The sequence below is a fragment of the Pinus tabuliformis genome, chromosome 5_2 (assembly GCF_031772625.1).
Source record: "Pinus tabuliformis cultivar Carrire ecotype Pingquan chromosome 5_2, CPIR1, whole genome shotgun sequence".
NCBI classification, from domain to species: Eukaryota; Viridiplantae; Streptophyta; class Pinopsida; order Pinales; family Pinaceae; genus Pinus; species Pinus tabuliformis.
Window position 1 is genome coordinate 334,869,673 of NC_142306.1, and position 72,089 is coordinate 334,941,761.

The following is a 72,089-nucleotide window of genomic DNA, read 5'->3' on the forward strand; positions in this document are numbered from 1 at the left end:
TAGAGTCAGAAATCAGCTTGTTGATTCCCTTGTTGTGTCTGCTAGCATGTTTATTCCTCCTATGCCTCCCAGACTAGTTTATGAAGTTCAGATGAAATGCAGACCATCCTTGCCTAATAATGTCTAGCACTGGAAATTTTTCGAGGATGATGATGAGGTAAATAGATTTTTGCAAGTTATTGATGAATTTTCTGAAATGAAAATTGATCAAGAAAATGAAGTCTTGGAAAAAATCCCCAATCCCAGCTTAGAAACAGAATTGGTAAAGATAGCAATGTCCAACTGCCCAACAATCATATACCTAAGGGTCTGGTTCCATTAGAAAAGTTGTTTGACCAAAATGATGTGCCTTATAAGGCTGTCCAAAAAGAAGACCAATCTGCAATCTGTAAGCATAATCTAGGGAGTCTAGAACAACCAAGATATATAATTTTGTCCACTCATTTGTCTGCTGCCCAGAGTTATGAATACTGCCATCTAATGAAGCAATTTTCTGATGTCTTTTCCTGGTAATATGGTGACCTGAAAACATATGACAAAAAGATCATCCAACACAAAACCCCTTTGGAGAAAGACACCATTTCTTTCAAACAGAAACTGAGACCAATAAATCCTTTTCTCCTCCCGTTGATTGAGAAAGAAATCAAGAAATTATTGGCTGCCAAAATCATAGTCCCTCTCAGATATTCAAAATGGGTAGCCAATTTGGTAGTGGTGAAGAAGAAGAGTGGAGAAAGCAGGCTCTGTGTTGATTTCAAAAACTTAAAAAAAATCTCCAAGAAAGACAATTACCCTCTACCGAAGATGGAGCATTTGCTGTAGAAGGTTTCAGGGCCCAAAGAAATGTCTTTCCTAGATGGATTTTCAGGGTATAACCAGGTTGATGCACATCCAGATGATCAAGAGAAGACTGCATTCACCACTCCTTGGGCACTTTTATGTATTCCAAGATGCCTTTTGGGTTGATGAATGCTGGAGCCACCTTTTAGAGAGCCATGGATATAGCATTTGTGGGAGAGAAGGATAAGTTTGTCCTTATCTACCTAGACAATACAACAGTGTACTCCAGCAACCATCATGACCATTTGCAGCATTTGAAAAGGGTGTTCCTGAATTGCAGAAGGTTTTGGATTTCAGTCAATCCTAAAAAGTCGTAGTTTTCTTTAGAAGAAGGCAAGTTGTTATGACATGTTGTTTCTACTGCAGGTGTCTGAATTGACCCAGAAAGAGTAAGAGCAATACAGAACTTGTATATCCCAAGATCAATGAAAGATATCCAGTCCTTTCTAGGCAAGATAAATTTTGTAAGGAGGTTTATCCCAAATTTTGTAGAACTTGTAAAGCATATTACCTCCATGTTGAGAAAGGGGTCGAAGGTCAAATGGACTGATGCAGCAAGAAGATCCTTTGAGTCCATTAAGAAAGCTATTATGGAAGATCTCACTTTAAGAAGTCCAGATTACAGCAAGGAGTTCCATATATTTTCATTTTCCTCTGATGACACACTTGCAACAGTTTTGATGCAAGCAGATGAAGAAGGCTCAGAGAATCTAGTGGAATTTTTCAGCAAAACATTAAGGGATGCTGAGCTGAAGTATGATATCATTGAAAAACAGGCATATGCTCTTATCAAAGCTTTGAAAGCTTTCAGAATCTACATTATGCATTCCAAGATAATTGCATATGTACCCTCTGCTTCAATAAGAGACGTCCTAACATAGCCTGATGCTGATGGGAGAAGGGCTAAATGGAATTGAATTTAATATAGAATTGAAGCCCACCAAGCTGGTCAGAGGTCAGGGCCTTGCCAAACTGATGGCAGAAGAAAATTGTAGAACACTGGACATAAATCACATGAGCACGATTCCAGAGAATGGTCAGACAGGAGAAGAAACAGTTGAACCAGGGAAAAATCAATCATTGGCAGAAAATTTAGCTTCTTGTGATTGGTACTCTGCAATAGCTCAATTTTTGTTGAAGCTAGAAATTCCTCCAGGCCTTAGTTCAAGCCAAGCCAGAACTGTTAAGCTCAGGGCAGCCAAATATTGCATTCATTAAAATCTGCTCTACTGGAGGGACCCCTCTGGAATTCTTTTAAGGTGTCTAGACAAAGAACAATCAGTTGAAGTGATGCAGTAGTTTCATTCCATCATGTGTGGAGGACATCATTATTGCAAAACTACAACCCACAAGATTCTCAAAGCTAGATAGCTATTGGCCCACCTTGTTTGCTGATGTCTTTTCCTTTGTTAAATCATGTGACAGGTGCCAAAGATTTGAAGGGAAGCAGAAATTGAAGTCCCTGCCCTTAAAACCCATACATGCTAGGGGTCCTTTCCAGCAGTGGGGCATGGATTTCATTGGAGAAATCAATCCACATTCCAGTGGCCAGCACAGATGGATCTTGGTAGCCACTAATTACTTTACTAAGTGGATTGAAGAAATCCTTACCATAAAGGCTGATCACCATGTGGTCATGAAGTTCTTGAATGAAAATATTTTCACTAGATTTGGTTGTCCACATAAACTAGTCATAGACAATGCAGTAGCCTTCACGGCAAAGGAATTGGTGGACATGTGTGACTCAATGGGCATTATGCTAGTTCATTCCACCTCATATTACCCTCAAGGCAATGGTCTAGTAGAATCTTCCAACAAGAGCCTGATAAGGATAATGAAAAAGTTGTTGGAAGACAACATGAAGAATTGGGATTCTAGGCTCAAGTATGCACTGTGGGCTGACAGAGTGACCACCAAGAAATCCATAGGGAATTCTCCATTCAAGATGGTATATGGCACTGAGGTTTTACTCCCAATTTAGTTAACCCTCCCCGTGGCAAAATTCTTGCAAGAAGAATAGAGTGAAGAAGAAGACATGGCAAAAAGAGTCACTGATTTAGCAGAGGTACATCAAATCAGAGAACAGTTGGTCGAAAGGTCTGCAACACATCAAAAGAAGATCAAGGAAGCTTTTGACAGGAGGAAAAAAACAGAATTTTTTAGGCTGGAGACTTGTTTCATAAGTGGAATGCACTGAAAAAGAAGAAAGGCAACCATGGGAAGTTCGGTGCTCTATGGACAGGGCCTTTTATCATTTCTTAGATCCAAGGGAACAATACCTTCATACTGTGAAGTATGGAAGGGGAGGCAGTTTTTGATGGCCCAATTAATGGGAGCTTTTTGAAAGCTTATGTTATTTAAGGTCTTTGAGCCTTGAAGTTCTAAATATGTTGTTTTATTAGTTTAGGCATAAGCTTAATTAGACTCCATGCCCAATGGAACACTAGGAAATTTTGCTAATCTGGTTTTCACAGGGAAGGCAATGGTCTGCAATTCTTGAGACCTCACAGGGAGGATCTCATCCCCAAAAGGAGCTAGTATTAGCTTTGCTGTATGATGGTGATTTTTTAAAGTCAAAGATGATCTTGGTCCGCTCGGTTCCACTGAAAAGAAGCTCACAATGGTCATCTTCTCCTTCCCTTGCATCACTCATTATCCCTTCATCAGTCCCAAAAATGATTAATTCCTTTATCAGGTTTGGTTTAATTGCTATCGCAAATCGCATCTGTGTATGTATCAAGGTCGCACCCCTTGGCTTCCATTGATGTGATATTGTGACGCGATCTGATCGCAAATTACATCTGTATGTGTATAAAATCCGCACCCCTCTTCTTCAGCTAATGCGATATTGCGATGCGATCTGATTGCAATCGCACATCGCCATACGTAAAGGCCCAAGCTCGAAAAACCCGATTCGATGACTCCCATCGCGCTCGATAAAGTGACTCACCCGATCACCCCGTGCCGTCCGATCAGCTCTGCCAAGATCTAATGGCCCACACTCATTCTACTCCCGCTTCTTCCGATATCCCTCTCCAAGCCATCTCCACCGTCTATCCTCCTGATCCAATGATCGACCCTTCTCCTTCCTCCTACTTATCCACCTGCTATGCAGTCCGCATCTCTTAACTGTTCTGTGCTCCCAAAGGATGAAGGTGACTAGTCTACTAGTACCAGGTGAATTTCCTCCTCAACAACCGCATTCAACAAAAAGTAATAACCAAGAAGGAAAAGGACAGAGCTTCAGTAGATAGCCACATTTAACAGTTATGGGACTTCATCCGATACAATACTCTAGCCACCGGAGAGGATAGTAGAGTGCCCGAGAAGATCAAATTTATCCACTGCAGCAAGCAATCACACTCAGACTCTATTGGGCAGTTAAAGCGGCTGGTGGTCAATTATGACCCCTCCATGCTTAGAATGGCCAAGTGCCTTTGTAATGAAACTCTATATATACCTAGAAACAAGATGTAATCAGGGTTCATGGTTGTTGTTTTGATGTAAGGTTCAATGTTTGGAGACTGTAACTACTTTGATACTTGTAACATCTCATCTTCATTTTCAGGTAATACAATATTCTTTTGTTGTTAATTTCTCACTTTCCATTTCTATTCTATTTTAGCATTAAAGGAGCTATCATCCTACCTCTGTGTTTAAATCTTGCATGTATGAGTGAATGTGTTATTCAAGTTTCTGTTCACCTAGTGACAGAGAGTTGTCATCCTGTCTGTACATTAGGGAATTAGATTTGCAGACCTCTTTACTGGTGGTAGCCGGCCATCACAAGGTCTTGTGCATCTGCGGGTGTGGTCAGTATTCTCCATGTTCATCCAATCTCTGAACTATGAGTAATTGGTGGTCTAAAGCCTTTTAGTCTGGGGTTGTTCATGCATATCTAGAGTCAAGCAAAGTAAAAGTGGTTATCTAGCTTGAACAAGCATCATTCCTTCCATTCATCCATTTCCAACATTAAGTTGAGTTTGTAATGTTCCCGAGCATCTTCGAGCTACAATCTAGGAGAGTTTCTTGGGGTGATAACAGTAGGGATTAGTGAGGCGATAGATGTCCTCAATGGCTTCCTTAATGGGAATATTAGTGTAAAGAGAGACTACATCGAAAATGACAATATTGTCTCGAGGGTCAAATCTCAAGTCCCTTGACTCATTGACAAACAACGAGAAATCTTTGAAAGAGGACTTCATAAGGTGAAAAAGGGGCTTAATCTTCATAGCCAAATATTTAGCTAGAGAATAGGTTGGGCCACCTATTGTTTTCTTATTTATTAGTTTTTTTTCATTTCTTTAATAATAAATCTCACTTTATTTTATTAATAATCCCTAGCCTCTTTTCATGGATTTTTTTGTGATTTTCCCTCCCTTATATATATGTATATGTATATGTATATGTATATGTATATATATATATATATATATATATATATATATATATATCTATATATATCTATATATATATAATTTATTTATTTAATTTATTAATTACCAATGGTTACTAAGTTTCTCCCTATCCTTAGTTAAGGCATATGTTAATTTGTAGTCCACGATCTTAATTTATATTTTAATATAATTAATTATTTAAATCATTAGTTATTTTGTAATCTAGGATCTAAATTTATATTTTTATACATATTTAATTATTTATATTATTATTAAAAGATTAAACTTCTCAGTTTAGTGAAAAATACTTTATTTTTTATGTGAAAATAATATTAAATTTTATTGATATTCCTTTGAATTAATTCTTTAAATAATGATTCGATTTTTTTTTCCTTATTTTTTGACCTAATCCATAGTAGTCATTTCTTTATAGCCGTTGGAAGCATCTATCCATTTATTTAACCTACTGCCTTGATCTGTTTCTTCTTCTTGTCCTGATGATGAACCACACTGGTTAGTTTGAAACACGTTGAGTTTTTTTTTACTTCATGTGGTTTTTACCAAAATAAAATTGTTATAATCCAATATGGATCATAGAAGCCTAAACTCAATAATTATATCCCTGCATAGAAGGGACATTTCTATGAAATTTCATCATTTTGAAGAGGCACTCTTGCAGGTTTCCAAGTTGAAATAAAATTTGGCATTCCTTAAACAATGTAGAGTTTCTTCCAGCATTCAAGTGTCCGCCTAGATCAAACATCCCCCTAATATTCCCCAAATCATCTTGTGTTTCTCAAGGCGAGTATTTCCCTGTTATGGTCAAAGATTTGTAGAAGAAGAGGTGGTCTTCGTAGCCTATCTCGGCATCTTCTCTCTCAACATTTGGAGCTCTCGGGTATTATTTCATCCACCTTGTGGGCAAGAATCGTTGCATGGTTAGCCCTTAAATCTCTGCAGATGGAGGAGATCTAGAAGGAGAAGCAAGCTAGGAAAATTCTAAAGTTATCAGGCTTTGCGACTCATAGTGGCCTCTTTGACCACTCAAAGCATTATTCCACTAACATGATACATTTGGATCAAATTGGTGCACTGTCTTTGTGGGTTATTTTTCCTTCTGAGCTGATTTCTAGTGTGATCTCCTCCCCCGCTTGTGTTAATGATTCTCTAACATCTTATTTTTAGCAGATTTATTGTAATGATGTCAGCTCGCAAGGTAAGAGATTGGCTCTTAGCCATCCAATTCAAGTTCAAGAGGGTGATGCTATTATCCTCCCTCATCTTGGCGCTTTGGGTGTTTTTGTGCCTTATGAAGAAAACCCTGGTGGATGATATTATGTGTGACCTCGAGTATGGGATCAGGGGCTTACTAGATAATACTAATGATATTATTCAACAAGATTGCGTTGTTATCCTTAGAAAATCCGAGCCCCCTAAAAATAACATTAGCAAGGATGAGTTTAATGCCCTGAATACTTTGAATAGGAACCAGGACATCGTTGCCTTGAGAGCCAACAAAGGTGGGGTTTTTGTTATTCTTGGTAAGGATTATTATCAAAAGAATATGTTAGATCACCTGATAATAGGGAAACTATAGAAAACTTGTCAATAATCCCTTAAAGAGGATCTCCAAAGCTATTTCTCTGGCCATTAATTCGAGTAGCGTCATTGGTTCCTTCAGCCACAAGCCTATCGAGAGTAGCCCTATCACTCCTATGATCTACGGGCTTCCAAAAATCCAAAAGGATGGCTCCTCGATTAGACATATTGTCAACACCATAGGTGGCCCAACCTATGTTCTAGCTAAATATTTGGCTATGAAGCTTAAGCCCCTTATGGGCCTTATGTAGTCCTTTATCAAAGACTCCTCGTTATTTTTCAATGAGTTAAGGGACTTGAGATTTGAACCTGGAGAGGATCTTGTCAATTTCAATGTAGTATCCCTTTACACTAATATTCCCACTAAGGAAGCCATTGAGGTCATCTATCACCTCACTAATCCTGACACTGCTAAACTAGTCGAGATTTTCCTTACTTCTATGTTTTTCTATTTTGAAGGTGAGCTCTATGAACAAACCTATGGTGTCACCATGGGCTCCCCTTGTCCCTGATTGTTTCTAATTTGTTTATGGAAGACTCTAAACCTAAATCTTTGGTCTTAGCTCGATTTAAGGCCAGCCTTCAAAAAATATTTGCGGATGACACCTCTGCCATATGGCTACATGGTCCTTAAAAGTTAGATCTATTTTTCCAACATCTTAATAATCGATCTAACTCCATTAAGTTTACCATGGAGTAAGAAATTAATGCTTTCCTACCTTTCCTTGATGTCCTCATTTCGAGGAAGGATGATCACTCTTTCTCCCACATGGTGTTTCAAAAGAAAACTCATACTAGGTAGTATCTTCACGGAATGTCCCATCATGTCCCTTCTCAGAAGCTAGGTGTTCTCAACACATTAGCTACCTGTGCACTGAGGATTTTTCACAAATAACACCTTTTCAAAGAGAAAACTCATCTCCTTAATGTTTTTGTTAATAATGTATAGAGTTGGAAACAAGGTCTTAAGGCTTTCCTAAAATCTAGTAAATTTCCTAAGGTTAAGAGAGACCCCAATGATCATAATTCAGTGGTACATCTCCCTTTCATCCAATGGGCCACTGACAAGTTTGCAAGAATCCTGAGAAAGCATAATGTTCCCTCAACCTTTAGGCTCTTCAACACCATTATAAGTTCATTAAAATCTAATAAAGACCCGATAACCAATTGCATAAGAAAGGTGTTTTTGTTATCCAATGTTCTTGTGGTACCTCATACATTGGTGAAACCAGTCGGTTTATAAATCAGAGGATTAAGGAACACGCAACCGACATCAAGTATTGGAGGACACTCTCTTCATCTCTAGTTGAACATGCTTGTATAACTAAGCATCATATATGCATTGAGGAGGCTAAGGTTATTGTGAATATTTCTCATTTGATCTCTGTAAGTTTAGGGAAACCATTGAAATTGGGAAGAGATTGAGTAATCCATACAAGGATGACAGATGGAATATTAGTAGTTGTTATATCCCTACCCTTTATTCTTCATTTTCTCTTTCTTGATTTTGGGATTTTATTGATTCCCTTGATTTCTCCTTGATTTTGGTTTCCTTTGTTTTCACCGCCTTGGGTTTTCTCATTCCTCTTTGTTTCCCCTTTTCCTTTTATTGTTTATTTTTTATTTTTGTGGAATTTAATTTAATTTATATTCTTCCTTTTTCTTAAGTATTTATTCTTGAGTTTGTTTTCTTATTTATTATTATATTTTTTTATATAATAAATCTCCCTTTATTTTATTAATAATCCCTAGCCTCTTTTCATGGAATTTGTTATGATTTTTCCTCCCATATATATATATATATATATATATATATATATATATATATATATATATATATATATATATATATATATATATAGATATATATATATATATATATATATATATATATATATATATATATATATATATATATATATATATATTAATATTATTAATTAATTGTTAATTACCAATGGTTACAAAGTTTCTTCGTATCCTTAGTCAAGTCATAAGTTGATTTGTAGACCATGATCTTAATTTATATTTTTATACATATTCAATTATTTATATTATAATTAAGAGTTTAAACTTCTCCATTTAGTAAAAAATAATTTATTTTTTATGTCAAAATAATATTAATTTTTATTGCTATTCCTTTGAATTATTTAAATAATGATTTGAATTTTTTTTCTTATTTTTTGGCCTAATCCATAGTAGTCATTTCTTTATAGCCGATGGAAGGATTTATCCATCTATTTAACATGCTACCTTGATCTGGTTCTTCATCTTGTCCTGACGATGAACCACACTAGTTGGCTCAAAACACGTCAACAAAATTTCAGTTAAAGTGATTTTTATCGAAAATATTTCTTATAGATTACTAAATTTTAGCAATAATTACATGTGCAACTGTACTCCAAGCCTACAAAATCAAATTCACCGATCTAAATATGTGACAAGGCCATGTCACTTAAGCTAAATGTGAGCCAAGTATTCCGGCTGATGTGGAAAATCAAATTAGTAAATTTGACTAAGATACAAGTAAAATTTAGCCTTTCTTACTACAATTTCTAACACTCCCTATTAGAAAGAAAGTTATTTTGCACCACCCCTATCCTTCACTGTTGGAATTCGAATTTACTTCATGGAAATGCCTTTGTGAAGGTATCTGTGTCCTTCTCCTCATTTAGAATGTATTGTAGCATCATGATTCTCCTCTACACATAATCCCACAAGTGATGGTACTCAATATCAATGTGCTTGGATCAGTTATGAAATACCAAATTCTTATAAAGTTTAATACATCTCCCATTATCACAATAAATCACTGTCAGATCCATCTCCTAACTAAAAATACCAGCAAGTATTTTCCTCATCCATATGGCCTCACATGATGCTTGACTTGTAGCCATGTATTCAGCCTCTGATGAGCTAAGTGTCAGTGAGATGAGTTTTCTGCTATACCAGGAAATAGTTGCAGACCCAACACTAAAGATAACACCTTAAGTACTTTTCATGTATAATGGAATCCCCACCCAATCTGCACTGGTGAAGCCTTGGAGCTTCACTCCCTCTATCCTCTTGTACCATAATCCATAGTTTATTCTACTTTTGAGGTATCTTAACACATTCTTTGTTTCATTCCAATACAACTTTGATAGGCTTAACCTTGGCTTGACTCGGCTGATTAGCTGCATAGCATATGTTGAGCCTTATGTTCACTAGATACATCAAGGATCCCACAAGCCTCCTATAGATGGTACCATATACTACCCCTATTAAAGAACCATGTTGCTTCCTCTAGTTTGTAGAAAGAGGTGTGTCCATAGGCTTGCAGTTATCCATGTCAAAACTCTGATGTATTTCAGAGGAATACTTCCTCTAACTCACATACAACTCACCATCACCCTGCTATACTTCTAGCTCAATGAAGAAATGGATCAAGCCCACGTCCTTCATCTCGAATTATCTTGGAAGGTCATCCTTGCAAGAGCTTATCAAATTCTCATCCCATTTAAGTATCAAGACACCAACATACAATACCAAGATAAGAAACTTTCTGTCTACTACAACATGATATACATTTTCATCTTCTTCACTTTTGGCGAAGCCCAATCCTTTGAGATATGTGTTAATCAAAGTGAACCATACTCAAGGCACCTATTTGAGACCATATAGGGCTCTCTTGAGTCTACACAAATGTGTCTCCCTATCATATATCTCAAATCCTTCTAGCTTCTTTATGTAACTTTATTCCTCAACAACACCATTGAGAAAGGTGGTCTTCACATCCATCTAGCAGATCTTCCACCCCATATATGTTGCTAACGCTAAAATGGTTCTGATTGAGTAATATCTTGCCACTAGGACAAATGTTTCCTCATAGTCCACTCCCTTTACTTCAGAGACGCCTTTGGTCACAAATCTAACCTTGTACTTCTTAATGCTCACATTATCTACATGTTTCACTTCATATATCCATCTGGAACCAAGAAATAACTTGTTATCTGGTCTCGGCACCACCTCCCATACATTTTTCTTCATCGTGTAGTCATATTACTCCACCATGGCATCTATCCTTACTCGTTACGAAGCTGCTTCCTAAGATGAAGAAGGCTCAAATCAATGATTTTTGTCATGAGAGCCATGTAACTCATATAAATGTATGATGACCTCCTCTTCCTACTCAAGGATGTAGGGGCTTCCACATTATCCCTAGCATATTTTACTAGCTTGAAAGCTTCTTCCGCTCTCTTTCTCCCCTCTCCTAAAGATTATGGCTGAGTGGGTGCCTCCATTCTGCCTTTTGTCTTCTCGTCCACATGTGGCTGCTCCACAACATCCTAAAGCTCTGCATGAGGCTCCTCCTTTGAAACTAGAAGCCCTCCTCTAGTGGGATACTTAGATCTTGCTCTAGAGAGCATCTCATAGCCTTGTAATAATCAAATTTGACATCTCTCCTCACTATTGTCATCTCGACTGAGGGAAAATACGCTCGGTAATTATGTGGTGTCTCTGTGTATCATACAAAGACTCCCATCTTAGTTATAGGCTCCAATTTACTTCTACTAGCTTTAGATACATGAAAATACACAATATCTCCAAAAATTCAAAATATAGATACATCTTGGATTTTAGACATATGTGGTTCATTTCCTTTGAGTTAAATTTTTGAGTATCCACAGTAATAACCATATTTTGCCAACATTTCAAATCCCAACAAGGATCCATCATCAGGATAATTTTGAATGATGATAGCAGAAGAGCTTAATCAGAGGATAAATAGTTATAAGATAATTTGCTTTAAGGATGAGATGAAGGTCGGCCACTAATATATTAAAATCGAAATTTTTTATTATAATAATAATTATTATCAATAGTGTTCTTTATAGAATTTATAACAATATTTAAAGTTTTTATTATACTCCTCTAATAATTTGAAAAGCTCTAATGTTATTATAAACAATTAAATTTTAATTATTATTAATAACAAATTGTTTATATTAATAATAATTTTTATAATAATATAAATACTATTATAAATAATGAGATGTTAGTAATAATATTATTATAACTAATTAATTGAATAATAACATTAGTATTATATTAATAGTATTTAATAATATTAAAATAATTTATACTCTTATTTCATTAATTAATTAACTAATTAAGAAGATATTCTAATAATTAAAAACTAATTATTATTACATCTTATTTCTAAAATAGATAATTAATTAATAAATAAATAACTTAATTCAATACTAATAATTATTATTATAAATAATTAATAATAATAATAATAATTATTATTATTATAAGTAATTATTAAAATTAAATATTAATTATTATTATAAATACTTAACAACAATAATGATAATAATTATTACTAAGAATAATAATAATTGTTATTTTTTAATTTTATTTATAATATAAGATTACGAGTTATTTTACAAGGATAAGAGGGAAAAAACATTTACCTGAGCTGCTATACATAAGATGTATTGGCGGTCTTAATCTCCCTGAGTAAAGGTAGCCAACTTCCTCTCATCTCGAAATATAAGATTAGAGGTTATTTTACAAGGATAGGAGAGAAAAAACATTCTCCTCGGATGCTATACCTGAGATGTATTAGTGGTCTTAATCTCCCTGATTAAAGGTGGCTAACATCCAATGATCTCGAAATATAAGATTAGAGGTTATTTTACAAGGATAGGAGAGAATTTTTTTTATCTAAGATGTTATATCTGAGATGTATTGGTGGTCTTAATCTCCCTGATTAAAGGTAGCCAACTTCCACTAATCTCGAAATATAAGATTAGAGGCTATTTTACAAGGATAGGAGAGACAAAATATTTACTTGAGATGTTATACCTGAGACGTATTGGCAGTCTTAATCTCTAGCACTAAAGGTAGCCAACTTCCATTGATCTTGAAATATAATATTAGAGGTTATTTTGCAAGGATAGGAGAGAAAAAAAAATTACCTTTGATGCTATACCTAAGATGTATTGGCGGTATAGCATCTCATGTAAATGTTTTTTCTCTCCTATCCTTGAAAAATAACCTCTAATCTTATATTTCGAGATTAGTGGAAGCTGGCTACCTTTAATCAGGGAGATTAAGATGGCCAATACATCTCAGGTATACCATCTCAAGTAAATGTTTTTTCTCTCCTATCCTTGTAAAATAACCTCTAATCTTATATTTCGATATCAGTGGAAGTTGCCTACCTTTAGTCAGGGAGATTAAGACCGCCAATACGTCTCAGGTATAGCATCTCAGGTAAATGTTTTTCCTCTCCTATCCTTGTAAAATAACCTCTAATATTATGTTTCAAGATCAATGGAAGCTAGCTACCTTTAATCAGGGAGATTAATACCATCAATACGTCTCAGGTATAGAATCTCATGTAAATGTTTTTTCTCTCATATCCTTGTAAAATAACCTCTAATCCTATATTTCGAGATCAGTGGAAGTTGTCTACCTTTAATTAGGGAGATTAAGACCACCAATACATCTCAGGTATAGCATCTCAGGTAAATGGTTTTTCTTTCCTATCCTTGTAAAATAACCTCTAATCTTATATTTCGACATCAATGGAAGTTGGCTACCTTTAATCAGGGAGATTAAGACCGCCAATACGTCTTAGGTATAGCATATGAGGTAAATGTTTTTTGTCTCCTACCCTTGTAAAATATTATAAATAAAACATTATTATTATTCTTCTTAATAATAATTATCATTATTATCGTTAAGTATTTATAAGAATAATTAATATTTAATTATAATAATTACTTATAATAATATTAATAATTATTATTATTAATTATTTATAACAATAATTATTAGTATTGAATTAAGTAATTAATTTATAAATCAATTATTTCTTTTAGAAATAAGATATAATAATAATTAGTTTTTAATTATTAGAATATCTTCTTAATCAATTAAATAATTAATTATTGAAATAAAAATATTAATTACTTTAATAATATTAGATAGTATTAATCTAATATTAATGTTATTATTAAACTAATTAGTTAAAATAATATTATTACTAATATCTCATTATTTATAATAATATTTATATTATTATAAAAATCTATTATTAATAGAAACAAATCGTTATTAATAATACTTAAAATTGAATTGTTTATAATAACGTTAGAGCTTCTAAAATTATTAGCGGACTATAATAAAAACATTAAATATTGTTATAAATTCTAGAAAGAACGTTATTGATAATAATTATTATTAGAATAAAAAATTAGGTTTTAATTTATTAGTGGCCAACTTTCATCTCATCCTTAAAGCAAATTATCTTATAATTATATATCCTCTTATTAACCTCTTCTGCTGTCATCATTCAAAGTTGTCCTAATGATGGATCCCTGTTGGGATTTGAAACATTGACAAAATATGGTTATTACTATGGATACTCTAAAACTTAAGTCAATAGATACATCTTGCTTCCTCCTACAGAAAGCTTCTTCGGGTGTGATCATGCCAAGTATTTTGTCAGCACTCTTATTCTACAAATAAACTGTGATGTTTAAATTCTTTTTCACATAGATGTAATGGAAACCCTTGATCATGCAACATGGCGCTTAATGCTCCCACTATTCTTTTGTTTTTCCTTTCATCCACCCAATTTTGTTGTGGCTTATGAGGTGCTATCAGTTCTCTTCTAGTACCCTCTTTGGCACAAAATTCATTGAATGTGTAACAAACAAAATTCCCTCCATTATCACTCCTTCAGGTTTTTAGTTTCTTAATAGTCTCCTTTACAACCAATTCTTTGAATTCAAAAAAATTGGAAAACACTTCATCCTTTTTCCTCATGAAGAAAATCCAATATTTTCTAGAAAATTCATCAACAAAAATTACATAATACCTATGTTTTGTTGTAGAAAATGGTCCACATACATTAGAGTGGACTTGCTCTAAGATTAATCCCACTCTACTATCTCCACCCTTGAAGGTGCACTTGACATAATTCCCCAAAGTGCAACCCTTGTAGACATCATGCTGGTAAAGGGTGCATTTCGAAGGATTGGTGGTAATCTCAGTTGGTGCACTAAGATGTCTTATTAAAAGCAATATTAATACCTACATTAATCATAAACCCGGGGTAAGTCTGTTTCTTTCAAGAGTGTCAGAATTGTATATGCAGTGAGTTCAGAGGTCAATCCATAACGAAATGATTGGAATCTTTGGAATCACTAATGTCTATTTATCTAAGTTCAATTCAAATAATTATGAAAGAAAGCTTTAGAACATTCTCAAATCTAACTACAAGAAACTGAATCGGAATGCAAGTATAAAGAATCATGCTTAGAAATCTAATTGGTATTGACACTACTTCATTTGATATGAAGGAAAACTACAACAATTGAATTAGCAAGTAATTAGGTAAAAATATCATGGAAAGCAAATCACTACAACCTTGAGACCTATGATAATGAACAACAATCAAATGTCTAAATCAGCATAATCATTTTGATAAATATTATCATGCAAATGCAACACATAGCTAAATCTAGAGTCTCATTTGAATCACATCACAAACCATAATCATCAATCCTCACATCAATTGGAAAAGTGCCAACTTTACAGATTAACAGTAATGAACAATTATAAAAATAAACATAAATGATTATAACACAATTGAAGCAATAGATCTCCTATTGACTGGGCCCAAGTCTCCAGAAGTCCCCACTGAGAGATATTCAAAATACGATTATGTTTGAAATGAAGTCTTCTTCATTAAAATTAATAATAGAGTTACTGCATTACAATAATGAAAATATTTGTGTTCAAAAAGAATAGTTACAATCTCAAAATTCCTAACTAGTTGTTCAATTCGCCTCATGTCTTTAGATAACTTTTGGAAAAATATATGGATAGAAGTGAATTCTTAGGATCAGGGGATCCTGAGGATTTCGCAACTCGCAATCCCATTTCATCATAGAATAGCATTGGTCCTCCTGGTCTTCCGCTGTCCCTCAAACTCAAGACACTTTCCTTTTCATTTCCTGGCTACTGCTGCTCTGTCGTTTGAACAACAGTCATCCAATTTGTGTCCCTGCATAAAAAGATAGTGAAAGTTAGTTTTTCATGCCAGATTTATCCAATTTGTTAATAATCGATTTTACCCAGCTTCTGCTATTGTTTCTTCTAGATTTATTCCTAAAACGAAGATAAATACATGATGACAAATGATTAATTAAGCTATTATGAGGAGAAAACATACCTTTTCCTCGGCCCAACATACTCCCCTGCTTACATTTTTGCATGTCCTCATGAAATAAAATGGTTGAGGTGTAGTTGAGTCAAGGAGTAAGCAGTATATACTTCCTCTTTATACAACCTAAAACCATTTTTCTGTTTGAGCACTAAAAATGCCTGGTTCACACGATGATTTGGCAAATTATAATCACTATGATACCCATTAGGAGGATACCAAATAATTGGGCTTCTGTATTGGTACCCTATCCAATCAGGGCTCATGCTTAGGACCATATTGTTGTATTTGTGTAGGCGAGTGGAGGCAGCTTTGAAATTTCCAAACCTAAATGGCTCTTTGTTCTTGACATTGTTACTAGAGGCTTCCCATCTTTGTCTCACTGCAGACAAAGCTTCTTCTTTGATTTATTGAAAGTATTATTTCCCTTCATGTATGATGTCGATATGAATGGATCCTAATTGACCCACAACACTTGTTTCTTTCATGAACTGCTTGTGTAGAAAGGTGTAGAGGTTCTGTGGGTTCTCCCCTAACCCATAAGTCTATGCCATATTCTCTCTTTTGAAAAGTATTATGGGCTTTATCCCACTTAATCTAATTCATCGAAAAGGAAAAAAAATATTGAAATTAGATATCCCCTATGAAGGGGCCAGGATTACTATCTAAGTCATCCTCTAAGAAAAAATTATGCATGTACAATTCGTAAAAAAGATGTTGTACATGTTCATTTTGGTCTTTGAAACACTTGACAAAGCCTAGAGTGGTCTTTATTTCTATTGGCTTACCAGCCTTAATGAATTTAACCTTTAATAAGAGGTATATTGGATTTAAGACCTATGTGGTTTATATCTTTTGACTTAGTTTCCAGAGAATCCATAGTAAGAACCATTTCCTATCAACGTTTCAAATCCCAACTGGGATCCATCATCAGGACTTCTTGAATGCTTGATAGAAGAAGAGCTAAATTGAGAGATTAAATAGTAATGAGGAGAGTAAATTGAGATCCTATGATTAATTTGTGAGAATCTCAATTTACTCTCCTCATTACTATTTAATCTCTCAATTTAGCTCTTCTATCAAGCATTCAGGTAGTCCTGATGATGGATCCCGGTTTGGATTTGAAACGTTGACAGAAAATGGTTCTTACTATGGATTCTCCAGAAACTAAGTCAAAAGAGGTATCTTTCTAGCAGAAATAATGCATAGTTGGTGGCAGGTGCTCGGCATGAAAAAGCATCTTAGTAGAGAGAGAAAACAATCTCCATTTGCTCCTTAGCCTTCTATAATTTGGCTTGTGCTTCTTTGACATTCTTCTATTCATCCTTGTAATTAGCGAAAGTCTCATCTTATGTGACAGTAAGTGCCTCAAATTTATTTCTCAATTCCTGGTGGACTTGTAGTGGCACTATTTTTTCTTTATGCCGAGCCATCTCCTGATGAGCCTTGGCTAGTTCGTTTTCAATTTTATGATGACCGCTTCCCTTACTAGAGGAATTTAATAAGGCATTTCCTCTATCTGAACTTAATCATCCTATGTTAGCATTAAGTCAGTTTGGACAGTAGCCTTTGTCGCTTCTCAGATCCTACAACAGTCAACTTGGGTGTTTTCTTCAGTATCAGTTTGAACATCAACTTCAGCTCTTCCTTGGGGCATATGGAAGTCTTCCTGAATATTGTCTACAGAATTGTTTTGGACAACAACATCAATAGTGGGGAAACCCGTTTGGGTTTCCATTGGGCCAATGCAAGGATCTTTTGTTTGCATTTCACTACTCTTTAAAATACATAGCTCTGTTTGGGTTTCTTTTGAACAAACAAAAGGGGTCTTGGTATGGGTTTAAATATCTTCCCATGAGCAATGTCCTGTTTGGGTCCCTATAGTCTCCAATTTTGTTTTCGTTTTCTGGACCCTAACTACTTCCTCCAACCACTCTCTAAGCTGCTTAACTATTTTCTTCACCTTCTTGTACTTTTTGAGCATCTTCCTCAATCTATCCTTATATGTTTTCTTTGTCGTGATATCTTTTATTGGTGGTTGAACATCTGTATTTACTTCAAGTTAGGTGGAATTGTGCTAATATCTAGATGGGGATCTAATGGGATGGTGTCTCCAGATGGATTCTCACCTTCCACATCTCTTTCGTCATGAGCTTCCCTCTCAGGACACTCCAATGGAATGGTGTCCCCAGAGAAATTATCATTTTCAGGGTCTTCTCCTATATGGGCCTTGTCCTCTGGGGACATCATAAAAATAGTGCCCCATGGTTGATTTTCACCTTCTAGGGTTTCTTCTGTAGGGTTTTCTTTTGTTGGGGGTTCTAGTGGAGTAGTAGCTTCTATTTGATTTTCCTCCCCGATGGTTTCCCCTGCATGAACCTATGCTTCAAGGGGCTTCTCCATATAAGTAACTGGTTCCCTCTATCCCTCCAAATTATCATTACATGGTAAGTTTTCATCATGACTAGAACTGCTAGTAGGGGTAGACTTGTTAGGGCATAATTATTCCCTTCAGAATTTCTAGATATCTCTCTTCCTTCGTAGAATGTCACCATGTTCTCCAGTACTCGAGCAACCTCTTCCTCATAACCCTGCAAAGGGTGATCTTGTGGACTTGGAGGGGCATGTGAGATGGCTCTGTTCCTTCTATTTGAATTTGGGTGTGCCACTACGATTTTACCCCCGTAGAGCATCTTCTCTTTACTAGGCTTGAGGCCAAAGAGGGATTCTTTATTTTCTGTGTCGTTTTGGAACTTGTCACTCTTGCCCCCTGTTGTTCACTCTCTGGGTTTTCTACAGGTGGGGTCAAAGTATGATTTACAAGGTTGTCCCAAGTTAGCTGCATCTGGGCCAGTTCATGAATGATGATTAATTTGATTAGCCCATGACGGTTGATGACTAGATGTGGGTCCTTTGCCTTTCTGACCCAATGAGCAACGTCATGCAATATAGAATTTCAATAAAATGGAAAATTAACTGTGATTTTCTATTTCAAAATATCTAATAGTTTTAGTTGACGATGTTTGACCATATCCTGACATCCATCCCACGTGATATACCTATGCACAATGGCTACCAATTCCTGCCATGGATGTCTTAAAGCTGTAGGGTGAATCCATTTTCCTTTTCACACCAATTTCTCATCTGGGTCCTAGAATACTATGACTGCTTCCTACAGAAGAACATGTTTGTCTGTCCATCTCATTCATACTACGGGAATTTTAGAGACTTCCACTATGACTGCTTCAGAGATCGTTATGTCCCTACCTGTGCGCCCATTCTGTAAATTCTCCACAAATTCAAGTGTCATTTCCTTGTGAAAAGCCTGCAATCTGGTCAAGTATTGTAGCTAGCCAGCGCGCTCAAGAATCACACAAGCCTGAACTGATACCCTTAGCTCTGTGGGTTCACCTTGAATGGCTTTTCCTCCCATGGCTGTTGTTTTTTAGTCGCTGGTTCACTTGCAATTTTTCATGCACTTCTTTCACACTTTTGCAGTTTAGAACAAAACCCTAAAACGCTAAAGCTATTGATAGAGTAGTGACATTGTTTTGAGAGTTAATGTCAAAGGAAATTATGCTATTTGCCTCATGAGCAATATTTGGCACAAGATCGTAATTAATTCGCATTCTGCACATAATGGTTTCTTCCCCCTCGAATCATAAAATGGTTTGATAATTATTACAAACGTGCATTCATAATGCAGTCTTTTAACTAGAAATTAGTCTTATAATTATCACACAAGATATCTATAAATCATCGCACATGTTGTTGATAACGCGGACCTTCCCTCTCCCAATTAGAAAAGGGCGTCCATGCCTACCAAGCATGGAAAAAGGGAGAGAGCATCGATATATCATAAATGAAGGTGAACAGTCAAATAAAAGTGGCATAAAATATGACAAAGGAAATTAAAGCAGTACACATCAAAAGATTTGAAATGCCCATAAAAAGAATAAAACGGAGATTTAGACCATTATGTAAATAGGTATTTACTTTAGGTGGAAAGGTGACAAGTGCATGACCAACGTTAAGTATTAATGTCAGTCGGTAAAGTCATTAGACAATAATGATATAATGCATATAAGATATAGGTTACCATGGATGTTGGTTAATTGAATTAGAAATGTTGTTCAAATGGAAAATTCTCCTTTAGAAATGAATCCGTACGTGGTAATAAGATAGAGAATGTTAGGCAATGTAACATAGTACTTCAATACCACAAGTAGAGCCACTGTTGCCAGCAGACCTTCATAGCCTCGATATGGTTTCTTTTTAACCCCAATAATGAGACATAGTCCTCCTTTTAGTTATTTAGATGATTCTCCTTATCCTTGCTATAAAGAGACCACTATGCTGGCGTGGTAATTAGATAATCATATCTCCATTCACCATGATATAAGAAAGTGATCAGGCTGGCTCGGGATGAGACCCCCTATCCTTCTGACGGTTTGAACTGCCAAGAAGGTCATTATCATAGTGTGGTGGCAATAATGGAATGTCATGTTACATCCTTATGATCATGGTAGGCTGGCTTGAACTGAGACCCCCTATCCTCTTTAAGACAATGTTTTTTGCATTTTGATATTTTCATATTTTCATATTTTCATGAAATTCTTATAAAGGGGGGGAGACCCATTTACTCCTTAAGAGTCGCAGATGGCGTAAGAAGTAAAAAAAATGCCAATGAAAGTTATGCTTTTATCCCTATATCACCATATCAAAGGTGTTTTTCCATTTGAAAGTGTAAAAGATAAACTAGCATGGTTTAAGATAATAAATCATTTTATGATGTGTCCAAAGAAAATATATTCAACCAGTCATTGTATAGATGCACCATGTTAGCTTTGGAATAAATATGACCATCGAAAGGTTCCATAAGTCATAATGGTATTAATATTCCTGTTTTTCCTTATCTCGGGTACAAACTTCAAATCCAATCAGATGGTTCTCACTCAAAGAGTGGAAGAATAAGAAAATGGTGGAAAAGAATGGTTGAAGGTACAACAACAAAAGGAAATCAAAGCTATTCATTCTATCGAACAATGGCTGTTCAATTGATTGAAAAACAATTGTTCGGTTGATTGAACAAAAAACACACAAAAGGAATCAGTGTTGCTTAATTGATTGAACAACAATCGTTCAGTCCTTTGAACAACAAACACACAAAAATAATCAGGGTTGTTTAGGCGATTGTACAACAATCAATTGAACATCAAAATTTGAACAGTAACCATTCAGTCGATTTGAACAATCAGTCATTCATTTGGTTTAACAACAAAACATGAAAAAGAATTTCCATTGTTCAATTTATTGAACAACAATCGTTCAATTGATTGAAAAAAAATCGTTCATTTGATTGGAGAAAAAACCATGAAAGAGAAATCGGTGTTGTTCAATTGATTAAACAGAAAAACATAAAAAAATAAATCGGTGTTGTTTAATTTATTTCAATCGATTGAACAACAAAACACACAGAAAATGGAAATCCATGTTGTTTAATTGATTGAATAGAAATCGTTCAATCGATTGAACAACAAAACATAAAAAAAAAATCAGTGATGTTAAATTGATTGAATAGAAAAACAAGCAAAAAGAAATTGGTTTCGTTCAATGGGTTGAACAGAAATCGCTCAATCGATTGAACAACAATTATTAAACAAGAGAAATCATATCTACATGGTGATTCCCAACTGAATTGCAACCAACTGTAAGAGAATATATACATTTACAGTTGAAGAAAGATACATTTTTATGAAAACAAAGTTGTTGGGTCATCACTCCCTGCAACAAAAAATTTCATAGTGGGATAGTCACGTACTTGTTGACAAAAAGACTCTTTGGAGAGTGGTTTTTGATAAAGACACACCCGATGTCCATTGAACTTGAAAGAATGGCCAGACTCATCAATGGTAGTTAGAATAAGGGTGCCATTGTTATGTACCTCTTGAATTTCATAAGGGCCAAGCCACCTTGTCTGTAACTTGCCTGAAAAGTCTTGGAATTTGGAATCACAGAGAAGTGTGCAATCTCCTTTCTGAAATATCTTATTTTTAATAATATTGTGGTGCTACTTTTCCCTTTGCTGTTGAATAATTGCAGTGTTTTGTAGAGAAAGTAGTCGAGCCTTGTCTAATTCATTTATTTTTTTAAGTCACTTGGTTTTGGCCTCTGTCAGATCCAATCCCACTTCTTGGGCTCTTTTGAGAGTCTTTATTTCAAATTCAATAAGAAGGATAGGTTATTTTCCAAATACAAGTTGGTATAGAGAATATCTAGTAGTATTTTTCCAATATGTGTGATAGGTCCACAAGGCCTTTGGTAGACTAGCAGCCTAGTCTCGCCGATGGGTAGAAACTGTCTTTGTCAGAATTTCTTCTATGACCTTATTGGTGCTTTCAACCTTCCCTTTTTCCTGCGGGTGATATGGGGAAGTGACTCTATGTGTGATGTGGTGGTTCCTTAGAGTGACTGTAATTTTGTGTTCTAAAAATTCCCCTCCTCCATATGTTATCACTTCCCGAGGTAAACCATATCACATAAATAACCCAAAAAGGAAATTAATTACAACTTCTTTTGTAACCCTTGGGAAATCTATTATTTCTACCCACTTTGTTATGTAGTCTCTGGCAACAAGTATGTAGGCCTTTTGGTTTGATGGCGGATGAAATGGGCCAACAAAATCCAATGCCCATCGTTCGAAAGGTTCTATTACCAATTAGGGCTGCATCGACATTTCATCAGATTGGCCAGGCCGACCCATCCCTTGGCAGTGATAACAAGCCTGGACATATTTCTTAGCATATTTAAAAATAGTGGGCCAATAATAGCCCATTTGTAGTACCTTATGTTTTATGATCTCCGAAGTGTCCCCCAGAGGGCTCATCATGGCAAGCCTTCAGGATGTCATAGATTTCATCCTCATGAATGCATTTGCGTATAGACATATCAGACCCTATATGAAAAAAGTATCTGCCAATCCAAGAAAATAGGGCGCTGCGCTAGACAATTTGTTTCCTTTCCCTTGCTGTCAAGTGTCTGGGAAGCTTTCGTACTACCAGATAGTTTGCCACATCTGCATACCATGGCATTTTGACTGCTACAACAAATAAATTTTTGTCTAGAAACTAGTTGTCCACTGCCAATGGATCATTTATCTTTGGAACCCGAGACAAAAAATCATGACTGGGTTTTCTTTCCCCGGACGATCTTTGATGGCGATATCAAAATCTTGTAAAATTAACAACTAGTGAGTCAGTTGACCATTTGTAAAAGGTTTATAGGTAAATATCTTATGGCGGAATGAACAGTATACAGAAAATCTTGATATCGAGTTACATAATGTCTAAATTTGTTTATGGCATAAATGACAGCTAAGAATTCCTTTTGTGTTAGTGTATAATTAAGTTCAGCAGTAGTAAGATTTTTGTTGATATAATATATAGCATAAGGTTTTTGGTCCTGCTTTTGGCTGAGGACAATGCCTATTCCTGCATCTGAAGCATTTGTAGAAATGTAGAAAGGCAGTTCCTAGTTGGGTCCACGCAATATTGGTGTCGTCGAAACTAATTTCTTCAAATCTATAAAAGTTGTGTCACATTTATTAGACCATTAAAGTCAACATTTCCTGTTAAAGCATATAAAGGCGCAACAATTTGTGAATTTTTTTTTATAAACCTACGGTAATAACCTACATATCCAAGGAAGCTACGTACCTCCGTTTGAGTAAAGGGTGTAGGTAGAAGGAGAATTACCTGTATCTTTGTTGGATCCACTTGTATCCCAGCTGCAAAGATGTAGTGTCCTAGGATTACACCTTCTGTCATCATCATGTGACACTTAACATTCCTTAAACACATCCTAGTGGTGATGCATCATTCCAAAACCTTCTCTAATGTTTTTAGCGCTTGATCAAACTCATCCCCATACAAAGTAAAGTCATCCATGTAAACTTCAAGTCCTTCATTTATCAGATTAGCAAAATCGCTGAGTATGGTTCCTTGAAATGTCGCTGGGGCATTTTATAAGCCAAATGGTAGAACTCTGTAAGCAAATGTACCCCACGGGTAGGTAAAGGTTAGTTTGTCGTGATCTTCAGGGGTGATTTAAATCTAATTGTAGTCGTTGAAGTTGTATGGAAAATAAAAGAATTGTTTCCCTACCAAAGTATAAAGCACTTGATCAATAAATGGAAGAGGGAAGTGATCTTTCTATATCGCCTTGTTGAATTCTCGGTAATCCACACAGATACGGCACTTCCCATTTTTCTTGGGAACAAACTACCAACAGAGAGACCCACTTACTATCTGCAATAAGATAAATGAAATTCACATCCAATAACTTCTATAACTCTTCTTTTACAATATCTTTGATGTGTAGATTCAATCTCTATTGACATTTCTGGATAGGACGAGCATCCCTTTCAGGGTAGATATGATGTGTACATAACTGTGGGTCTGTGCCCTTCATGTGTAGATAGTCCTAAGAAAAATATCCTTTATATTTTTATAGGACCTAAATGAGCTTTTGTTGTTGGTCATTGTCCAATCTATCGTTAATGTTTGAAACCTTGTTTGGTTCAATTTCAACAGGCTTGCTATTATGAACAACAGTTGTCTCGATATTCTGATCATCAGTATCTTTCATAGGGTCTTCCAAGGCTTCATTCTGAATAATTTCTTTCAACTTTTGACATTTGGCATTGTTCATATTAGCTGGCTAATTAATCAAGTTATTGATTACCTCATCTTCAATCTAATTCTTGAGTTCAAGTGCCTCTAGTACTGTAAGCTGTGAACGAATGCTTTCTTCCTGGTATGTGCGTGGTTTTTTATGTTTTTTTACAATGGGCAGACTTGGTTTGGCAGGAGGATATAAAACAATATTTTTTACAGCATCCCCCTTAGCAATGGTCATGACGCCTTCTCGGCAATTTATATAAGCATCAGTTGTTGCCAACCAAAGTCAACCCAAAATCATATGGTGCCCATCTAATGAACTCTTTGGTTCTATAATGATAAAATCTACTCGATACTCCCATGAATCAACAAAAACTGTAATATTTTGAAAAGTTCCTTCTAGTCTCACCATCGAACGATCAGAATGTTCTAGCAGGGTGGCAGTTGGTTCCAGAGCTGTAATACCAAGTGTCTTATAGGTTTCTATTGTTAAGATGCTAATGGCTACACCCAAATCAATTAGTGTGCTTGGAAAGGAGCAGCCATATATTTGAACTGTAACTATGGGATTCCCAAGATCTTCATACTTTATCAAATTTTCCCTCCCAAAAGCGAATCAGACAAGGTCCCGACAACATGATTGGTGGGTGGTTCTTTTGCTTTCCTCATAGGTGTTTTTGCACATAGCTCTTTAATTATTTTAGCATAAATTGGAATGTCTTGGATGGCCTAGAGGAGAGGAATTTTAATGCAAATATTTTTCAGTTCCCCTACAAGATCAAATTTTGGATAAACATATGGTTTAGGTATTGTTAATCTTTAAGGGAATGGGGAAGAAGTAACTATGAGTTTTTCAGGGTCTTTATTCTCAACTGTATCTTCTCCTTGTTTTATTATTTGTCAGTCACAGTTGATGGTGTATGTACAAGTGGGGTTTTTAACTTAATTGATGGTTGGTCTCTGCCTTCCTCAGGAATGGTAAGGTTTCCTAATATTAGTCTAAGTTCATTACATTGTTTTTGTTTAATCTCATAGTCTGAGCTTTCGACAATTTGCACCAGCTGAACCGATATATTATTAGGATTTGGATTTGGTTGGGTTGGAAATTGGGGACGTAGAAGGGGTTTAGGATTTTGCTGCAATGGATACGGGGCTGATAATGTAGGTTGAAGCTAAGGACCCATCCCCATTGGCATATTAGTTATCCCTAAAGGCTGCTTTCAATTCCAAGACTAGTTTGGATTTTTTGAAGTAGAGGCAAGCCACTAGGATGGATATGGATTACCTTTCCAAATAGGAGAAAAAGGAGAATTCTGCTAGCCATTACCCAGAAAGGATTGAGTTAGCCAAGGTGTCATAGGAAATGGTTGGGGTTTCCAATTCGAGTAAGGTGATTGGCCTTGACATGCTACCCCAGAATTCTACTATTGATTAAATGATGAATATGGAAAGAGCTAGGATGTGTCTTGTGAAATACCTGTGGGTTTGGCCTGCCACTATCGACAATAGTTCATCAAGTATATTGGTTTTGTCTCTTCTTATACTTCTTTGAAAACTGCTTTCAGGCCTGGAAGTGATGGACACTGCTCAGTGGTGTGGTCTTTGGTGCAGATAGCACATGTTTGTACCATGTCCAATGTACACTCCTGCTAGCTTTGCTTCTTTCGGTAGCATGGGAAGAAAATGGCCAAATTCTGTTCTGCTAAGGCTTGTTTCTGTTTAGCCTATAGGACATCCAACTAAGTTGTAAAGGTGCCCATGATGTCCACCTTGAAGTCTTCCAGGAGGTTACCAATTTCCATTCTTGTTACGCCTCCACTGTGAAGTTTTCTTCCTCTGGTCAGACGATCTTGGCTTCCTAACTCAGTGTGTGTGCTAACTCATGAACACCTGATATGCAAGCAAACAATTTCATCATAATCTTCTTTACAAATATCTCATTTCCCCATCAAATTTAGAATTTCTATGCATTCTTATTTCATTCCCTTAATTAAGATGGATCTGAGGACTTCTTTTTGTAATGTGGTGTGTGGGGATCTCTGCAAATTATAGTGAAATTGTTCAACATATTCTTCTAGAGTTTCATTATCTTTTATAGCCATCTTAATGATTTCATCTTTTAATTCCCTAGTCCTATAGAAGGCTTGATACCTTGTGAGGAAAGAAGTCTTTATGTCATCCCAAGAGTTAATAGTACATCTGCCTAAACCCATGAACCACCTCAAACCTGCTCCTTTTAGAGATGAAGGGAACAAGTTTAATTTTTGAGGGTTTTTGGTATAGTCATACCCTCTGCAGAGTACATCAAACTCGAATAAGAAGGCATCCAGATCCTCTGTGATCATCCCATGAAAGGTTGGGATGCTTTGCAATGGAATAGCTTTCATCGGGGCACTGGCCACTTGGTTGAGTATGGGTTATTCCAATGTCGATGTCTCACTTTGAGGTACTTGGTTTTCCATTTGGTCGAAAATGTCCCAATATCCTTCGGGGATTCTAGAGGATGATATTCGGGTAAACGGAGGATTCCCAATCCGAGTTGGTTTTACAACAATGCCTAGATCTGGGATCATAGGAGTTCCTCGTTCAGATAATTGTGGTCCTATCTTAGCAGTACCATTGGTTTCTCTCTATCCTTCTCTTAAGTTGCATGATTTTCCTTGTTGTAGAGGATCAAAATGTAAATTTTTTGTAACCTGAAAGCTCTGTTCAAATCGTCCAATTTGGCTATGAATCTCAGCGTAAGCTGGAGATGGTGAGCATGCTGCCTCAGGGATTACAATAGGGCTTTTTTTCAGATATATTCGAGAATCCTACTGATGCCTGAGACTCTGCTTTTCTTACGATTTCATCTATAAAATTTGATCTCCCAAGGTTCACCGATCCCTTGGGTTTTGTGGATTCTTGTTGGGGGTTCTGATCTTTTTCTATCTTTTTATTCCTAATCATCCATAAAAAAACTATTGTTATTTATCCCCTATGCAATTGTTGAAAAGCGGGCTGAAGAGCAAGCACTTTACTTGCTGGTTACATAGGTTCTTACCTCCTATTTTAAAAACCCAATTCTTTTAGAGCAAAAAAAAAAAATCACTTTGAAACACTCTCCCCAAAAACGACATCGATGTTGGTGCACTAAGATGTCTTATTAAAAGAATCTTAATACGTACATTAATCATCAACCCAGGGTATTTCTGTTTATTTCAAGAGTGTCAGCATTGTATATGTAGTGAGTTGAGAGGTCAATCCATAATGAAATGATTGGAATCATTGCAATCACTAATGTCTATTTCTCTAAGTTCAATCCAAATAATTCTGAAAGAAACCTTTAGAACATTCTCAAATCTACCTAATATATTCTACAAGAAACTGAATCAAAATTCAGGTAGAAAGAAACACTCTTAGAAATCTAATTGGTATTGAAACTAATTCATTTGATATGAAGGAAAGCTACAACAATTGAATCAACAAGTAACTAGGTAAACATCTCATGGAAAGCAATCAACTATAACCTTGAGATCTGTGATAATGACCAACAATCAAATGTCTAAATCAAGATAATCAATTCCATAAATATTATCACACAAATGTAGCACACAGCTAGATCTAGAGTCTTGTCTGAATAGCAACACAAACCAAAATCATCAATCCTCATATCAATCAGAATAGCACGAACTTTACAAACCAACAGTACTGAACAATTATAAAAATGAACATAAATTATTATAACACAATTGAAGCAGCAAATCTCATATTGACTGGGCCCAAATCTCCAGAAGTCCCCGCAAAGAGATATTCAGAATACAATTATCGATGAAACATAGTATTTTTCATTAAAATTAATAATAGAGTTAGAGCATCACAGTAATGAAAATATATGTGTTCAAAAAGAATAGTTACAATCTCAAAATTTCAAACTAGATGTTCAACTCGCCCATGGCTTTAAATAACTTTTGGAAAACTAAATTGATAGAAACAAATCCTTAGGATTAGGGGATCCTGAGGATTTCGCAACCGTTGATCTCATTTCATCACAGAATAGCATTGTCCCTTATCATCTTCGATGTCCCTCCTACTCACGACGTTGTCATTTTTCTTTCTTGGTTGTTGCTGCTCTATCGTTTGAATAACATTCATCCAATCTGCTTCCCTACATAAAAAGATAGTGAAAGTTAGTTTTTCGTGCCAGATTTATCCAATTTGTTAATAATCGATTTTACCCAGCTTATAGTATTGTTTATTTTAGATTTATTCCTAAAAATAAGATAAGAACATGAAGACAAATGCTTAATTAAGCTATTATAAGGAGAAAACATACCTTTTCCTTGGCCCAGCAATATGCTGTGTGATTTTTAAGGCCCCATGGTGTATGTGTCTCGTTCGTCTATGCTAGAGTTCTCCAAAATCTAAAATATGAATTTTTTTTTGTTGCCACTCAATGTAGCACAAGGCTCCACCTCAATTTTTTATAGGTTCTTCAATTGAACTCTAATTTGTTTGACTTTCCTGGTAGATACATTTCTTAGAAATTATTTCCCCTTAATGAAAATGAAATCATAGCCCCTATCCTCTAATACAGGTCTACATATCAAATTCTTCTTCACCACAAGTACATAAATGACATATTTAAAAGGTAGATAGGAGCTGACTCCCTCTTAAAAGTTGACGTTATAATTCCTTTGGTACTCTACCTCCCATCACCCCCAAGTTCTATGTGCATCTAGATATCCTTCTCCTCTAGGATACTGAAGAATTCTTTACATCCTATCATATGGAATGAGGCAACTAAATCTACGTACCACGCACCCCCCATTATAGTGTCATCCATGCATGAAATTAGGGTGAATTCTAATTTGAAATGTGAGGCAAGTGCTCCACCTCCTACTCCTCCTGAAGGCTTCCTTTTAGACTTGTTGTGTGGAAACTTTGTTGCATAGTGCCCATATTCATGGCAGTGATTTTTTTTTTATCTTGCTAAGGTCCTACTTCTTGCCATTATTTTGGTTGGGCTCATGCTTTCCTTGGACCTTCTTTCCCTTTTCCTTCTTTCCCTTTCTTTCCAAGGAAAAATTTTCTTCCTCCTCATCTTCGGATATTACTCCATCTCTCGTGTTCCTTCAAATTTCTTCCTGCACCAAATTAGACCAAAGCCTCTCCTAATTTTGAAAATTTTCCCTTCCATTTATAAAGTCCATGTACCTATGTTAAGGTTTCAGAAGGACTAGGAGAGCTAGAATGATTAGCTCAATTGGGGGAACATTTTCTCCTACTCCTCCAATTTCATTGTAACATTCCTAGTGAAAATTCCATGTAAAATATATAAGACCACTATTTATGGGACATGTATTCCAAGCAGAATGGTGGGAAAAACATCCTAGTGGGTGTTCATTTAACTTATTATGTCTAAAGGAAATTGGAAAAGGAAATGGAAAAAAACTTTGGAGAGTCATGAGGTATTGATTCACATTTTAGTTGTGAAAATAATGGAAATTGGGAGAAAGGAAGGTGAAAGGCCATAGGTTGCACGTGAGGAGGAAATTGAAGGAAAATAATGGAAATTGAAGAAAATAGAGGCCTCATTGATAAAAAGGAATCTGAGGATGAGTTAGAAATTATTTTCTGAGGTTTCTCATTGGATCAAGAAAGGGAAAATATGGACATAAGAAGGAAGGAGAAAGAAACAAAGAGCATGATCAAGAAGCTACAACAAGATTCTTTGCAGGTATTGATTTGCATGTGTGATTTCCTTGCTATATTTGGCATGCAGGGTATTAAATGTGGTTCTTTTCTATCATGGCATGGGCTTTTCCAGTTGTGTCAGTGTTTTGAGCCTAGCCTTGCCATTTCTTAATAGCCTTTATGGGATGAGTTCTCATATTTTAGTTGAACTATATTTCCTGATGGATTCGAAGCTAAGTGAGGTGGATATCCGAAATGACAAACATGTGGCCTAGTGGTCCCTAAATTAGATTATTGATCACGGTAAAGCCAATGACATAGTAACCCTTGAGGCAGGCTATGGGTTGCGGTAAAGCCAAGATTGTGTGCATCAATGGGCCTAGGAATACTTGTCGGTGAATGATGGGATATACAGTAAATCCAAGAGGTGTATTTCTCTTCGTTGGGCCTGGTAGTCTTGGGATGGGATGTACTATAAAGCCTAGAGAGCGGGTCTTGGTGGACGGCCTAGTTATCCCTGGATTGAACTGTGGATTATCATAAAGCCTGAGAGACTAAGAGGCACTACAATTCCTCATGGTGTAGGTGAAGAACTCTAGTAGCATTCATCATTGTTTGGTCCTTTTTGGTTAGTTATGAGTCCCACATTCATGCTTGGAATATGGAATGGGGGTGATTGGCTGAAGAGATATTTGGCTCAACCAAACTATGACAGGGTGGAACGTGGCAGTCCCCTCCCCAGTTGGTTTCTAAATTCATTAATGACAAATTCATTCCCTTGAATTTTCATGTGTAAATGTACTAGTTTATATGTGGATTGTATAGCTGATGTATTCATGGTATTTTAGTTATTATTTTACTGGTTATTAGCATGTATTCTGATAGTGATTATGTATGGCTCTCCTCAAGCATTTATTTGCAAATGAATAAACAATGTATCTATCACCTAATAGATGATAATGTAGCTAATGATATAAATTAACGATGCTTCTTAGCAATTCTCAGATAATTATGAAACCCCTATGCTTAGATTTATTATTTACACCTATAGATTGCATTGATGAAAAGTGTTTGATAGAATGTCAGTCGCAGTTGGGGATGGTCAGGCCTAGTCGTCATGCTAGTTTTTGGTTTATTAGTCTTCTCATAATGCATTTAATGGATTCTAGAAGTTACAAAAAGTTTTTGGTAGTGGCCAAAATTATGGGCTTGAAAATTGCCTTAAACCCCATGGAGTCTAGCACAGTTCTGTTGAAAATAGTCCCTGGACGTAGACATCCAAGCTTGTGGGAGCATCCAGAGCTCTTTGGATACTAGCATGCACATAGCATGGGAGCATCCAGAGGTTTAATAGCTTAAAAAATCAGTGGGATCCTGCATGGTTATGATACCTGATGGGCTGGGATGGCTCTTGGGAGTGTTGCTAATGATGTGGAAGGTTTTTATGACATGCTTCCTTCGATTCCATTTCCTAAAGGTCACCTAGGAGGTTTAATCCAATCATAGTAGCATCTCGCCACATGTTTATCCCATTTGGTTGGTTACTTGGGTAGATGTCAGTGGAGAGTGTTAGAGAGTGGTATGAAAGCATGGTTCACCCCTCAGACTGGATGGGCGATGTGTGTTGGTCATGAATTCATGTTGGTTGCATGTGTGTTAACCATTCTTGTGATCTATATGCTTGTGTGTATGCATGGTGTTGGTCATGGTTGTAGTGATGTCATGATGTGAATGAGGATGTTGTTGTTGTAAGTGTGTCGTCATGAGTGTATGATTTTCTACATATTTTTTATTCTTGTGTATTGTCAGTGTACATTGGTATGGTTGTGTTTCCATGCATTGTGAGGTCATTTTATGCATTTTAGATCATCATGATGTTGTTTGTTGTTATGATGTTGATGTGTTGGCTAAGATAAAGTAGGAGATGCAGATCATTAAAGTGAATTTGCAGCATTGGACCTTGAAGTAAGAGTGTGTCGTCATACATGTTTATATGTTAGGCATGCAGGTATGTAGGTGAAGGATTGTTATGTGCATTGAGGTTATGTGTATGTCCTTCATTATATTAATGTTATGGTTACATACATGACAAGTGCTAGTTAATTAGTGTAGTCATATGCACATGTGTCAGATAGTCATGAATGACAATAACATGTGGTTGTATGCATTTCTACTATTATTTCATGTTAGATAACTTGATGATTATGTTATATGTTGTTGAGGAGTATGTTATAGGTTAACTTGTTGTTCTTATATGATAGTTAGATTGACGATTAGGTTATGTGTTGTTGATGAACATGCTACATCAATTCTTGTTGTTATATATGATAGTAACTTGATGGTTAGGGTTATGGCATTCAAGTATGAGGTTATATGTTGTGATATTATGTCATACTAATCTAGAATGATGATTTATATGTGATTGTTATGTATGAATGAAAATTGTTTATGAGCTTATGAGGTGAACAAGTTAGCTAGTTATTGTTATGGATATCATGATCTTATTTATGTCTAAGTTAATATGTTGTGAAGTTATATTGTTCTAATCTAGCTTGAATGTGCAGACAAGATAGTCTCCCCTGAGATACATTAAGGTATGAGTTTGTTTATGTCGTATATTTGGTGCTTAATTGTTTGATTATGTCGTCTATTTGGTGTTTGAGTGTTTGGTGTCTATTGTCTCATCTAGTTGATTTATATAGTAGGATACATTTATAGTTTGTTTGAATGTTTGATTACTTGAACGATGTGAGTATGTGTCTATAAGATTTATTGCCAAAATGATCTTGTTTTAAGATGATTGTACTAACACATATGTGTGGAGATAGTTGATATGTACTTAAGTGTAGTAGGTGACAATGTCAGTATTATGTCTAATAACTATGATTTGACTATGGATTATGACATCATTGTTAGTCTTGGTAAATATTGATTTCAAATTGATAGATATTGTATTGATATTTGGAACATGTGGTTGGCATGTGTAAACAATTGCAAGAAAACATGCTTGGTATAACTAGGTAACGTAACTAGTGTATTACTATGTTTAATTATGCACTGAAAGTTATGTGCTTATGGCAATATGATGTAGGAAGATTCCATTGTAAAGAGACTGCCATGAAATCGTGAAGAAGGCTCAAGTTTAGCATTCCCTTGGAAGCATTGGGAATCAAGGAGATTGAGTCATAAGGTTCGTTGCTATTCTTGTGCTTTGGTATTTTGTGATTTGTTGTGCTTGATTCATAGTTTTGTTTATGTCTAGTGTGAGGCCTTGCCACTTTGTTTGTGGTATCATATTATTATTGGTTTTCATGGTTTTCTTCTTGTTTGTTTCTTGTGCTTTCCTTTTATGTGTTGAGTCTTTGGAATTGGTTGGGAAAGAGGAAAGTTAATGGAGCTCAGGGAGAGCTGAATGAAAGCTAGTAGGCAATATAAGACTCAAATGAAGTCGGTGCATGTATAAGGGTAGTTCAAGGTAAGAGTATGACATCCAGTTGGACTGGTTAGGTCCATTGGTTTAAATGGATGATGGTTGGACAAGCATGGGAAAGGTAATCAAGAAATGTAAGGTGAATGGATTTTAGGTGTCATATGCCTTGGATATGTTGGGAATGTTTGTTTTCAATGTTGCGCATGGTGTGCACAGATAGAGGGAGTTCTATTAACCTTGACCTTGTGCTATCTAGTAATTATATTGTGATCATGGTTGTGTCGATGTATATATATGTACAAATGTATGTATGAAGGTATGTCATTTTCTGAAGAGATCATGATTGTTTTGTGCTAATGTTTATGCATATGTATGTATGTATCCATGTATCTATGTCATTGTCCGACAGGGTTGTCAAGAATCGTTCTTGTGGATGAATGATTGCTTATACAAGTGAATGGCCTAATGAGGTTCCTGGTTTATAGGGAATCAAGTGGGGAGAGTACTCAAGAAAAATATATGAGGTCAATATCATGTGGATATGAATTGATATTGTATTCTTGTATTATGTGTATGTTTATGTTATGGAAGGCAACACTGAAGGATACATCAGCTGAGTGAAAGAACTGAGATCGGTGACATTCTAGGATAAGCATGGATGGTAGAGAGACACTGGAAGCAAGCTTTCCTGGTAGAGACAATTTGGTTTTGGATGTGTAGTGGTACTATTGTGCATATGTTGTATATGTTGTACATGTTGCATCAGTGATTTTGTGAGCATGTGTTGTTGTGTATATATAGTGTGTGTACATTTTGTTTATGCAATGTTATGTATAGTGGTACTATCTGTAGAGGGTGGTATATATAGTTTTGTGTAAATATTTCATATGCGATGTTGGATATAGATGGTTCTATGTACATGTTGGATATGTTGTGTTCTGTACATATTGTACTATGCACATGATGGATATACATCATTGTGTGCATATGGTGTTGTGTGCATGTTGGATATGTAGTGTTATGCGGAGATGATGTTATGTACATGTTGGATATGTACTCCTACATACATGTGGTTTTGCATGCATGTCATACATGTGGTGTTATGTACATATGGTGTTGTGTGCATCATTGTACAGGTGGTGTTTTGTGCATGTGGTGTTGTGTACATGTTGTACAAGTGGCACTGTGTGCATATCGTGTTGTGTACATGTCATGCATGTGGCACTATGTACATATGGTGTCGTGTACATGTTGTGCATGTGGTATTGTGTACACATTGCACAAGTGGTGCGGTGTACATATGGCTTTGTGTACACAGGTGGTATTGTGTACATGTCATGATGTGCACATGTCATGAAGTTGGTGCTGTGTATAGCTGGTACTATGTACATGTGGTACCTATGGTACTAGTGTACATGTGCTATTATGTGCATGTCGTATATGTTGTGTTTCGAGCATGAAGTACTATGTATGTGCATTGTGGATTTCTGGTATCATGACATGTGTACTCATGTTGCACTCTGTGTAGTACATGTATTGTGACGTGGTGTACACTAGATGTAGGCATATGTATTGTGTTGTGTTGTATGTCAAGTGTAGGTGCATGTATTTCATGGTGTTTTATGTCGTGTGTGGTTGTATGTGTGTGAAGAAAACTATGTGTATGGGCATATGGGTGACGGGAAGGCACTGGATGTTTGTTGAGTGTAGAAACTGATCCAAACTGTGTACAAAATAACGATAAAGGAAGAACTAAGGATCGATGAAGGATAAGTATCAATATTTTATTTCAGTTTTATTGTGCATGTGATCTATGATTCTAACTTATGATGGTTACATGTGATTTATAATTATGGTTTATGATGATTTCATGTGATTCATTAATTTAATTTATGATGGTTGAGTTTGAGCTAACCAAATGTGATATGTTTATGATGATTTAGTCAAATACGCTAGTTTGACTTGTTGTGACAAGAAGCAAATAGAATTTCAAGTGTACCTTGTTGAAAGGCCACCAATGGGGTATGATTTGAAGTTATTTTAATTTTTTTAAAATCTAATGGAAGTTATTTTCTTGGCACTGGAAGCACAAAACTTCTCGGTTGGATGGTTGAAACCGACTACAACATCAGTGAAAGGAATTGGAACATGCAGCAGTGTGTTGGTAAAGCACTTTAGCAGGAGGGCCATTCTAGGACACTGGTACCCAATAGTGTCCATTGATTTCCATGAGCATGCTATGACCGGTATGATGGTTTTGATGAAGGTATATGCCTTGGTTGTTTGACCTTCTGATGGAAGGAAGCCTTGCCAAGGGATGGATCACTTAGGATAGGGAATATCAAGAAACTTGGAAGGCGACTGGGTACACAAAAGGGGTGACCTAATTGCATGAGGGATTGTGTAGAAGAGAAGGGAAGGCAGGGGATGGATCTGTTTTGGTAATTAGCATTTCTAGATGCATTCAAATGCACATTGGAAGTGTTCCTTGGAACAATGAGCCGGTAACTGTTCCCTAAGAGGATAAGTGGCGCAGGATTATAACACTAGACATTGAATGTAGATTTGACCTTGCAGTGGATTCTAGAATTCCTGGGAAGGAAGTGAGTCATGATATTACTTTGAGGAGTCTCTGGATTCCCTTATTGTAGATTCAGGCATAGTATCATTTTATTTGTTAGTTGAGAAAATGTGCATATGTGTGTATTATTGTAAATACCGTATCAAACTAGATTTATAAAGCTCCATAGATAGTATGATTATTTTCTACGTGAAGAAAATGTGTATCTGTGTATATGTCGTTATTATGTAAATACCATAATGAGTTGTGTTATAAAGCTCCATGGGAAGTATTTTTTTTGTTTTCAATAGTCTTTCTAGATATAGGTGTCATTGAACACCAAGGACAATGTTCCACCAAGGGGGATGGTTCTGTAATAGCCCTGGTGAAAATTCCATGTAAAATATATACGACCATGGTTGATGGGACACGTATTCCAAGATGAATAGTGGGAAAAACATCCTAGTGGGTGTTCATCTCGGTTATTATGGCTAAAGGAAATTGGAAAAATCAATGGAAAAGGATTTGGAAAGCCATGAGGCATTAACTGACATTTTATTTGTGAATATGATGGAAATTAGGAGAAGAGGAAGGTGAAAGGTTATAGGTTGCATGTGAGCATGAAATTGAAATAAAATAATGGAAATTGAAGAAAGTAGAGGCCTCATTAATAAAAAGGCTTCTAAGGATTAGTTGGCAAGATTTTGGTCAGGTTTTACGTTGGATGAAGAAAGGAAAAATAAGGAAAGAAGAAGGAAGGAGCAAGCAAGGAAGAGCAGGATCAAGCAACTACAAAATTATTCTTTCCAGCTATTCATTTGCATGTGTGATTTACTTTCTAGACTTGGCATGAATGTGGTTATTTTTTTTCATGGCATGGGTTTTTCCAGCTGTGAGAGTGTTTTAGCCTAGCCTTTCCATTTCTAGATAGCCTTGATGAGATGGGTTCTCATACTTTGGTTGAGTTGGATTGTCTGATGGATTCAAAGTTGAGCGAGGTGGATATATGAAATGAAAAGCACATGGTCTAGTGGTCACTGAACCAGACTATGGATCAGGGTAAATCCATTGGCCTAGTAACCCTTGAGGTAGACTGTGGGTTGTGGTAAAGATAGGATTATGTGCCTTGGTGGGCCTATGAATCCTTGTCAGTGAATGGCAGGATATACGGTAAATCCAAGAGGTGGATTGCCATCAATTGGGCCTAGTTGTCCTAGGATGGGATGTAGATAAAACCTAGAGTGTGGGTCTCGGTGTAGGGCCTAGTCATCCCTGGATCAGACAGTGGATTACGGTAAATCATGAGAGACAAGGAGGCACTAAAATTCCTCATGGTGTAGGTGGAGAATTTCGATAGAATTCATGATTTTTTTGTTATTTTTGGTTGGTTTTGAGTCCCACATTCATGCTTGGAATATGACACAAGGGTGATTAGCTGAAGAGAGAATTGGCTCAACCAATATATCGTCCAGTAGAACATGCTAGTACCATCCCCGGTTGGTTTCTACATTCATTAATGATAAATTAATTTCATTGTATTTTCATGTGTAAATGTATTGGTTTATATGTGGATTCTATGGGTGTTGTATTCATGGTATTTCTATTATTTTTCTAGTTATGAGCATGTATTCTGATAGTGGTGATGCATGGCCCTCCACATGTTTCTATATGTAAATGAATCAATAATGGATATATGACCTAATAGATTATTTTCATCTAATGATATAAGGGAACAATGCTTCTTAGCGCTTCTCAGATAAGTATGACATCCCTATGCTTAAATCTCTTGTTTACCCTCGTAGATTGCATTGATGACAAGTGTTTGACAGAATTTCAGTCCTAGTTGGGGATGGTCAGGTATAGTATTGTATTTATTTTTTGGTTTATTAGTGCTATCATCATGTTATTAATGGATTCCTGAAGTTACAACATGTTTTGGGTAGTGGCCGAAATTCTGGGCTTGAAAAGTGCCTTAAATCCCATGGACTCTAACACAGGTCTACTGGAAATAGTTCTTGGACGTAAGCATGTAGGCTTGTGGGAGAATCTATATCTCTTTTGGAACTTGCATGCCCATAGCATGGGAGAATTCAAAGTTTAATAGCTTCAAAACGTAGTGGGACCTAGGGGCATGATACTTGAGTGGTTGGGATGGCTCCTGGGAGTGTTGTTGATGATGTGGAAGGTATGTATGATGTGTTTCTATCAATTCCATTTCCTTAAGGTAACCTAGGAGATTGAATCTAGTCATAGTAGCCTCTCATTAGATGTTTACCCCAGTTGGACGGTTACTTGGGTAGATGTGGGAGGAGGGTTACTATGACTGGATTGAATCTAGTCATAGTAGCCTCTCATCAGATGTTTACCCCAGTTGGATGGTTACTTGGGTAGATGTGGGAGGAGGGTGTTACATTCATCTCAAACCTAAGTGAATCTAGAGAGGTAATATGGAATAATTTCATTATTCTACAATTAGATGTTTCTGAGTTTGTTCCTCAATGCCATTTTCCTAGCATTGATTCCATTTTCAAATAGCACGGTGAGTGTCTTCCACATAGCATATGGAGTTTCTTTTCCATGTAAATTCGAGACATTGTGGCCTCTCACACCCTCTAGGATGAGCCTCTTGGATTTTTTGGTATCCTTCTTCGACTTGGCTAACCGCTACACATTTGATGTTGTTGGTTTAGGAATTTCATTTTTGTTGTACCCGAGCACTCCATTATCATCGAGTACAACTTCCATGCTATCCTTCCAAGCTATGAAATTCAAGGTTCCCTCTATGTCATACTCCAATTGTAATCCATTGAAAAACATTTTTCTGCAGGGAAGAAAAATGCTTCACTAAATCTACAAATCGAAATATTTGAGGGAGAATATCTATTAACTAGTTTCTAATGTGATTTCATCTCAGATACCATGTGGAAATTAATAGAAATTTGCTACTACTAATGAATTGGAACTAAAAACAAGAGATTACAAATTTCCTCTACTATTCTATGTAATGAAAATCACAATTTAGAAACACATGTAATGACATGAAACCACCAAAACCATAAGAACACAGTGATTCATACCATAAGAACACAGTGATTTACAGGGGAGCCCAATTGGGAAAAATCGCTATGTTACTTTTCATTAATCATATGAGAATGAGAAACTATTACAATGTCTTGCTTCGAATATGAGGCATGCCCTGCATTGTAAACATGTTCTCCTATTAACTATCCTACTCTTGCCAACACTTAGCCAATTCAAGGCTCTAACTTCCTCCTATTTTCTTACATCACCTGCATAATTGGTAACTATGTACACTCAAATATTATACAATTCATGATTAAAATTTTCCTTTCCCCCCACTCCAGCTAGGAAATTCCAATTTCATGCATGTTTGGGTTATTTTTAGTTGTTTGACTAGTTTAACTTAGAGATCATTGAGTTAAAAATAGTTTTTCTACTCAATTGACCTTCAAATGACTCAATTAGTGACTTGAGCTCGGTCAAACGAGTTCAACTAAAAATAACTAAACTAGATTACTAAATTCTACTAATCACTACAAGTACAACTCTACTCAAAAGGCTACAAACACAAATTTCCTGATCTAACTAAGTGACAAGGCAATGCCACTAAAGCTAACTGCAAACCAAGTCATCTTGCTGATGTGTAAAATCGAATTACTAAATTTGACTAGGGCACAAGTTAAATTTAGCCCTTCTTGCTACAATTTATAACACTCAATACCTGCTACCTACCATAGATGCCCACGACTTGTAACACCCCTCTTTTTTCTATGTTATTGATGATTATTTTTAGACATGGACTATTTTTAGACTATACGGCTAGGGAATCCATTTTTAAATTTTTGAGATGATGTGATCAATTTATTTATTGTGATCTAATCAATTAACTATTATTAGTAGATAAAAATGTTAGAAATTAGTCAAGAAAAGAGCATTAGAGTTAAAATATTTCTTGCCACTTTGGAAACAATTGTGGCTGGTTAAATCCAAGATCAATCTTTCCTAAAAATCTACTAAAAATCCTTAGGAGGAAACAATTAGAAAGAAAAAAAAATGTATTTAACATGATGGGAGAGAAAGATAATATTAAATCACTTAGTTGAAGAAATATGCTAAGTCCAGGTGAAATAAAGCACTCCAGGAGAAGAAGGTAGGCTTTAAGGAGAAATAAAATAACCTTTTTCGAAGAAAAAAATGGGTTAGCAAGTCCAAAAGTGAGACACTGCTAAAATTTGCTTGAAAGGAAATTTATAAAATAAACCACCTAGGAATCCATGAGGTTTATTATTCAAGAGGAAAGCAGATCTTAGGGCGAGGGGAATTGCAGAGGAATTTCATGTTCGGGGGGAACGTGCTTTGTTCCTAAGTGATTTCCAAGAAGAGAATTACAGTTATATATTTGGTTTTATCATATTATATAATTTAAGGGGAAATTAGTGTGTATCTATAGCCTAATAAAGGAGCTAATTATTACTGTGACAATTATGCATGCGTTATTTCTGGTTATACAATATATATATCACCTATTTTTGTACAAACTAGTATTCATGAGAAGCAAAAGAGAGGAATTAAATCTTAATCACATAGAGAGCATAGATGAGATTTTACCCATGCCTATAATTGCATACAAATAGGCATTGGTTTTGAAGGGAATCAACAAGTAATGGTAGTGATATCGATGTAAAAATAAATACATAAAATATTATTCTACATGCATGGTACAGTACCCTGATGACCTAGAACTCGTAGAGTGTGACCGTATATTTCTTGTTGCCTTGTGACTAACAGTGAAATATCTTAGAAAAAGGAGAGATATGATTCAATAAATAGTATTCAAATGCTAATTGATTATAAAAATATGAATGTAGAAGTAATTAGTAGTAGCACAATGTCTATGGAATAACCATTATCAAAATTTGTGTAACAAAAATAAACAATGTCACTACACGTCTTGTTTATATTATAGGTCACTAAGAAATTTGAATTCATGTGTATCATACCGAAGAGTAAAGCGAAAAAAAAATTAGATAAACTTTTATTGATATATATGTATGGTATCATATCTCAAATCTAGAAACAAATCCTCTAGGAAATTGCAAGTGATGTCAGTTGCAGGGAGGATACACAAATCATAGGACAAATTATACAAGACTCGATTTAGATTCAATAATCTAGAAATGAACATAGAAAGAACAAAAAAATGCTTATATGCTACTATGAATACAAATGAAAGGAATACCTAGTCAATGGAACTTAAAATCCATTTACTGGAAATTTACAACTCAATTTCTTTTTAGAAATAAGCATATTACAAATATTATAGTGCAGAGGCACTCAAAACATAGCACATATAGTCAAACAGGAACAAGAGATAATTAGAACAAGAAAATGTTCAAAAAATTATGGGGATAACCTATTTCACACACAGAAGGGTCATATAATACAAATTTAAAAAAACCCTGAGGGTTTATTTTAGGAAATATTAAAAAAAATACTATGAGAGATAATGTTCTGCAATACAAAAACCATACAAATTTTAAGTGGAAAATTGTTCACAGTAACTTATATGCAAAGGAGGTCATATGAAACATTATTTAATTCCATGCTAGTAGTGAGATGATAACTATGATCAAATGTCCCTCATAAAGAGGGGTTTGTAGAAATAACTATGTGCTTAAATCTAGGAGGGGATTGAAAGCCAAATTTCATTGTGTCATGACCTAATAGTAAGAGTCCCCAAGGTAAAACCAAGGGAAATTTTAAGGACGGAAATTTATATGAAAGTTTAGAAATATTGGCAAATCTTTCTAGTCCTTAATATGAAAACTTTAAAATGGTTAGTGATATACTTGTAAAAATACTCAGATTTCTAAGGATTTTACATATAGTGTCTCTAAAGTGTTGGCAATTTTTAAGGTAAAATAATTTTACACTATAAAATTTGTGCGAATCATGTTTACGAAAATTGGTAATTGTTGAATCTTTTTTTTTGCAAAAAGCATGAAAAAATAGCCCACCCATGAATATTTGCCCCTAAAATTTTCCGTAGTCCAACAATGCATTAACATTGTTGTTGTGCATATACCGGAAGCATATGGCTTACTACTCAGCAGAGATTGGTCTAGCAAGTTGAATGGATATTTTTCTATGGACTGGTTGGCTTCCATACAAGGGTAAAAACAATCAAATCAAGGTGTTACCTAAGAGGTATATGAGGCACAATGTCACTCCCATCAATGGCAAAAATGAACAGTTGGCCTTCGCAGAACTCATGTTTAGCAACTGCCTCCTGGAAACAACGTTGGGGTGTTATCCTATATGTCCAGCTCCAACCCCACCAGGCACACAGTTGGTTCTCCTCCCTTGCCCAACTGATGGAGATGAAGCATTTACAGTACATTGTACCAATAGTAGTAGTAGCAGTTGTAGTAATGCAAGCATGTCGAATGGTCCATGTACAAGTGAGTTGTGGACAATTTATTTTGATGGATCAAAAACACAGGATGACTCAAGATCTGCATGTGTCTTGATCAACCCAGACAATAGGAAGCATTTGGTTTCGAGTCGCTTAGAGTTCGAGTGCATGAACAACGTTGCCGAGTATGAAGCACTCATGTTGGGCTTGCAGAAAGCCATCATCCTCAATGTAGTCGTGCTCAGAGTAGTACGTGATTCAGAGATAGTGGTACAACAAGTACGTAACACCATTCATTATTTGTCACCGCATCTCAAAAGTTACCAGGAAGAGGTATAGTGACTAATATCTAACTTCCAAGCATTTAATATCATTGTTGTACCACATACGCGTAATGTAGCTGTTAGTGCTCTTGAAAATGCAACCTCTAGGATGTCACTGATTAGGGATAGATTTACTATTGAGATTTTCTATAGACCATCTATCTCGAATAACATAACTTACTTACACATGTTTGATGATGATCAACAGATACTAAATTTCATGGCCAACGCTGACACCTTTAAGGATGCAACATTAGAAGAAGATGAGCACGAGAGATTTATGTAAGAAGAAGTTGGTAGCAAGGAAGGCCACCTCATCCCTAAGGGAGTGGCACCATAGGAAAATCTCGATGACTTATAAGAGCGCTTTCAGGGGACAAGGAACAAAAAAACCCATAGTTCCACCATGATGCATGAACTGATTAACCTAGGAATAGAACAAGATCCGAAGTTTGTCAATCTCGATACATGTTGAACACAACAAGAGCAACAAGCCTTTGTCTTCCAGTTCAAATGGTATCGGGATTGTTAAAGTGGATGTACAATGATCTAAAAACCTATGACATGTAGATAATCCAACACATCATTCCTATCAAAGAAGGGGTCAAGCCATATTGGCAGAAGCTGAGGAAAGTACATCTGTCACTTGAACCCCTCATACAAAAATATCTCACCAAGATGTTGGATGCACATATCATATACGAAGTTCATTATTCCATGTGGGTTTCAAACCTTGCTCCTGTATGTAAGAAGTCTGGGGAAATCCACTTGTGTGTTGATTTCCAGAATGTGAACTGCACCTCAAACAAAGACAACTACCCCATGTCGTCTATCGACCACATTTTGCAAACAACATCTGCGGCACAAATGTTTTCCTTACTCGACGGCTTTTCAAGATACAATTAGGTTCTGGTAGTTGAACCTGACAGATTGAAGACTACCTTTCATAGCAATTAGGCTACGTTCGCATACAGACAAATGCCATTTGGGCTTTTGAATGCAGGCGCAACCTTTCAACGCACCATGGACATTTCTTTTCTCAGACTTATCAGACAGAGTGCGGTGGTATACCTCGATGATGTGATTGTGTTCTCAAGGAAATGTGAGGACCACATATGCCATCTGAAGAAATTTTTTGAGCGATGCCGGAAATACAGGATTTCCTTGAATCCCAAAAAGAGCATATTTGGAGTGTCTGAGGGGAACCTTCTTGGAAAAATCATTGCCAAAAGAAAGATCAAGGTTGATTCGGACTGAGTTTGGACCATTACATAGATCCCTAACCCAGCCAACAAGAAATCCATACAGTCCTTCTTGGGCAAGATAAACTTCCTCTAGAAGTTCATCTTAGATTATGCATAGATAGTCAAACCCATGCAGGACATGATCAAGAAAGATGCAGTCTACAGCGGGGGAAAGAGGGAGAAATACGCATCACCCATATGAAGTAGGCTATTACAGAAGTGCCTGCATTCTACAACCTGAAATTCAAAAAGGATTTCCTCCTATACACCTTCGCCTCTAAAAATTTTCTCGCTAAAGTACTCACTCAGAAGGACAAGATGAACAACGAACATCCCATCTCCTTCATGAGTGCAAGAATGCAGGGACTAGAACTCAAATGCCCCGTTGTTGAAAAGCAAGCATATGCAGTTTACAAGGCGGTGAGGCACTTCAGACCCCACTTGCTAAAGAACCACTACATAGTCTACGTCCCTCACCCAGTAGTCCACACATTACTTTTAAAACAAGAAATGGGTTAACAATGTGCGAACCTAATGATAGGCTTGCAAGAATATGATCTTGACATCAAGCCATCTCACACAGTCAAAGGACATAGGCTTTGCAAACTTCCAACTTAAGTGGTACATGCGCTAGAGGGGGAAGAAGAGCTCGCCGACTGGGAGAAGGAAGTTGAAATATATGATGTTGTGTGAGAAACACCCACTGAAGACAGAAATTATTGGTATGTAGATGTGCTCCAGGACCTTGAGAATGACACTGTACCCTCTCACTTTTCCATCAAATAGAAGAAGGCATTGCACCTCAAAGATTTAGCATATCAGTCTATGCATAGAGTCATTTATAGGAAGCACAGCAATGGAGTTTTTCTTAAGTGCCTCGAGGCACATGAATCAGATAAGGTACTACAAGATCTACATGATGGACCCACCAGGTGTCACTTTGCAGGAAACAACACTGCACACAAAGTTTTGTGAGCCTGTTTCTACTAGCCCACATTATTCAAGGATGCACATGCTTATGCCTACAAGTGCCCAATATATCGACGATGCGTTGATGAAACATGAGGGTCAATGGCCCCACTACACCCTGTTGCCATGACGGAACCATTCCAACAATGGGGCCTGGACAACATTGGGGAGATTTTCCCACATTCGTCAAAATAACACTGCTGCATTATGACTACAATCAATTATTTCATGCGGTGGACATAAGCAGTTCCACTCCTGCAAGTGAACAACCAAAAGTTCGTCAGCATCCTCCAATAGAACATGATCTCACGCTTTGGCATTCCAGTATCACTAGTTTTTGATAATGAAACATAATTTTTGTCTTTAAAACTTTATGATTTTGCATTAAAAAAATGGTATTGTGCTGAAAGACTCATCTAAATACTACCCATAGGGAAACAATCTCACAGAATCGACGAACAAAAACCTCATCTGCATAATCAAAAATATTGTTTACTCTTAGCAGCAAAACTGGAATTTTGCCCTGATGAATGCATTATGGGCTCACCACGTAACACCCAAACCCTCTTTGAATACCTCACCATACTTCATGGTCTATGGTAAAGAAGCCATCCTTCCACCTAATATCTACTTTCCAGCACTTCATCTATCCCAAGAATCCCAAGGCAAGACTTACCAGATAGTTCAGTGTAGGATGGATACACTCCACAAGCTTTAGGAAGAAAGGAAGAAAGCAAAAGAAAAATTTACACTCCACGAGAACCATATAAAGAGATGGTTTGACAAGAAGTCTGCAGGGAAAGCTAACTTCGGTGTTGGTGACTTGGTCTTGAAATGGGATAAATCCCATGAAGACAAAGGAAAGCATACGAAGTTCCAGTCCTATGTTTTGGTCTGTACATAGTTCATGAGAAGATTGGCCCACACACATACCGTTTGCAATCACTTGACAAGAGGATTGACAACCTTCCTGTCAATGACCAACATCTCAAACATTACTTCCGATAGGCTGGTCTGCGCCCATGTACATAGTCTAGTTTTTATTGTTTTCATTTTGTTTTCCTTCCTTACTATTGTTTTTAATTTTTTTTAGTTTTCTTAATACCTTACTATTTTTGTTTTCTGTAAATAAGTGCTTCGATCTACTGAGTTATGGATTTTGAATGAGTACGTGGCTGAGATATGAAGAGAATTGTGACATTGTAGCACTTGGCTATCCTTGTGCCCGTATTCTCTGTGCTTGGTTACAAACTTCAGCTGATGAAGTCTTGACAGAAAATACGAGTTGTCTGTAAGGGAATATTTGGTGCAACCATGAACTTGTGTCCACACAGGGAAGCCCCATGCCTATAGTCAGCCTTTTGCTCTGTGTGTTCAAGCTCATTCAACTAGTAGAAATGGAGAACAGAAAATATAAATGAGCAAACCTATGTCACAGGTCTTATATGCTTCTCTGAAGGAACAACCTCTTTTTCTCTCAATAAGTCAGGATCCCTCTTTCACCCCAAGAATAAATAAGTTGCTATGCACAGTCCTCTTAAAAAAATACAAAGGTGAAAGAAGAGAAAGGCTTCCTGCGTAGATAGGTGAAGCATGCAACTCCACCAGGGTATTCACTAGGCTCATTGGCAGTGGAGCAATGCATGTGTTCCTATGTGACTTTGTTGGGGTACTGTCCAGGCCCGTTGGTAGTGGAGCAACACCAAAGATGAAAACTTATACCCTTTGTGATTTCGAAACACTATGATCAAGTTGAACTTTGTTGTATTTGACTAAGTTGGAAAATGGTGAACCATGTCTGTCCATGGGGTAAGTGGGGAAGCTGATTTAGCCCACACAACATTTCAATACTCCACGAAAGACCAAGGCCCTATACTGTCAATGAACCAAAACAGAGAAGCTAGAGTCCTACCGGTGTGTTGCCAAATGTTGTAGCGGGTGTAACACCCTCCAAAATTTTGGCCCACATCTAATTTCGGAGCCTCCTTTGAGTTTTTTTCTTGATGACTACACGTACTTGGGTTCACCCCATGAGCTCGTGTGAGTTTTCGCATCCACCTCGCTTGACTGTTCAATAAACAAATTTTGCTTGTGGGTAACAATGTCATGCTTGTGACGACGTTTTGGTCATTCAGAAGGTCTCAGCTTCATGTGTACATGTTGTGTTCACTATGTAAACATCTATCATGCTCATACACAGAGTCATATACCCTATCATGCAAGAGTCATTGCGGTCGTACAACGATCAATCACAATCATCGCACTTGTCGACTTGCACCATTGGTTGATCATGTTGAGCATGTGAATCTAGATGGATTGAGTCATCTCGTCGTCAAGTCATGTAAGTGTGTGTTTTCAAGATCATGTATGCACCTTTTCACCTGCTTACACACTTAGTCATTTTGTTGGAGGTCTGATGATCATATCCCCTCTAAGAGCCGTACCTTTGCCTCACCATCGGCACGCTCAACTATCACCCAAAAAAACGTAGAAGCACCAATTAAGCCATTTCAAGTTGCACTTCCTAGAAGTTAATCAATAAACCCTCCTACTGGATAATCAAAGTGTTTGACCCAAAAGTCACCCCGAGACTAACTCCTCTCAAAAATTGTGTAGAGGCTGCAAACCATGCCTACTCCGTTGACTAGGAGAATTGCGTACACAAGCTGGACAGATGCCCAGTGCCCATCTGTGTCTCCCTCATAAAATTGCGCAGTTTTTCTAGCCAGCCCACTAGTCAATCAGTCGGTTGCTCACACGAAAAATTGTGCAGGTTTCATGAGAAAGCTCTTTATTTCCTAGTAGTCCACTCATCTCAGAAACTACGCAGAGGTGATCAGTAGGCCAAACTGCCAATATCATTGTAGTTTTTCGCATTAGAAGCTCCCAGCAGCCCACTGCCAATTCCCTCCAAGAATTGTGCAACTTTTGCTACCAAGTTCTCGGTAGCCCACTACTAGTTCCCTCCAGGAACTGCACAGTTTTTGCTGCCAAGATTCCAGCAGCCTATTGTGAGTTCCCTCCAGGAATTGTGCGGTTTTTCTTCCAGGCTCCCGCTATTCGCTCCTCCCAAAAATTGCACATACTTTTCCTACAGTCAAGCCAGACCTCATGGACAATGATTGTCGATCTAGATTGCCCATCACCATCTGCCCGTGACTTCTGCACAATTTTCACCAACAGTGCCTGGAGCCTCCATCCCATCTCGAAGATTTCCTTGTGCAATTTCATAACCTTGTCTTCTCTCCCAATCATCTACATCTGAAATGATCATTCATCATGGTTTACTAGGATGTTTATGGATTTGATGTCATATCATCATGAGTGACTACAAATATAGGTACACAAACAAATATGGCACGACGACGAATGGGATGAACAAGTGGAGTACATGCAAGAGAACAGATGAACAAATGATTCATGAAAAGAGATGTGCTCACGAACGAACGATCATGAAAAGATGTGTTCGTGGACAGACGAACAGATGAACATGCGAAGATGTGTTCGAGGACGGATGGACCGATGATCATGCACTTTTTGTGAACGGACGATCTTGTCAAGCATGCCAACATACAAGCAAGGAGAAATGTGTGAATGCAACATCATGCGAACCCAATGACCATCGAAGACTCTGTGCACCTTGACATGTGGAGGTGAAGCTGTGACACACCATGAGGACATCCATCACCCGCAACACTACAGCTCAACATGCACACCAGCAGTAGCACAAATGTACTAGCACTGTCATGCTGAGTCTTGTCATGAGTCACATCTTCCACATCTCTACTTTGGGCCATACTGTCAATCAATGTAATGTAACATGGAATTCTAAGAGACCTAGTTGTCATATGAAGAGTCATGTAAAGTTGAAAGGTCATGGAAGTCAAACAGTCATGATGGAAGTTGAACAGCCACAAGGTTCAGCTTCACCCTTAGCTATAAATACCTCCTCATTTGTACTACATGGGACTTTTCACCTTGGTTCCTCCCACATAGCCTTGAGAGTCTGTAATGTTTTCTTTGAGGAGTAATTAGTGGCTCCAACACCCCGCCCATAGGGTTAGTGATGTACGATGTATCAATGTATCTTGGAACTTTCGCTTAATTCAAAAGCCTGCTAATAGGCCATCACATTTTCACACATGTTTGTAACTGTTTCTAAGATTCGTCTTGAACACTTGTAATGCATGTTGCTTTAATATTTGTTTAACACTTGGATTCATTAAACTATTCTAATACATATATATAAATGAAAAAGTGTTGTATGTGTTTTAACATTGTCCTACCCATGTTGGTCACCTCCCTGACATGAGAACTGGGTGAACGACCTACGGACTTGATGACAGGCTTAAAAGAATATGATATTGAGATCAAGCTAGTTAACAAAATCAAAGGACATGGGCTCTGCAGACTTGCAGCTGAAACAGTACACACGCCGGAGGAGGAAGAAGAGCTCATTGATTGGGAGAAGGAAGTTGAAATGTATGATGTTGTGCGAGCAACACCCACTGAAGATGGAAACTCTTGGTACACAGATGTGCACTAGTACCTTGATAACGTCATTGTACCCTCTCACTTTTCATCAGAGAGAAGAGGTCATTACGCCTCCAAGCTTTAGCTTATTAGTCAATGCACAAACTCGTTTATAGGAAGCACATCAACAAAGTTTTTCTCAAGTTCCTGGAGGCACATGAATCAGAGAAGGTACTACAAGATCTACAAGACGGACTCACCGAGGGTCACTTTGTGGGAAACACCAATGCACACAAAATTATGTGAGTCAGTTTCTACTGGCCCACATTATTCAAGGATGCGAATACTTATGCCTGCAAGCGCCTGTTCTATCATCGATGCACCATAAAAACACGAAGGTTAGCAACCCCACTACACCCTGTTGCAGTGACCAAAGCATTCCAACAATGGGGCCTAGAAAACATTGGGGAGATTTTCCCACATTTGTAAAAGCCACACCGATACATTCTGAATGCAATCGATTATTTCACATGGTGGTCAGAAGAATTTCCACTCAAGCAAGTGAAGTACTAGGAGGTCATCAACGTCGTCCAACAAAACATCATCTTATGCTTTGGCATTCCGGTATCACTTGTTTTTTATAATGCAATGTAATTTCATATTTAAAACTTTATAATTTTGCATTACAAAATGGTATTTTGTTGAAACACTCATTTAACTACTACCCAAGGGGAAATGGTCTCGCAGAATCCACGAACAAAAATCTCATCCACATAATCAAAAAGACTGTTTACTTTGAGAAGTGAAACTAACACTCTGCCCTGGTGAATGCATTATGAGCTGACTATGTATGTTATAGCTCTGATACCACTTGTTATAGATCTGACCCAGAAATATATGAAATGATACCAATATACTCAATAACTGTAAATAACACCAGAAATAATAAGATCTGAATATAGAATAGAAATGCTTCTTTATTGATATCAAACCCTTAAGGTAGGGCAACACCATACATTCACTCCTTAAGGGAGGAGAACACTCCACAAACCATATGCCTTTTCATACAATAATCCTTGACAACTCTCCATGTGGAGTCTCTAGCCTCTATATAGGCCTCATACATACAATAACATGGATCATTACCATGCTTCCCTCATACCATCGAACTAATACCATGGGCCCATTACATTATTACTAACTACTTGTGGTCCCTTACATGATATGGGTTAACCACCTTATTTATTACTATGGCCCATACCATTATTACATTATTACCTTGGGTACCTCCCTTTGTACCCCATATTATCCCCCCTAGGTATATAACATTCCACCCCCCTTAGCATGTTTCGTCCTTGAAACATGGGAAGAACACAAATAATAAGATCTACTCAAAAGAGTAGTCCACTGGTGCCATGCACATGCATCTAGCCATCAAAGAGAAAGGTGAACCCTCGATCTCACTGGTGCCTCACTCGCTTGAGATGGAAGTTTACCATGGTAGCTCTTCTATGTTGATGTGTAGTAGGTGGATCTTCGCTCCTCTCTATCTATCCTACGGGGGTTGTTGTCCTTGTGGCTAATTGGTTGCCATCTTGTTGGTTGTTTTCTTGCGGGGTGATGTGGGTGATGATATGTTGAAGTTTTAACCCACGGTGTCTTTTTCCTTAATTCACCCCTTACTAGAGCCTGACTGTTATCTGGTGCATGTTGTGGTGCCTGTTGTGGTGTCTTATCAACCATTGAGCCCTCATCTGATGTATCAGCACTTGTAACCTTTTCTGCTTCAGCCTCTGTTTGTGTTTGATTGTCGATCATCACTGGCTCATCATCTGATATTTCAGTCCCTAGAACATCTTCTGCTTCAGCCTCCTTGGACTCTACCTGTTTATTAATGGAAATATCCTCTAATGTAATTTTCTTCTTTTTATACCAGAGCTTCAGGGATTGCTTCTGCACATTAATATTGATAGTACCCATTGATTCCATCCAAGGGTATCCCAAAACAACATCCATGTTATCCATATATGAAGTATAAAAGTCACCATGCAACACATACTTATCCATAGAAAGCTTCAAATCTTTATAAGCTTGCACATCCTATGTGTTTTCAATGTGTTTTGCTGGCACTTGTAATTTTTTTGCCAAGTTGACATTTATGAGATTTTGCTTGCAACTCAGATTTATACACACAATGATTTTCTCCTTCGGTATCAATCCATGAACCTGCAATAAGGAGACACCAGTATAACATAACCCCTGACGTGTCTCATTCATTTTTCTAGCACAAGACCATTTGTCCATAAGGAGTTTTTCAAATTCTTCATCCAAAAATTCGGACAACTGTTTGATGCCAAGTGAGTTCCACCATATGTCAGCCTCTTCTGTCAAATTAAGTTGTACTATAGCCTTCCAAAATACCCCATATTTGAACTTTATTCTTTGTATGAATTCTTCAATAGTAGGGCTATCATCTTTCCCTGTAAACTTAGGATCTTCCATCAAAAATATTTTGAAAATATTTCTCTTACTTGGCTAAAATTTAAAATGGCCACAATTCCATCAATATTGCCCAGAATCTCTATTATGACCTATTTTCGGAAATGGAACAACCATTTTTCATCTACCCATGTGATAGAAATCTTGATCCAGGCACTGGAATTTCAAACCTGCACTGCAACACTCTCGCCATCACCAAAAATTCTAAAAAAAGAGCTGATTTTAAATCAGCGATATCTCCCTCATCCGGACTTTGATTCTAGTAATTTTTTTTTGAAATTTGGTATTTTTTCACCAAGAATCCAGATCTGCAATTAGAGTTTGCAGATCTTGCACCAGGATCTCCAGATTTGCGCCGCAAACTCGCTGCCCTGAAAAATTGTCTACAACCCCACTGATTTTTAAATCAATGATATCTCCTTCATCTGGACTCCGATTCGACCGATTGTTTTTTTGAAATCAGGTATTTTTCCACATAGAATACAGATCTGCAATTAGATTTTGTAGATATTGCACCAAAACATACATATCTGATTTGCAAACTCGCCGCCCCCGAAATCCTGCAAAAAATGAAATCTTCACCTTGGTCCAAGAAAGTGCTCTGATACCACTTGTTATAGCTCTAATACCACTTGTTATAGATCTGACCCAGAAATATATGAAATTATACCAATATACTCAATAGCTATAAATAACACCAGAAATAATAAGATCTGAATATAGAATAGAAATGCTTCTTTATTGATATCAAACCCTTAAGGTAGGGCAACACCATACTTTCACTCCTTAAGGAAGGAGAACACTCCACAAACCATATGCCTACTCATACAATAATCCTTGACATCTCTCCATGTGGAGTCTTTAGCCTCTATATAGGCCTCATACAAACAATACCATGGATCATTACCATGGTTCCCTCATACCATCGAACTAATACCATGGGCCCATTACATTATTACTAACTACTTGTGGTCCCTTACATGATATGGGTTAACCACCTTATTTATTACTATGGCCCATCCCATTATTACATTATTACCTTGGGTACCTCCCTTTGTACCCCATATTATCCCCCCTAGGTATATAAAAATGTAACACACAAACCCTCTCTGAATAACTCACCGTACTTCTTAGTATATGGTAAAGAAGTCATCCTTCCATGCAATATCTACTTACCTGCACATCAGCTATCCGAAGAATCCCAAGGCAGGCCTTGCTAGTTAGTTCAGTGTAGGATGGATACACTCCACAAGCTTCAAGAAGAAAGGCTAAAGCAAAAGAAAAATTTACACTCCACCAGAACCATATCAAGAGATGGTTTGATAAGAAGTCTGCATGGAAAGCTAACTTCGGTGTTGGTGACTTGGTCTTGAAATGGGATAAATCCCATGAAGACAAAGGAAAGCATATGAAGTTCTGGTCCCTGTAGATTGGTTCGTACACAGTCCATGCGAATCTTGTCCCACCCACATACTGTGTGCAATCACTTGACAGGAGGATTGACAACCTTCCTGTCAAGGGCCAAGATCTCAAACACTACTTGCAATAGGTCAGGCCATGCCCCATGCCATGTACATAGTCTTCTTGTTGCTTGTTGTTTTCATTTTGTTTGCCTTGCTTACTATTTTTGTTTTAATTTTATTTGGTTTTCTTAATACCTTACTATTTTTGTTTTCCGGAAATAAGTGTTTCCATCTACTGAGTTGTGGCTTTTGAATGAGTATGTGGTTGAGATATGAAGAGAATTGTGACACTGTAGCACTTAACCAGCCTTGTGCCCATCTTCTCTGTGCTTGGTTATAGCCTTCGGCCAATAAATTCTTGATGGAAAATACAAGTTGTTTGCAAGGGATGCTTTGGTGCAACCATGAGCCTATGTCCACACTGGGAAGCGTCATGCCTAGAGTCGCCTATTGCTCTGTGTGTTCAAGCTCATCCAACTAGTAGAAAAGGAGAAGTGTAAATATAAACGAGCAAACCTACGTCAGAGGTCTTAGATGCTTTTCTGAAGGAACAACCTCTTCCACTCTCAATAAGTTCGGATCCCTCTTCCATCCCGAGAATAAATAAGTGCCTATGCACAGTCTCTTCAAAAAATACAAAGGCGAAAGAAGAGAAAGGCTTCCTGCATAGAGAGGTGAAGCATGCAACTCCACCAGGGTACTCACCAGACTCTCTAGTAGTGGAGCAATACATTTGTTCCCACCTGACTCCATCGGCATACTGTCAAGGCCTGTTGGTAGCAAAGCAACACCAGAGATGAAAACTTATACTCTTAAAATCTTCAACTCGCGAGCCAAACTACCCTTCCCGATTTAGAAACACTGTGATCAAGCTAAACTCTATTGTGTTTGACTAAGTTGGAAAAAGGTGAACCATGTCTATCCGTGGGATAAGTGGGGGAGTCGAAGTAACCCACACAACATTTCAATACTCCCCAAAATACCAAGGCCCTATGCTGTCAACGAACCAAAACAGAGAAGTTGGAGTCCCACCAGTGTGTCACCAAGTGTTGTAGTCACTGCAACACCCTCCAAAATTTTGGCCCACATCCAATTTCAGAGCCCCCTTTGAGTGTTTTACTTTATGACTACATGGACTTAGGTTGACCCTGTGAGCTCGTGTGAGTCTTCACACCCAGCTCACTTGACTGTTCAACAAAAAACTTTTGCATCTGGGTAATAATGTCACGCTTGTGACCACGTTCTCGTCATTCACAAGATCTCTTCTTTGTGTGTACATGTTGTGTTCATTATGTAAACATATGTCACACTCACACATAGAGTCATATACACTGTAAACATATGTCACGTGTGATCATACAACAATCAAGAACAATCGTTGTGCTTGTCGACTTGCACCGTCGGTCGGTCATGTTGCACATTTGTGTCTAGATGGATTGAGTCATTTTGTTGTCAAGTCATGTAAGTGTGTGATTTCAAGATTGTGTATGCATCTTTTCACTTGCTCACACACTTAATCATTTTGCTGAAGTTCTAATGACCATATCCCCCTCTGACAATCATACTTTTGCCTCGCCATCGACTCGATCGACTGTCACCCATAATAGTGTAGAAGCACCAAGCAAGCCATTTTAAGCTGCGCTGCTCGCAAGCTAATTAATCAACCCTCCTTCTAGATAATCACAATTTTTGACCCAGTAGTCACCCCAAGACTAACTCCCCTCAAAAATTTCACAGAGGATGTAGACCATGCCCACTCCAGTGACTGAGAAAATTATGTAGATAGGTCAGACAAACACCAAGTTCCCATCAATATCTCCCTTAGAACATTGCGTAGTCTTTCCAAAAAGCCCACAATTCAGTCGGTCAGATGCTCACCCAGAAACTATGCAGATTTCATGAGCAAGCCCTTTACTGACCAACAATATGCTCAGCTTAGAATCTGCTCAGAGGTGATCAACAGGTGAGCCTCCCAGCATCAACATAGTTTTTACCACCAAAAGCTCTCAGCATCAGTGCAGTTTTTCTCGCTAGCATATCCCAACAGCCCACTTCTTGATCCCTCTAGGAATTGCACAGTTTTTTTGCCAACCTCCCAGCAACCCACTACCAGTTCCCTCCTGGAGATGTGCAGTTTTTGTTGGCAAGCTCCCAACATCCTACTGCTAGTTCCCTCCAGGAACTACACAGATTTTTCTGCCATGCTCCAGTTGCCTCTCCTCCCAAAAATTGTGCAGATTTATCCTCCACGAGGGCCAGAACCTTCGAATAATCACTGTCAATCTGATTTTCCATCACCATCTCCCAATGACTTCTGTGTAGTTTTCACCAGCAGTTCCTAGAGTCTCCATCCCAACTTGAATCTTGGCTTGCGCAGTTTCGCAACCTTCTCTTTTCTCCCAGTCTCCTACATCCAAAATGATCATGCGTCATGATAGACTAGGAGGTTTATGGATTTAATGTCATCTCGTCATGAGTGACTATAGGTATCGGTACACAAACAAATATGGTGCGACGACGGATGGGATGAATAAGGGGAGTACGTGCAAGAGGACCTATTTGTGAACGAACGAGAAAACGATGCATCCAAAGAGATGTTCTCATGAATGAATGATCATGAAAAGATGTTTTCATGGATGGACGGACGGATGAACATGCGAAGATGTGTTCGAAGATGGATAGACAAACGAACATACACTTTTCACGAACGAACGAACCTATCAAGCATGTAACATACAATCAATGAGCAACGTGTGAATGCAACATCAAGTGATCCCAATGACCATAGAAGACCCCGTGCACCTTTCCATATGGAGGTGGAGCTGTGACACACCATGAGGACATCCATCACCCAGCAACTATGTAGCTCAACATGCACACCAACAGTAGCACGAATGTACCAGCATTGTCATGCTGAGTCTTGTCATGAGTCATGTCATCCACATCTCTACTGTGGGCGATACTGTCAATCAATTTAGTGTAACATGGAAGTCCAGGAGACCCACTTATCATATGAAGAGTGATGTAAAGTTCAAAGGTAATGGAAGTCAAACAATCATGAGGGAAGTAGAATAGCCACAAGGGTCATCTTCACCATTGGTTGTAAATACCCCCACATTTGTACATACATGGGAATTTTCACCTTGGCTCCTCCCACATAGCCTTGAGAGTCTGCAATATTTTCTTTGAGGAGTAAGTAGTGGCTCCAATTCCCCGCCCATGGGGTTAGTGATGTACGGTGTATCGATGTGTCTTGGAACTTTTTCTTAATTTAGAAACCTGCTAACATGCGAGCATGTTTTCACACATGTGTTGTAACTGTTTGTAAGATTCGTCTTAAAAACTTGTAATACATGTTGCTTTAATCTATGTTTAACTCTTGGATTCATTCAAATGTTCTAATACATATATATTAATGAAAATGTTTTGTATATGTTGTTAACGTTGTCCTCCCCATGTTGGTCACCTCCTAGACATGAGACAGAACCTTTCACATAAAACTGCTATAACGACCGTTGCACTCGCACAGATTGCTTGCAGAGTGTTGTATGTCCTATCTTCCCTTGTGTGTTGTGACTATCGCATTTGTGTGGATTCTTTCTCTTGAAGCTATGCACGTCCTATTGTGTTGTGAGTTCCTAACAGAGTTGGTTTTCCTCCCATCTCACTTGGGACTCACTCCCACCCTTCATCTCTCCAGTGAAAGAACCTTGACACAAGTAACACTATCAATCACCAGGCACACGAACCTCACTACTCGAAGACAAGGTAGACCACGCTCATGTGCTGACAACCAAGAGTTGAGGCAAACATTTAATATAATGGCAGCCAAGCCATCATACTAGATGGGACTCCCACATCAAACAGTGTGAGGTCTAGTTGAGACTTCATACCGGAGTGATCCCCTGAATGTTAGCGGGTCTAGCACCGTCAAAAACACCACATTACAAAATTGCAATGAAATTATACCCACTTCGATCACTAGCATTGTTTTTTAAGGAAAAAACAAAGGAAGGTTTCCTTAAGAGGATACCATACCTTCTACAATCTTTGGGGTTCCTCAACCAAGGCATGGACTTCCTTTCTTTTGAAATGCTAACGGCCTTTGAAGAATTCCATGTTGAACCCATCCAAGCCTTCGGTTTTATTACTAGGCATATCCTTCACCACTTCCCCATACAATATTTCTCTCACAAGGGCGATATTTTGATCTGAGGTGATTAAGTGAGGAATGAGACTAGTCACCTAAGTAATAGCTTCAGAAGTATCATGAACACCTTCTAATCATAGATATTCTTAAAAAAACACCAACTTTTCTTCCATGTCACTATGCTCGTCTAGGTAATTTCCATCCCTAGACGTTAGGAGGAAAATATAGTTGTTTTGTTGGTCTTCCAAAAAAAATTTTCTCCCCTCTAATGATTATGCTCGGTACCTCCTCCATAAGAGCCTCCAACTTCTTCTTCTAAACAAGAATATTCATGAATTCATTATTGTTCCATGATTTTGTTCCTTGCTTTATCTTTTTTAATTTTTGGTAATAAACTTGCATTAAAGTGCCTCTAGACACCTCCAATTTTTTCCTTAAGACTTCTAATAATGTTGAAGTTTCCACCTATTATCTAATATTCATCATAACGTATATGCCTTATCTGCTTCATATATACTAAGAACTTATCCATTTGTCCAGGAACTAGAGGACTGTAAACCACCATCAAACTCACCCTTTTATAATATATTGAAAACAATTAATAAAAAATAATTATATATACTTTTGTTTTCTTAATTTTATAATTAAATTTTAAATGTGAATATCAAAGATGAAAGTGCCCCTAGTATCGAGATTTATCCAGATATAAATAACTTAATAATAAATATGTATATATGTTTATAAATGATTAAATGAACCGATCCATTAAATGAACATACAAATATAATAGCTTATGTAAGTAATGCGAAATGATTTTTTTTTAATGATAGCCAATATATTTTTCCATAAGATGAACTCAGCGATTGTGAAATTTTGAAATATTTGTAAAAAGATTGATTTTATTTTGAATTATTTTTTTCTCAATACCGATATAATAACATATAAAAGACTCAATTTTAATTAATTTATTAAATTTAAATGATTTATTATTTTATTAAATTCAGTTTGAGTTTAAATCTGATTTAATAGGGATAATAGTATGTGTTTCTTTTTAAGAGGTCATAGGTTCAAAAACGAGAGGTCACCATTCATAAATCCCTCCGATCGGTGAAAGACCCTGTTGACCCTATGGATATGAAGGGTGTCTACTTGATCCCTTATTCTTGTGGAACCCCCTATATCGGGGAAACAGGACGCTCCATCCATCAGAGGATCAACGAACATGCAACTGACCTAAGACATGGGAGAACCAAGTCTTCAGCGTTAGTAGAGCATGTGGAAAAGACCAAGCATTAGGTTTGTATTGAGGAGGCCAAGGTTGTTGCTAAGGCTGCTCAATTCCATCATCGTAAATTCAAGGAAGCTATTGAGATTGAAAGAAGGCCTAGCAATCTCAATAGAGATGACGGCTGGAAAATCAATAGCTGTTGGATCCCTGCCCTGTCGTCTTAGTCTTTCTCCTTCCCCCCCCCCCCCCCTTCCTTTTTTATCTTTGTGCTAGCTTTCTGTGTTCCCCCTGGAGCCTTCCTTCCTCCTAGGGTTGATCCGTTTTGCTCTATGGTTTTTATTGGTCTTTTTCCTGTCCCTACCCTTTTTATTTTTTGTCGTTCTCTCTATTTTATTTATTTATTTATATACCTTATATATACATATATTTAATTATTATTATTATTATTATTATTATTATTATTATTATTATTATTATTATTATATATATATATATATATATATATATATATATATATATATTAATTTTAATTTTAATTTTAATTTTTTTAATTTTATTTTTTAATTTTTTTATTTTTTTTTTTTTTTTTATTTGTTTATTTTATTTTTTATTTTTTATTTTTATTTTTATTTTTATTTTTGTTTTTATTTTTATTTTATTTTTTTATTTTATTTTTTATTTATTTATTTATTTATTTATTTTTAAATTTATTTTTTTTATTTTTTAATTTATTTTTTATTTTTTATTTTTATGTTTTTTTAAGTATAATGATCTATTTATTATTTTTTCAACTATCTTTCACCTTAGCTTTGTTCTCTATTATATATTTTGATTATTTTTATTTGTATTTTTATTTTTATTCTTTTATTATTATTATTATTATTTTTATTTTATTTTTATTTATTTTTATTATTATTTTTATTTTGAAACTAACCTTTACTAACCACATTCTTAGTTTTTTCCTAAGTTTTAATTTTATTTATGTATTTATTTATTTATTTTTTAATTTTTAAACTATCTTGTACCTTTATTAGCTTTATTTTAGTTTTATATATTTTTATTTTTATTTTGATTTGTTATTAACTAACTTTTACCCTTACTAGCTTTGTTCATTTATTTTATTACTTTTTTCCCTCTTTTATTTATATTTCTCGTTTCTCATTCTAACTAACTATTATCCTATACCCTATGCATATTGTATTATAATATTTCTTATAACTTATATTTTTATTATTAAACCTTTTAACTAACTAGTAACATTAACACCTATTAAATTATTTTATTTATATAAAAATTTTATATATTTTAAAAGAATGGTCATCGAATATAAATATATTATAAAATTGACTTTTTAACTCTGGTCCCATAGTCAAAATTAGTCGTTGGACAAGATAGCCATTAGGGGGCTCTGCTTAGAGTATTTAACTTGCATAGCTGGATCTGTTTCTTCAACTTGTCCTAATGATGAACCACACTAGTTGGTTCGAAACGCGTCGACAAAGGTCTTTCCTCATGTGATTGACACTGAAGTTATTCTTACAACTATTATGGATCACAGAAGCCTCAATTCAATAATTGATTCCCTGCACGGTTAAGCCATTGCTTCTAAGGTTCATCATTTTGAACGGGCACGCTTGCAGGTCTCGAAGTTGAAGACAGATCTAGCTTTTCTTAAAAGATGCAGTGATTCCATGGTTATCCCGATCTTCGCTCAGATTAGTCATCACCTCCACACTCCTTCTAGCCATGGGGTGTTCTTAAAAGCCAGTCTAGCGCTTTTGAGATCTGAGATTAATCGGGTCAGAAGAGACCTCTGTCGATTCTCTCAGGAGCTTCTAAATGTGCACTTGGTACTTTCGAACTTGATCTCCCCCTCCCTGTGGGCCAGAATAGATGCATGCTCTGCACTAAAATCGTTACATTTAGAGGAGATCAGGGGACAAAAGCAAGCTGCAAAGTTTCAGATTTTAGCTCAGAAATCGGTGGGAGGTGGATCAGTGGATGAGGTTTCCCGTAGCCGTATTTCTTCTTTTCAGAAATCGGCCCTCCATTCTTGGGGTTCTTCCATCCAGTCGATTGGATCGTCCTCCTCCCCCTTGTTTGTCGAGAGATCTCTGGGGATCGCTATGTTGTACCCACGCCATCTTCCAGGCAGCCTGCCCCCTATTGCAAAGGTAGGCCTGCCCCAGCATCGGATTATGTTGCAGATCCGTCTGTTGATTCCAGCGTGCCCCCGGTTTCTCCTGGTCCACCCAAAAGCCAGTGATCTGGCTCATTCGAGCCTCTTCGTATGACGGACCAGGTTTCGTTGTCAACAAGCAGGGAGGTCTGCGCTTCAGCTCCCTCTTGTTCCCCGTTGCAGCGTAGGAGCCAAAGCGATGCTACTGACCTATGTTTGGTCTCTCCTTCCCATGATCAGAATTCGCTGCGTAGCCTCCCTCACAGTTCTCCGATTCAGTCAGGGGACAATTGCTTGATTGCCAACAGGAATAGCGTGGTTGACTAGGGAGAAGGTGTGGTTTCTCCATCAAATGCTCAGGGTTTGAGTTCAGTATGTATAAGGCCGACTGGTACCGTTTCTGAATCATCTGTTGATCAGAGCTCACTGCAGAATAGTGCTCTCGGTATTCCTATTCAGCTGGAGAGCAGTTGCGTTGTTACAATGAGGACTAGCGTTGCAGTTTCTCCTTCAAACGATCATGGTCGGTTCTCCACGTGCAGAAAGCCAGCGGGTGTCATTCCTCAGTCTCTCGTTGACTTTCATAGCACGTGTTTTAATGGTTTCAATATTAATATTATCGATAATAAGAGTAGGTATGAGTTGAATTATATACATGATATTAATAAAAATATTATTGATAATAATAGCAAGTATGAGCTGAATTATATACATAATATTAATAATTATCCTAATAAGAATAATGATACCATTATTAATAATAAGATTTTTTATAATTTTAATAATATTCGCAAGAATAACTATTATAATAATAATTTTAATATGATGAATAGGAATAATATGAATATTTGTAAGATTAATAATTATAATATTAATAATAATAATATTAGTAATAAGAATTTATTTAATCATCGTATGAAGCATGAGAATAATAACAATATTTTGGATAAAAAAATTCGGATAATATTAATGTTAATTTATGTGACATTAATAATAATACTTTATACCCCGAGGACAAAGATTCTTTTAATAATAACATTGATGTTGGTATTAATTTTAGTAACCATAACAATGAGAATTTGAATTCGAATCAGGTTTATTTTCCCCCTTCTTCCCAGAATAAGAGAGTGGTTAACCTCTCTAGCTTTTCTTTTCCCCCTTCTGTTTTTAGTCTTTTAGGCAAGGGTTTAAACTTTGCCCTTACCCCTAGAAGAATCTTGGTGGATGACATTATTTGTGACGTGGAATACGGGATTAAGGATCTCCCAGACAATATCAAGGACACTATTAGGCAAGATTGTGTTGTCGTCCTTAGGAAGGCTAAGCCCCCTCAGAAGAACCTCAACAAGGAGGAATTCTCTGCCCTTAAATCATTAAATCAGAACCAAGACATTGTGATTCTGAAGGCTGACAAAGGAGGGGATACGGTCATCCTTAACAAGGATGATTACCGTAAGAAGATGTTAGATCATCTTCACAATAGTGGCAGTTATAAAAAACTACCCAAGAACCCTCTTAAGAAAGTTTCTAGGACTGTGGCTCTCGCCATCAAGTCCAGTAGTTATGTGGGCTCTCTAGGCCACAAACTCATTGAGAGCAGTCCCCTTACTCCTAGGATCTATGGGTTACCTAAGATTCACAAAGAAGGGGTCCCTCTGAATCCTATCGTCAATACCATTGGTGGTCCGACCTACCTTCTGGCTAAGTTCCTCGCCCTGAAACTTAAGCCCCTGGTTGGCCGCACAGAGTCCTTCGTTAAAGACTCTGCATCCTTCATTAAGGAGCTTAAAGATATTAAACTTGACCCTAATGCCATCCTTGTCAGCTTTCATGTGGTCTCCCTTTACACCTGCATCCCTATAAAGGAGGCCGTGGAAGTGATCTATCGCCTAATAGATCCCGATACCACGCATCTAGTTGAGATCTGTCTCACTTCCACTTTCTTCTGTTTCGAGGGTGAGTTCTTTGAACAGACTTGTGGTTTTGCCATGGGTTCCCCCCTTTCCCCTATTGTCGCATGGAAGATTTCAGAGCCAAAGCTCTAGCCTCGGCTCGTCTCCTTCCCAAGCTTTGGAGAAGGTATGTAGATGACACGAATGTCATCTGGTCCCATGGCCAAGAGGAGTTTGATCGCTTCTTCAATCACCTCAAATGTCAGTCCTCTGCCATTAAGTTCACCATGGAAAAAGAGGTCAATGGTTGCCTCCCTTTCCTGGATATTCTAATTTCTAAGAATATGGATGGCTCGCTCTCCCACTCAGCATTTCAGAAGAAAATGCATATTGAGCAGTATCTTCATGCCGATTCCCATCATTTCCCTGATCAAAAGTTGGGTGTTCTTAACACCCTTGCTACTCGTGCCCTGAGGATTTCTGATAATAAGAGCTTTGATAAGGAGAGATCCCATCTCCTTAATGTCTTTGTGGAGAATGGCTACAGTAGGCGCCTAAGTCAGAAGGCTTTCCTTAAAGCCTCTAAAAATGCGTTAATTAATAAAGAACAGAAGGAGCGCGGACTAGGTGTCCATCTTCCCTATGTTCAAGGAACCACAGACAAAATTGCTCGGATCCTTAAGAGGTATGATGTCCCCTCTACCTTTATGCCCCTCAACACCATTCGTAAATCCTTCTGATCGATGAAAGACCCTGTTGACCCTATGGACATGAAGGGTGTCTACTTGATCCCTTGTTCTTGTGGAACCCCCTATATCGGGTAAACAGGACGCTCCATCCATCAGAGGATCAACGAACATGCAGCTGACCTAAGACATGGGAGAACCAAGTCTTCAGCGTTAGCAGAGCATGTGGAAAATACCAAGCATCAGGTTTGTATTGAGGAGGCCAAGGTTGTTGCTAAGGTTGCTCAATTCCATCATCGTAAATCCAGGGAAGCTATTGAGATTGAAAGAAGGCCTAGCAATCTCAATAGAGATGACGGCTGGAAAATCAGTAACTGTTGGATCCTTGCCCTGTCATCTTAGTCTTTCTCCTTCCCCCCCCTCCCCTTTTTATCTTTGTGCTAGCTTTCTGTGTTACCCCTGGAGCCTTCCTTCCTCCTACGGTTGATCTGTTTTGCTCTGTGGTTTTTATTGGTCTTTTTCTTGTCCCTCCCCTTTTTATTTTTTGTCATTCTCTCTATTTTATTTTTATTTTATTTATTTATTTATATACCATATATATATATATATATATATATATATATATATAAACATTAATTTTAATTTTAATTTTAATTTTTTTAATTTTTTTTTATTTTTTTAGTATAATGATCTATTTATTATTTTTTCAACTATCTTTCACCTTAGCTTTGTTCTCTATTATATATTTTGATTATTTTTATTTGTATTTGTATTTTTATTCTTTTATTATTATTATTATTTTTATTTATTTTTATTTTTAAACTAACCTTTACTAACCACATTCTTAGTTTTTTCCTAAGTTTTAATTTTATTTATGTATTTATTTTTTTTTTATTTTTTTTTTAAACTATCTTGTATCTTTATTAGCTTTATTTTAGTTTTATATATTTTTATTTTTATTTTGATTTATTATTAACTAACTTTTACCCTTACTAGCTTTGTTCATTTATTTTATTATTTTTTTCCTTCTTTTATTTATATTTCTTGTTTCTCATTCTAACTAACTATTATCCTATACCCTATGTATATTGTATTATAATATTTCTTATAGCTTATATTTTTATTATTAAACCTTTTAACTAACTAGTAACATTAACACCTATTAAATTATTTTATTTATATAAAAATTTTATATATTTTAAAAGAATGGTCATCGAATATAACTATATTATAAAATTGACTTTTTAACTCTGGTCCCATAGTCGAAATTAGCTGTTGGACAAGATAGCCGTTGGGGGCTCTGCTCAAACTATTTAACTTGCATAGCTGGATCTGTTTCTTCAACTTGTCCTGACAATGAACCACACTAGTTGGTTCAAATGCGTCAAAAAAGGTCTTTCCTCATGTGATTGACGTCGAAGTTCTTCTTACAACTATTATGGATCACAGAAGCCTCAATTCAATAAGAGTATATATGTCTCTGTAAACTTAGTAATTAAATCATTATAAGGAAGTGGGTTCCTTGTCTCACAAACAAATGGTCTCATACACCAATTTGGTGTTTAGCTTGGTTATGACCTTAAAAAATAAAAGGAAAAGAAAAGAATAACAATATTGAATACAATTATGATATTTGAAACTCAAATAATATCATTAATGTTAGATGTGAGACTTTTGTAATCCATAATGTTGATATCAGTCTTTCGGATTAATCACATCGCTACGATTTGGTCAATGTTTTGAACTAGCTAATGTGGTTCATCTTCTGGACAAGGTGAGAAATCAATAGATATGATGGAATAAATAGCAAGGCTGCATCACTACCAAGAGTTTGCTGTTGGAAAATAGCCATTGGGAAATAGCTGTTAGGTAACAAGAATGTAGTAAATAAATATTTAGTTTTGATATTTTAAATGATAAAATTAAATTTAGTTACAAAGTAACTGTTGTGTAGTAAATAAATATTAAATTTTGGTATTATAAATGGAATATTGGAATTAAATATTACTTTTTCGAGTTAATTCATATTAACAATTGTAGGAGTAATGTCTAGAGATAGTTGATAAAATAGTTTGTTAGGGTTTGACTAATAGTAATGGAAAGTAATATTATTTAGAAATCATAAGTTAAATGTTTAAAAATAATGTCATATATAAATAGTTAGTTTAAATAGTGTAGTGGGTTAGAGTCTGATGCTATCTTTTATAGACGGAATAGTTTTTAATTTAATATTATTAATTATTATTATAATCTTATAGAGGATTTTAATATTAAATCCAAACAATAATTTACCAATGCTATAATATTATTATAGAGATTAATATTAAATACATTACTTTAATATAATTCTATATATTAATTTCTATGATAATAATTTTAGTTTAGAATCAAAAATAAAAGACTAAGAATGGAAGAATGAAAACTAATCTCATAAAAATGGAGGATGGTTAAAGATGAACTGATGGTATTTCCATTATTATTGATATTATAGAGATTAATAATGTTAAAAAAATCACTTATAGTACAATAAATTGGTTAATAAGATATAATAATTTTATTCTATTATTTTAATATATATAAAGTAAGAACTACAATAAGAAGGAGGAAAACTAATAAAAAAAATGACGAAGGAAAAAAGCTAATATTGGAACAAAGATATACTTCAACAAAAAAACAAAGAAATAAAATACAATTAAGGAAAGATATATGGGGAAAAAACCAGAAGGAAAGAAGGGAGAACCAGCAGGAACGAAAAGGGGAAAGGAGGAAAAACTAGAAGGCGAGAAGGGAGAACCAAAAGGAATGGAAAGGGGAAAGGAGAGGGAACGAAGGATCAAGAAGAGAGAGTTGGAATCTAGCTTTTACTTAATTTCCAGCCATTGTCCTATTGAGGTTATTGGCATGTTTTTCAATTTCAATTGCTTCTCTGAGTTTCCTGTGGTGGAAATGGAGAGAGCTGGAATCTAGCTTTTACTTAGTTTCCAGCCATCGTCCTATTGAGGTTATTGGCATGTCTTTCAATTTCAATCGCTTCTCTGAGTTTCGTGTGGTGGAAATGATCAACCCTAACAATGATTTTGGAATCTTCAATGCAGATATGGTGATTAGATTTCACAAAAAAAAAGATAGGGTCATACCGTAACCCACTATACTTTTTAAACTAACTATTTATATATGAAATTACGTTTAAACATTTAGCTTATGATTTCTAAATAATATTACTTTCTATTATTATTATTCAAACCCTAACAAACTATTTTATTAATTATCTCTAGACATTACTACTACAATTGTTAATATGAATTAGCTCTAAAAATTAATATTTAATTCCAATATTCCATTTATAATACCAAAATTTAATATTTATTTATTACACAGTTACTTTGTGACTAAATTTAATTTTATCATTTAAAATATCCAAACTAAATATTTATTTAGTACATTCTTGTTACCTAACAGCTATTTTCCAATGGCTATTTTCCAACAGCAAACTCTAGGCAGTGATGCACCCTTGCTATTTATTCCCTCAGATCTATTGATTTCTTAACTTATTCCGAGGATGAACCACATTAGTTGGGTCGAAATGTCTACCAAATCTTAGCGATGTGATTAATCCAAAACATTGATATCGATATGATTGATATTACAATAAGATAGATTAAATGAAAAAATTGTTCAAAAACCTAACCCTAAAAAAGCTTAAAAATTTCCACAACTAACTTTTCATATATATATATACCAAATTTAAATTATATGTTATGACATTTTTAATGAAAATTAGGTCAGACAAATTTTGGTGGAATTTTGATTTTTATCTTTTAAATTAAGTTTTCGACATTATATATAGACTGAGCAGACTGTATATATAGATTGAGCAGAGTTCTAATTGTTGAGTTGTTGAGAGTTCACACTTTAAATTTGTGATTTTTATAAGAATATTACAACCAAAATATATAAAAGAAATTTAAATTATATGTTTTTTAATTAAAACTATGTGATAACAATTTGGATCCAATTTTCATCTATTTTTTAAAATAGGTTTTTTGTTCTATATATGCATTTAAGGACACTGGTATTGTTTAGAGTTCACAACATAAACGTGTAAAGTATAACTGGTTATGACCGAGTTTGAAAAATTAACTTTAATTAGATAACCCATAAATAAGATGTCCATTCTGAGGATGGTATTTTATCCCTCCGGGACTAAATGATTGGATGGTAGAATGCAATACCTTATCTCAGCCTTGAATGTAATACAAATTTATAATCAATAAGGTATTTCTTTTATTAATTGATTTCATAATTAGGTGTCGCTCTCCTTTTTCAGATGCCGCCGAGTGAAATAACAGATTAGAGTGTCTCGAGATTCTGATCATCAGATCGTGGTCCTCTAATCAAAGTACGATGGGCCCGTTGGGCTTCCACGGGAGAAGAATGGGACTTCATGGATCTGAAAAGCAATACAATTCTTACTTGTCACTACGAAATTGGTTTTTCACAATCACTGTAAAAATGGTATTCCCCCCTCGGAATTGTCACCATCAAATTGGGCTTCATAATCACTGTCAAAACGGTATTTTCTCCCTCCGCGAGTCCCAACTAGCAAACGACTTTGAACAGTAAAGTGTGCGCACACCGAGAGAGTCTGCAAAATGGAGTTGGGCATACTTTAGTAGGTTTGGAAAATGAAATTGCAAGAGAATTTATCTTTCCATCTTGGAAACATTACGATAAATATTATATGGTACGTGATTTCATCTATTAATTGACATTGTACATCGTGTATAAGGTACTAGCAGTAGCCAGTTATATACTGCTCAAATGAACTGCACGCAACCTTTTCTCGGGACATGTTCAAGACTCTTAGGATGGGGAAAACACTGTATTCCTCCCTCAATAGACTTGTATTTTCTTTATCATTCAAGAACGCTGGAAACGCAGTTTATCCAAAAATCACAATGTAGCGACCATTTATTTGCAAGGTTCTAGTTACTATGGAAGAAAGCTTCATTTACTGAGCCCAGAGGCACTCCAGGACGAGGTCCATGTGTGAGTATATCACTGCCCCCCAAAATTAATAAAAATAATTTTAGCTCAGGTAGGTCAAACAAAAAATAATAATTAAATAATTATATTTTACTTTTTTCTAGTCAGTTTATTGATACTCTACTTTCCCTCCTCAAATAATAAATAAAATATTTAGATGTCTATCTTAAATAATATAAGTTTAATTAAAATATTTACATGTTTTATTAAATAATATAATTTTATAGAAAAAACATAATTAAAAACAAAAACAAAAAATATATTTTTCTATCAATATCTCAATATACAACTTAAACTGTTTGAATATCAAGATTAACTAATATATTTTAATATGAACATTCCATTTCTTTGCAAAAAGTGTGTTTATAATAAAAGTAAAATGTATCTCATTCAATTTTTAATATAAAATATATAAAAATACAATTTAAACAATGAAAAATTATCATTATAAATTTATCTTAATCACATATTGTTCAAACTCTAAAAAGAATTATTTGATTTCTAATTTTTTTATAATTTAAGATTTATTCTTTCAAATTTTTGGTAGATCCCTAGTTAAAATAAATCTATAGTAATATTTTAACTGTCTTATTACTCCAAAAAAAAAATTTACAGATACATACCTAGTGTCTAGCTTTCTAGCTTTCTTGGGAGAAAGTAAAATGTTATCGACTCTGGTAAATGTGTGTAAACAATGAAGGCATCAATATCGTAATGGAAATCGTCAGTGAGATATAACTTTAAATTCACGACTGCTTTTATTTCTCGGATAGAAATGATGATCATTAAGAATTAAAAACCCAACCACAAACCAATCAATTTCAAAGTAGTTGGCTATTAGCAAGAATGTTATTGCAAAATAGACTTACTTTGGTTTACGTTCCTTTCCGTTTTTTTAACTCAACGATTTTCACCAAAATTTATTCAAACTTTTTACCCTTTAATTTTTATTTTTTACCTTTTATTTTTTTTAATTGAATGAGAATTTTACGAAGTTCATTAAGGGATAAGTCGGTTTTTTATTAAGATTTATTCAAACTTTTTATGCTTTTAGCTTTTAATTTTCCCTTTTCAATTTTTTTAATTGAATGAGAATTTTACGAAGTTTGTTAAGCGATGAGTCTGTTTTTTAATTATTAATATTCTTTTTTAAATTGATATTTTTTTAATTTTTAATTTTCAATTAAAACTTGAATGTTTTACTTATTCAAAATGTAAGTAAATTAAATTATATTTTTATAGGATAAAAAACAAAATTGTCTAGTTTTCAATTTCTTGAGATTGTATTAATATTACATTATAATTATATATATATATATATATATTATTAGAATTTGGGCGGATGGTTTTTTATCTCAGAAATTAGCATGCAATTTTGAATTTAATAGAGATTGTTTAAATTTCAAATTTATATTTTTTTACATGTTTTTTCAATCATTTATATTTGAATAAGTTTACTTAAAACATTTCAAAGTTTAATAAACAAAGAGTTAAGATACGTAATCATTTTTTCATACTAAATTTAGATATCACATAAGAAAATAAAGTAGAAAAAATATGAAACAAACATGATTAGAAAAACATAATCAATACAAACATTGAACCATAAAGCATTAAAAATGTCATTACCTAAGATTCTTTGTTCTCATCTTTTCACATCTACATAGAACAATCAAATACACTAATATATAGCCCTTATATTTTCACAACTATAGAAATATCCTTCACATTTCTACAACTATGGAAGTTTCCGATGATCATCTAAATCTAGTTCAAACTAATTAGGTGAGACAAATTTGGACTTCTTACTGATCTGTTGAACCATAGTCTATGCTAAGATATCTCAAAATTTGTTGACATTGATTCAATTAATCATTATCTTCAACACTCTCCCTTAATATTTAATGAGGTGATCTGAATCATATTTCTCATATAATGAAACTTTTCTTTTGGTAGTGCTTTCTCAGATAATGAAACTTTTCTTTTGGTAGTGCTTTGGTGAATGTATCAACAAGTTGATAATTTATTTTACTAGAAAATGTTCTAATTTCTCCTAAGCAAGTTGATAATTTATTTTACTAGAAAATGTTCTAATCTCTCCTATTTTGGATAGGAACATGAGCATAAACAAAATAACTGAAGACTCTTAGAACAAGTTTTCTTCCATTCAATGTCATATATGGAATTATATTTTGCAAACTTATTGTTGGAAATCTATTAAGAAAATAAAAATATGTAGCTATAGCTTCACCCCAAAATGTGATAGGAAGACCCTTACCTTTCAATATGTTCCTAGGCATCTCAACAGTTGTCTTATTCTTTTGGTATGCCACACCATTTCATTCAGGAGTATAACTTGTTGGCAATTTCTTTTGGATTGCATTTGTTTTGCAATAATAATGAAACTCATTAGAAGTAAATTATCTCCCTCTATCTACATGTAACATATTCATTACTAACCGGCTTGCTTCTCAACAACAACTTTAAATTGTCAGAAGATAACAAATGCATCACATCTTTCTTTAATAAAATATACTGGTGTTTTTCTAATATAATTATCAACAAAAGTAATAAAATACTTATGTTTGTTAAGAGACAAAGTTTGCATAGGACCCCATCCACACATGCATGTTCTACCTTCAATGGATTTTTTTCTCTCTAATATTTTGATATGGGTAATGAGTCATTGTGTTGTTTACCACGGATACATACTTCACATGCTTGATCAACTGAATAAATAAGGGACAAATCTTTGATCACTTTCTTGTTATCTAATAATTTTAAGCCTCTTATATTAAGGTTCCCATATATCTTGTGTCATATCCAAGAATTATTATCATAACCAACTTTTAGTGCTCTATTTGCTTCACTCGGAAGATTCAGAGAAAAAAAATCCTATTTTTTGACATATTAATTTTCGCTATAACTTGATTATGATTTTTTTTATCTGATATGATGCATTCATTGTTTTAAAAACTAACAATATATCTCTTTTCAATAAACAACTCATTAATCGAAAAATTATGTGCTAAACCGAGGACATACAAAATATCATTAATATGTTTCATTTTACCTTGGTTCATTTTTACTGC